A 72,089-nucleotide genomic window follows, 5' to 3' on the forward strand; every position below is an offset into this window, starting at 1 on the left:
GCGCATATTTCTTTGGTAATTTAACTTTTACTGACTCCTTTGCAATGAAGCAAATTGGATCATCAGGAATTGATTACATCCACCTCATTGTGTGACCTGAAAATTTCATTTTACATGAGACCTACAGAAAATTTATCTGTGTAAACAAAGAATTTGTTAGCTTAACTGGATCATTCTGCTTTTGTCATCATGTCTCTGTACTGTACCAAAAGTGTTTATATGTCTGACAATTAAAGGTATATATTTTCATAATTGCTTTCTCATTTTTACCATTTAGATTTGAACATGGGTATTTTCTTTCTCCAAAGTGCCTGTAATTGGCATCTGCTTGCTTTTAGAGGTAAATGTGGGTAAAATGGAAATATTCTGCTAAGCTGAAGTTTATATTAAACAAATTTTTACTCAATTAAACATTGGGTAAATCATTAAGTATTTGTAACTATCAACATATATATACATACACACATTTATATTTAATAGAGTATGCCCATGTTTGAAGGAAATCCAAGTATAAAAATCTATACTCATGCACGTGAACATGAATATTTATTATTGGTTTAGCATCAATGATAAACATTCATCATATAGCTAATCCTCTGATATTGGTATTGAAATAGTTTTCAACATCAAAAAAAAAACATACATTGCAAAACAAAAAGAACTAAATGAGAACACCCACACCTTTGGAAACTACTTTTTTTTTCATTTCCATCAATTTCACAATTTACACAAATAAGCATATGACACAATTTGTTAAAATATTTATATTTTCATTGCAAAATCTGATGTTTGAGAGGCCCCCAAGCTAAGATGTTAAGATTCTTTAACTCCATCCCAAACTTTATAATCATAATTTATGCAAAGCATAGAGGAAACCATGCTTTATCATTCATCTTTTGCATTATTTCTCTTTTTAAATGCAAGGAGCAATCTATAATACAAGTAACATAATTAATTAAAATAATCTAAAATCGTGATTATTTAATTATAATTTACATAACAAAATATTCTATTCATTTCCAAATATAGGAAACTTTCATATACTTTGGAGTATGAACTTTATTTCCAGCATGAGAAATGCCTGTAACATTAATAAAATCTCTTGTTCCTGAATAATTTCTTGTGGCAAAATTTCCTTTATAAATTTAAATCATTTACTTTAAAAATATTTATAACAAAGAAAGTTAAAGTAAATCAAGCTCAAAGATAAAAGCCCCTTTCTACTAACACCTTGTGCTAGAACAGTTGCCAAAATGTATGCTAATCATGTCAATGTTGTTAGTTGAGTTGGCACAAAAATAAATGTTCCATTCATTAAATCCCTAATATCCGTTTAACAGTTTGAGAACCAGTGAGTTCTCTTTGTCCAAATTAGTGAAGAAGAGATTGCTCTGATCTTTGCACAGCCAAATCCATCCTTATACAACAGAAAAAAAAATAGTATTAAGTTGAATCAGGAACCTCTAAATACAACATAGCAATTTCAGCTATATGGATAAAAGCAATTTATGTGACTTAACCCTTTAAATTTCCTCCACATATTAAAAAAAATCTTGGCTGCTATGCTTCTGTCATTGACAGTTAAAGAGAAAAGGGGAAAGTGTTTCTTTTAAGAGGAATTTTGTAGTATGTGAAAAATTAATTTATTTAATACAACTTTTCTGTACTTTAAAAAAAACAACGATCATGATCTTGCTATGACAAAAGATAACTGAAACAGTAATAGGGATAAAATATGAGCTTAACTGGATTGTATTAAGATTCTCACATAAAGTGTTTAATGTGTACTCCCAAAAGTATTTCTAATTGGCAACTGTATAAGGAGGAATTAAACAAGCCACTCCTTGGTAGATTCAGATTCCAATCTCCTTTCAGCAGGAAAAGGACTTTGATGTTCTGATGTTTGGCAGATAATGGAGATTGTAACGAAAGGAAAGTGATGAGCAGTACTGAGTTTATAGTGATCTATTATTTCACTGGGCAACCTCAGCTCATGAAGACCAGAGAGAGATACCTGAACATGTTGTTCCTTCTGGGTACATTTTTGCTCACTGTAGTAAGCAGTAAATTGCTGCAAAATACCATTTTGTTGACTTGTGTTATCTCCTTGTATCAAAGTGCCTTTATAAAGTGAGTTTCAAATAAATATTAATTGAAGGAAAGATAATTAAGTGTTAAAAGTAGACTAAAAGGAATAAGTAAAAAAGATAACTCCTAACAACATATAAAAATCAGTATGTTTATAGTAGTTTCTGATAGGAAAACTTTCAGATATATATATATATATATGTGTATATATATATATATGAGTAAGAGGGAAAGAGAAAGACCGTTTTCAGTAGTGCTTAGTTTTTATTCCTGGCTGTTTACTCAAGGATCAATTATGGCATTGCTGGGGTTGAAAAGGCTGAGTGAAAACCATATCTCATGTCAGGGATTTGAATTAGTATTGGCTTTATGAAAAGCAAGGACTTTATCTCTTATAATAATATCTATTTTAAGAACAGTTTATCTCTTAAAAATATACAAGATTCACCCTATCATGTATTTAAAAGTATACATGTTTCACTCTATCATGTATATTTTAAAATAAGATAATATCTGCACACATAGAAAACATGATAATTTTAAAATGATTGTCATTGCATATAATGCTTTCAAAAACAATTTTTTTTTCATAAATAGAATCCTAAACTGTGAACTCATGCCTGTAGGATGATAAATTAAAATTTGGTGACCTTTACCATGACCTTTAAGACTTAACCTACAGAGGTGAAGAGGTTAAAGTACTGCATTGATTAAAATTGGAATCACCCACTCATTCACTTCATATATATTTATTTTAGTAGTCTGATCAACAAGGAGTAGTGAGAAAAGTAGATTCCATTGATGAAATTATATTTTTTAATGTGGGAGTTCAGTACGCAAACCTTCCACCTTTAAACATTTTGTGATAAATGCTCACACTCAGCGTACTCTGTGAGAAGAACCTAGCCCCATTTCTGAAAGCCTTGAAGAAACTTTCCATGGAACAATCTCTAAGTTTAGCCCATTCAGTGTACTGTCTACATTGAATCTGAAAAACAAAAATAAAAGGGGAGAGTGGGCAGAATAACAGAGAAAAGGATTCACACAAGAGGAAATAGTATATGAGGCATGCAGTAAAGTACAACTATCATGATCAGAGAACCATCGACTGCAATTCTTGACTGAAAAGATAAAAATAATAAAGGATATTATTAACAATGAGCTTGAACATTGTTACACTGTTCTAAACAATGAATGAACTCATGTTATAATTGGATATTGTAATTTTATTCCAAGGTAATAGAGGATATTGATTAAGCAATTTGTATGTAAAAAAAACCTCGTTAGTCACATGTTGAGCTTCTGTTGAATAACTTTATGGAAGTTGACTAAAAAGTGCTGGTGATGGGGATGAGAAGATAGTACAGTGAGTAAAACAGTTTCTTTGCATGCAGCCACTCAGGTTAGATCCCTGGCATGGCATATTCACCCTTGAGCCTGCCAGTATCCTGAGCACAGTGGCAAGAGTAAACACTGGGAACAATTGGATGTGAACCAAAACAAAACCAACAAAAAGGTATACTAGTGACAATGTAAATGAAAGTGAGGATCCTAAACTTTAAATATAAAACAGATTTAGGATGGGATCAATTAGATAAATAATCAACAACTGGTCAATTGGAAATAAGTATGTATTAATCAATATATGGTAGACTAGAAAGTTTATAATTTTCATCATTTGCTCTCAAGCCTATTTTGGAAGCTATAAAAAGAAGAGAAATTCATTTACTAAACACCAAATCTGCGATTATAGCATTTAAGCCAAATCCCCCTATATAATGCTGGCTTTATGAAACAGATGGAAATATAGGCACCCTAATATACCCGGTTTATTTCACCTAATGTGACTGTCAGGTGTATTTAATTTAACAAAGATTACTGTATGCCTACATGCTTAATATTCAAACATGAGCCTCTGACCTCCTCAAGGATATTTTATTCAAGGCATTTATAATATTTTATTTAAAATTTCACTAAAAATCTCCATATAAATTTGTTTTGTGGAAAAATTTTGAAGACAATTAAATATTGAGTGTTTATAATGAAAATATACTTTCAAGTCTTGTATGAATGTCAATAAATCTGATATGTCTATTGTCAGCAATTCTAAGCAGATCCAGAAAATAAGAGCTGATGAGAAAGATAGCCTAGGTGAAGAAACACATTGGCCAGAAGCTTTAATATGATTTTTGTATGAAGTATGTTTGTTAACATATATTTTGCCTCAGATGATCTGGTGTAAATTTAAAAATTGAATAGTATCTAGTACCTTTTAGTGATATTTCAAAATACAAACTAAAGAAATATGGAGTATAAGCAAAAATTTCATCATATCTGATCCTAGCTTCAAGAAAAATATCTTGCCCTCTCATCCAAAAATGTGCTTCTCACAAACTCTATGTGGAAACTACGAACTTATTCTATTGCATGCTATGATTTTGAAAACAAACTTACCTAGAGCAAAATATTTCCTACAACTGAAGTATTTCACACATATTATTATTGTTATTATTATTATTACTACTACTACTCTTATTGCTATCAGGTTAAGTGATGTCCTATAAGGGATTTTTTGGAATTTTTTTTCACTTATTAGTACATCAATTTTATACAATCTATATCTTATAACATATCCAAATTAATAATGCTTATCTTAAAGTTCTATGTGTTTTACACACTCTATGTATTTACCCTTGTCATTATGTAGTCATCTCACTTCTTTTTTCTATTATAACTCTATGAAGCCTTCTAAGGCTAAGACGTTTAACTAAGAAGTTTCTTAAGAGTCAGAACTATAGTTTACATAATAAATTATTATGCAATGAAACTGTAGCAATGACTCTATAATGTTTTCAATTTAAAATTGAAAAATTTAGACAGAACATTTAAAAATGACAACTAAGAATATTAGAAAGTATCAATCATGAATGCAGAATATAATTAAAATTCTACTAAAAGCAAAAGCTGCTTTGCCTTTATAAGTTTCCGTTAAAATACACATTTTAATTTTATCTTTATGGAAAATTAGTGCCATACACATAATATGCCAGTTTAAAAGATAATCTGAGATAAAATATCTAAACCTGATTAATTAAAACTAATAAAATAATTAAGAATCATAAAAAATAATCACATTTTCTTTGCACAATCTGGAAGAAAAATATAAACAATTAAAAAACATTTACTTGGAGCCAGAAAGATAGATAATAAAGAGGGGTAAAGCACTTGCCTTGCATTTGGCTGACATTGTTCCAGACTGAGTACTGTGTATGCACCCCTGAACAATAACAGGTGTCACTTTTGAGTCTAGAGCCAGAAATTGTCCCTGAGAACAAGTAGTAGAAGTATCCCCAAGCCACAGTAAAAAGTGACTTATACCTCATTTTTCCAAAATTGCTTTCATAGATATACATATTTGTATATTTATGCTTATATATGTAAATATATCTCATATATAGTATATATATGAAAGAACAGGACTGATAATTTATAATATGAGAAAAGACATTTATTCATGCTAAGTAAATGTATATTAGGTATAGAAAGAACAATTTCTAACTGTAAATTCAAAGGATATATTAGATTTGATAAGCAAATGATTTCACTTTCATGTTAAACAGAGGTTAAAATCAAAGTGAATGTCAATAACTCACTTATTCACACTATCACTCAAAGTACTACTTTACAAGTCCAAGATATTCTTTATAAATTGTTGTTTGCCTTATAGGTTTTAGCACAATATTCTGAGGCATTAGCAAATATAAATGACATTGTTATTAATTTGCTAAATGTGTTTATTAGCTTGGGCCTATAATAATGAAGATCTTGTTCTAGTTACTGTGCCTGTTTTCTTTATTTTCTTTTCCTCTTCAAAAAAGTTTATGTTTTAGATTTTGAAAAATCATGTAAATATTTCCAGATATATTCCTCTTCCCAACTATGTTTCACCTATGGCTTTTTCACATGCATCTCATCAAAAAAAGACAAGGGTTCAAGATGGCAGATGAGAAAGTACAGCTAATAGATATATACCACAAAGGAAGCTAATGAGGTGGCAAACACAATTATTGGAAAAATATAACTCAAAACCTATTCAAATTACAAAGTCGGGGTCAAACATTTCTGTGGAAATGGAAGAAAACAAAGAATTTTATAACGTATTTCTTTCTTTCATTTTGAAATTCAGATGTTCCTATATCTCTGTGGGACACCATTCACTTGAAGGTTTAAATAAATACACTGGATACTGTGACCAGCTAATCTGGACATAAAGATACATACCAACATTTAAACTTAATTAAGATATTTATTGAATCTACAGTGAATGAGTAACTGTTCTATTGCATTTTAAAAATAGCTCAAATTTCCACTTTGAGAATATATGTTTATCATTTCAAGACATTAACTGAGATACCAGGAGTGATAGGATTAATATACTTTCATATGTACATTACTCTGACCAGAGCACTCAATTCCCTCCACTAATGTCCAAGGACCCCTCCTTACATGACCATCAGGTTATTATCTTAGTTCAGTAGACAAAATATTCAATTCTGATGTCTTTGGCCATTTGTTGTTTTCTGTGGTTATATAACGTTGTCTCAAGATGCTTTCCTCGTAAACTGAGGTTTTGATTTCATGGAGTATGAAATGTCCTTAGAGAAATGTTATGTAAATATATCAAATAATATTATAGAACTGTATTTTCAATGTTATAAGATCTGGTGAAATGTAATAAAGAACACTTTAATGTTAATGTATAAAATTTACTGTTCCTATGTTCTAAATTTTCATTTCCATTATGAAAAATGTACATTGTTGAGAAGGAAACACTAAAATTTCAGTGAAAGAATAATCCAAATATTTTAAAAGTAGATTGTTATGGACACCTAAAAAAACGAATGATTTTTTAAAATGTGTTTTTTTTAAGTTAACAGTAAACTTATTTCTTTTGAAAATGATTATGCACCAGATCATCCTCATTGCCCCTCCGTTGTTTTGTTAAACTAGCTTTCTTCACATTTTTAGAGTAAAATTATAAATTCCTAAAAAATTTCCAAAGCTATATGAATGTAGATAATACTAACAATAAACCAGGTGTTATAAAACACAGTTTATGGTGAGACTGTTTTCCATTATGAGGACTTCAGTTATTTTACAACAGCAAAAAATCACCATTGGAATTATGGATATTTTTGTAAGTTCTGCTTAAAATTCTCTGTACATAGAATAAGCTCTATAAAAGGTATTTAGCTTATCCCAAAAATACTAATGCTGAATCTTCTAACTATTCAACTTTAGCAAAGCCAACTACCGTGCATGTTTTATTTATAGTTCTAGTCTTACAAAAGATTTTTTTCTTATAAAAGCACCATAGAATATATCATTTCTCCCGTCATTAAATAAATATGTATTAATTTTGCACAAGAAATATATATATGCATACACATATGTATTTATTTAGCACAGGAAATAGATAATATATATGTACACATATGCATTTATTTAGCACAGAAAATGTACATACATATGCATATGCATATATATTTAAGAAACACATATACATAAATATACGCATACATAAATATATGACCCTGAAAGAGCCTCCAATATAGCAGCATTGGGAAAGACGAGTAGGGAGAGGCTCCATCAGTGCTGGGACAAATGGAGATGTTGCTGGCACTTGCTCGAGTAAATCAATGAACAATGGGATTACGGTGATACAGTGATATACATCAATATACATATATACATAATATATACATATATGTACATATTTCCTTGCTAAATAAAATACATGTGCATGTATATTTTCTGTGCTAAATAAATATATTTAATATGTTTATTAAATAAGTAAAAGATATAGATATAAAAATAATGTACATTATATACAAATTAATAATACATAAAATGAATATAAATTAATATTTATGCATTTTTGTGAAAATAATGTAGTAGTATAAATTGATGTGAAACTCTTTAAATAAGATACAATGCAATTTAAGTGAATTGAGTCAATTTCTTTTGCATATATATTCCTTTTTAAATTATAATTTTGTATTTGGTAAAGCACCACAACAGTTTCCATTTTTTTAATTTTTTTTTTTGCTTTTTGAGTCACACCCTGCAATGCTCAGGGGTTACTCCTGACTCTGCACTCAGGAACTACCCCTGACGGTGCTCAGGAGACCATATGGGATGCTGGGAATTGAACCTGGGTCGGCCGCGAACAAGGCAAACACCCTACCCGCTGTGTTATCGCACCAGCCCCCATGTTTTTAATCTATAGTTTCTATGCTACTTCACTACTTCCACCACCACTGCTTCAATTTATTTTTGACTCTGGATACACTATTTGATATGCCGTAATTGACCATAACTGACTAAAATTCCCAACAATATTATTTGGTGAGAATGTTATTCCAATTGAAGAAAATTTATAAAATATTTTAGTACTGAATGTATACATTGGATAAGAAAGTCTAATATATTTATAAAAAGTTACAAACATCTGTCTAACTTGGCCAGCAAAACTCTGAAAATGTTAATGGTTTCTTCCCTCTGAGCTAATCACAATCAGTTAAATTTACAGTTTATAATACAGTTGGTCTCTCATAGGAAAAGTCAAACATTCTGAGAATCTATTTATTAACCTGTATTTAATGTGCTTAATAGCTCTACTGAAGATGTCTATATCTTAATTCCTTGATGCTATGAATATGTTACGTTACAAAGGGGTCTTAAAATATAATTTATGTTATAAACCTTGAGATAAAAGTTCTAAATAACTGATAAGTCTGCTACAGCTATAATGGAAAGGAGAACTTCATCCTGTTACAGTATGGAACCAAATTTATCAACAACCTGAACAAACTCACTTCGAAAAACCCATAAAGCTTTGTTGACACCTTGAGTCTTATATCGCAAAGCAGTAAGTAAAGGAAGAATGGAGTTACTCTTTATCCAGACTTTGAACTAAAGAACTAGGAGTTATTAAATAAGTATTTTAGGCTATTAATTTTAGATAGTTTGTAAGAGCAATAATCAAAATTTATTACAGGGTTGGAGCCATAGTACAACATGTTGATCTCTAGGACTGTTTTTCTAGTCCTCTGGTCCTCTGAGCTTGCCAGGAATGATCCCTGAGCACACTGCAGGGTATGGAACCCCTCCCCTCAAAAAAAAAAAAAGAAAGAAATTAAAAATAATATTATACATTGACTTAAGGCCAAGTTTAGTTAATTCATAACAAAACATCTTATTGAGTGACATTTTCAGAAATATTTAAATTTATCTTTAGAAACATGTTAAATACTGAACTAATACTTTTAAGAAAAAATTCAAATAACAATAGAAAGAGAAATGGAAAGAAATGTATTGAGTCATTTTACTTATAATAAGTCACAAAATAAACAGAAAACCTGAGGTAATTTTATTTCATCAAAAACTTTCTCAGTTTACTAGAGCTGGAGTGCAAAACCCTGAATTGTATTCATGTCAGACCCACTTTGAGATGAGATGCACTGTGTGATTGATATTAATAATTGAGATACCTCGGGTGCATGTGTTGTGATTGCATGTGGAGAGATTGCTCTGATGGAAAGAAAAAAATCCATGTTAAAAATGTGCTTTTCACATTTTTATTACAGACTAAATAGCTTTTATAATGGATGAGTCTCTTCAATTGATGGATCATTTAAAGTGACTTGTAATCTCTAATTCTCTGAAAACAAGCACTTAGGGGATTTTTAAAAAATACATTCTCCACCCACTTTTCTAACAACTATTTAAAAGCAGATTTACATTACATTCACAGCTGATGATGACTTTCATTAGAATAGTTGCTTTACATTGTTGACTTTATTGAGTCTTTCTTACAAGTATATACAACATATAATAACCAGAACTATGTTATAGAATGCAGTGTGTAGTGGTAAAACGTCATCATACTGCAAGTGCAGTCAAGCTGAAAAGCTAAAGTCTTATTTTCCTCACTAAAATCAAGTCCTATTTTCCTCATTATGCATAGACAGGTTTTGTTTCCTTTTTATTTTGCATGTCAGTCATTTGTGATGGTTGCATGGGTTTTATTCTAAATTTTAATTCAAGAGAAAATTTTGGATACTAGATAAGAGTAAATTTGAAAGTCAGAACAGGTAAATCATAATGTAATGTAAAATTTCACATAGTTAAAAAGGAAGAATTGGAGAAGGAAGAAAGGGGTTCTTGTGATCATTTTGAAACTTTTAGAAAATTAATATAATGATGATGCATGGAACTACATACCTCATTCCAAATGTCATCCAATTCCAAGTTATATTTTCACAAACAACAACAAAATTTTGCCCATAACTTGTCTAACTTGTCCACTAGCTTGTGGATCCATTTGTGGTCAGGTATAGGCTTATGGAGCACACTGAAAATATAGTGAAGCAAAAATAAATAAATAAACAGTGGGGAAAGTTTATTTATTTTTTTTGCTTCACTCCTGTACCTCATGGTGTCTCACTAATAAAAATTTTAAAAAAGGGGGTTGAGGAGGAAAAATATATGATAAAGAATTTAAAACAGTAAAATAAATAAATAAAGGTGTTTCACAAGGGTACTTTTTTCCTTATCATACAGGGGCTGGAGCTATAGCACAGCGGTAGGGCGTTCACCTTACAAGCGGCCAACGTGGCTGACCCGAGTTCAATTCCTCCGCCCCTCTCGGAGAGCCCGGCAAGCTACCGAGAGTATTCAATATGCCAAACACAGTAACAACAAAGTCTCCAATGGAGACATTACTGGGCCCGCTCAAGCAAATTGACAATCAACGGGAGGGCCTTTACTTTACTTTACTGTACCAGAGCTTTAGTTCCTGGTTAAACATGAGCCCCGATGCCTGATATGGATACTCTGGAAGGCTCTGAAGGAGATGATAATCTCCATGTATAATTCCCAGAAGTCCTTATGCTTAAATTGGAATGCAAATTGTTATCTAAATGACCAGAAAAAAAAAGCTGCAGCATTGAAAAGACCCTTCATTAACACTATACCTGTTCTAAAACACAAACATATCTTTACTTTGCTGGTTTGGGTTTGAGGCTTTTACTATTTGTTCAGAAATGACCTGTGGCATGTCAGAGAGATTTTAAGAGTCCTGAAAAACAAAACAAAACAACAACAACAAAAAAAAAACAAGGTATATGTGGTCATAGACCAGCCCAACAGCAGCAGCAGGAACTACTTGCTTGTTAGATATGAAAACTCTAGGAACTGATCACTGAATATTAAACCAGAATCAGTAATTGATAAGATGAGTCGATTAATATACACATCAAGGACTGATAAAATGTAGTTGAATATTAACTCTGAGACTTGTCACATGGACATAAACTATAGATTTAAAAAAAAGATAAACTGTGGGCCTCAATCTCCTATTTAATCAGTATAGGATGGTAATTTGTTTTTCAGAAGATCCCCCTCCACACACACAGCTGATAATTCAAATGTACCACAAAGTTTAAATATCAGCAAGTTCAAATCTTATTATTCCCATAAATTTCCATTTTTGGTTGGTAGGCTAGTATCAAGATTATGTGGAATTTAGTTTATTAGTGACATCTCCCCTCAATCGCCTATAAAATAGGATACTCCCTAAGGAATGGACTCAAGAATTTACATTAATCACATATTTTATTTATTTGCATAAATATCAGACTCTTATCATAATCATCCAAAGCAGAACAAATAAGAATGAAAATTAGTTTGTCTCATTTTATCTTCTGGAAATATTAGTTTACCACAATTACTAGAAGATAAGTGTGATAAATTCAGCAATATTGCTTTTTTTCTTTAATATTTAATTCTATATACTGGAATAATACCTGGTATATAATAAGCATGTCATAAGAATATTTTGGGATAAATTAATGTGAAAATTACAAATGGTGCTAAGTTAAATTATACTGCTCATGTACTGTAGAAAAAATATTTATTTCTTCAAAAAACATGATAGAGACCAGAGAGATAATTATAGTCGGTAAGGCACTATCGTGTAAGATTCTTGGGAGCTGGAGCAATAGCATAGTGGGTAGGGTATTTGCCTTGCACAGGACTGACCCAGATTTGATCTCTGACACCCCATATGATATCCCAAGAAATGCTAGTAGTGATTCCTGAGTGCAGACACAGGACTAACCCCTGAGCATTGACAGGTATTAATCCCTCCCCTCCCCCCTCCCCCACTTATCCCTAGGCCACACATGAAGATTCATGCCTTCAATGCAGCTAGAGAGGCAAATACTCTGGTTTCAATTTCAGGCACCACATATTGTTCCCAGAGCACCAGCAGGGGACTTTATGAGTCCAGAAATAGCCCTGTATGCCTGTGTGTGACCCAAAGATACCAATATTTAGAAAATAAACCTGGTTAACATATAAATAAATTATAAATAAGACAATGTAACAGAAGATTGGGATTGGGCTGAGAGTACTGCTTTGAGGAAGTATACCATGACTACAGTTACAATCTGCATATCATCTATAACACTTAGGGGTTTAGTAGCAGTGTAGCAATGTAGCACTGTCCTCCCATTGCTCATCGATTTGCTTGAGTGGGCACCAGTAACATCTCCATCGTGAGACTTGTTACTGTTTTTCACATATCTAATATGCCACGGGGAGCTTGACAGGCTTTGCCATGGAGGTGGGATACTCTTGGTAGCTTGCCTGGATCTCCAAGAGGAACAGAGGAATCAAACCTGGGTGGGCTGCGTGCAAGGCTTCAGACAACAGAAATTATCAGCAAGACAGAAGTGAGGGAGAAAGGAGTAAAAGTCAAAAACATGTCCACAGGGGAAAAAAAAGATGTTGCCATCCAGGGAATAATATTTAGCTATCACTGTGAGAAGAAGAAAAAACATGAAATAGAAGAGAAAACATGGAAAAGCGTAATCTGTACATGAAATATTAAGTAAAGAAAGCTGTAAGTACTAGTAATATTAATTGTTAGGAATTAAAGATGCACAAAAAGACTTACTACTAATTCTTCTAGTTTATGCTACTTAAAGAAAAAGAAAAGTACTGCCTGGTTGATAAAATGAACAAGGATTTGTAGTATCCAATAAGATAATGCATACACAGGTTCACATCAGTGAAAACCTGGGGAAAATTTTCTAAATATCTAAATGTCACATTTTCTATAGTTGTGGATAACTCAGGGGTTATTCTAGGGAATGGTGCAGGTAAACTAGCAAGCTGTCTTATTGATGATAAGCAATAGTTCAAATATAGTTTCCTATCAGTTTCCTTCTGTCTGATCCGACTGAATGTGTTTAAAGCATGATGAAGTAAAAACATACACATTCCCAGGCCAATTTGTGTATTACCAGGATAAAAGCAGTGATAAAATTGGTATGAAATATACATCAATATATTTCAATTGATGGGTTTCACTTATTTAGTGTAGGAGAAAAACATATTAAGTTGTGAAAATCAATTCATAAAAGAACTTACTTAAAATTTTCATTAAGCATATATGTGACATATATAGACTTTCTTGTATATGTACAGTTGGAACTATTTCTCTGCATATGAGTTAAATATAGTAAAAAATAAAATAGCAATTTAATGGAATAAAATTCTTAATAGGAATAAATAAAGCCTTTTAGAAAGGGAATCAATTTAAACCTTTGGCTTAGAGGTTAGCAGCTGATTTTCATATAAAAATAATAATCTCAAGGCTGAGTATATTTTAGTGAGTGTCCATATATATTATTATAACAGAACAGGCAAAATATGCAAACTAAAAGATAAGGGGTAGTTTGGGCTATAGAAGCATCATCTGTTCCTTATTTTGCAGACTTTTCTTTCTTTTCCCTGCCTCCTGCTCTCTAATTGCATCCAAATGGTTCTCTCGTTTGTTTTTCTGGCTCTTACATCTGAGACATTATGCCAGTAATATATGCCATCTTCATTTGGCTCCTTTCTTTCTAATCAGCACTGCTAACCAATTGTTTCTGTAAAAATGTAGGTTCTGTCAATTCTCACACCTGTCATACAGCTTGAGGTGAACTCACAGATATAATTTGTAATTAGAAACTAAGTCACAAGATAACAAATAGGCCAGACAGCCACCTCTGCCCATTTTTCATTAACTAAGTTAAATCGGCATAGGAAACAATGACTATTGATAGATCATGTTTTATGAAAAAATACACAAGGGATTCTCATCCCAAAGAATTGTATTATCATATTGTCAATTACATAAATCCGTAATTTCAGGGACGTATGCTACTAGAAATGAAAACAAGTAGATTGCTGATGCAAGAAAAAACAAGCATTTTATTCCAGAGGACTTTGAAAATAGGTATACAATTTAAAATATGCATTCTTTTTCCCTTTGCACTTCTTCCACAAACAGAAATGAAGAAAACAGCTTGAAACTTGTGTAGAGAAGCTTAATTATTGTGACATTTAATAGTAATAGGGGAATGCACTTGCTTTGCATGTGTGAAACCTTGGGGTCAATCCATAACTCTGCAAACAATAAAAAGCAAATGTGATAAAGCTTCCTTCAGGCCAAAGGGCTGGAGCTGAGCATAGATGTTCTAGTTGCAGGAGCTCTGGGTTCTATCTCTGGGACTGCATTTCCTCCTAAGAACTGCTGAGAGCAATGCTTTGAGCAATGACCCAGAAGACTATCCTCCGAGTACCACTGGGTAAGGCTAAGACATAGTAATGGAAACCAAGCTTTCATTTGCATTAAGATGTAGAAGGCTAAAAAGATTAACACCTAAATATAGTATAGTACACACGAGTTTCCTTAATCCTCATAATTTCCTTGGATTTGTTCAGCTCCCTGTCTCATACATTTAAAAGTAAAGTAAAGTACTTGATTACAGTTATATTGGTTTCTCACATAATTGTGTTATTATTGAAAAGGTCTCACTATTCATCTTAATCTAGCGTGTGTATAACTGAAATAAGGGTAGACTACATAAAAATGAAGTGATACAGCGAAATAGTTATAAAGGACATATTATCAAAACGTATGTATTCATGCAAAAATGTCATAGAATGAATATATTTAGACAGTTTGTGGTCTTGGGATATGGAGATCATTTTCAAAGAGTGTTACTAGTGATACTTTTAGGATAAAGTCTGAAAATTAGGCTACTGATATATAAGAAAAAAAGTAAAATTATAAAGGAAGGGAGGAAAGACAATGGAAAAGAATAACAAAAAAATAGAAAGGCAGAAAAGGAAGAGGGAAGGTGGGAAGCACAGAAAAGGAAAAGGAAGAATAAGGGTAAAATGGAAAAAGGGATGAAATAACTGAAAAAAATGAGAGAAAGAGAAAGAATAAAAAGTGTTATACATCAGTACATCTGTGCTCAAAACTAACCACTGTAATTTTCCATTTTTGAATAAAGAATCCACTTTGTAGTTTTGTTTTTGCTTTTTCATTTAGTTTTGGGTCCATTCTTGGTTATGTGTAGAACATAGGCTTTGAGCTCAGGAACCCCTCCAGTGAGTACTGGAGATGCTATGGGAGACCTGAGATCAACCCAGGATGGCCACGCATAAGGCAAGTGACTTAAGTCCTGTGCTCTCCCTGCTACCTCACTGTGTAGTTTCCATTCTTCCAAACTATTTTGAGTTGCTATCCTTATACATTTATATTTTTAAAAGTCATTATTAATACTTATATTAAAGAAGCAATATAGTTTAACTGGAAGAAATTTTGAGGAATGTAAAGAGAGACAAACCCATGCTAAAGTGAGAACAGGAATACCATGGAGCATAAAAAAAATAATAATTCATTGGAAAATGAGTTGCAATTCTCTAGACATACTATGTCATTATATTTGCACATACTGGTCTCTACACTTAGACACTTTAGATCTATACTCTATTAAATCTTAGTTCAACTGTCATTCTATTGGAGAGTTGAACCCAAAGAGTGTATTTTTAATGTACCTATACTAAAAATCATTTCTGATTATAACTATTTATATTCTTATATTCTTGTATTATTATATTTTCATCTTCAACAAAATATGACTTTCTCAACAAAATAGGACAGAATAAAAAAGAGATTAAAAAATTCAAAAACATGTTCTAATCATATCAGAGATAGACCAACTCTTTAATATTGTTTGCACAATAAAGCTAATTCTTAACAATGAATGAAATTTTACCATTTTGAATTTAGCATTTATACTTTGAGTGAATTCACATTACTTTAAAGGGATAGTCTGTCTCTACCATGTTTTGTGTCCTTATTTTTATTCAGAAATTCATAAGGAAAACCTTTCTCTTTGCTTCTTTCTTCTTGAGAAATTTCTGGGTCATCTTAAATTATTAATAGCCTCATATTCTGTGGCCTCTTCTACCAACATAGGTGATGTAAGTCTATAATCCTTAATAAGAGATAAATTATAAATACCTATGGGATAATAAATATGATAATGTTAATGATTTGTGTTACTTTAACATAACAAGGTACAGGTCCCCATGCCAGAGCCCTAGATACAATATCATTTTTTTTGCCACTGATTGCTAGAAGATTATAATATTCACCAAATTAGCTTTTGGAATATCAATTTTCTAGTAATACTGCAAGTATAAAATACTAAAAGAATAAAATATTAATGCAAGTATAAATACTAAAATACTTCATTAGTATTTTAGAGTGCCAGATAATATAGTCACAAGGAGATAATGACATATGGTCCCCTAACTACATCTCAGAGGGATCCTGAACATAAAGATAGGAGTAAACTCTGAGCATACTGGGTGTGTACTTCCCCCCACCCCGAGAAAAGAAAAAGAAAAAAATTAAAAATTTAGGGTATTCAATTCTCTTATAGAATTTTTGCTTTGAGAATATAGATTTCAGGGAAGTTGAAGAAAGATGCATGGTTAGAAGAGATTTTAGTTCTACATCCTCTAGAAAGTATTGAAAGCAGTGGAATCAATGGAAAAGAAAATTTGAAAGGAGAAAGCACAGATGACTCAATCTCTCAAATTAGAGAATATTCAGATAGCTAGGAGGGTATGATATTAGTAAAAATGATGAGATAAAAGTAGTGGTCACATCAGGATGAAAGGTGCTTTATAGTAATGAGAAGAACACCAAATATGGGTGCGACTGTGAAGGGGTGAGAAGGTAGAATTGGCTGAATAATTGAGGACTCTAAGGGAAATAATTACCCATTTTTCTCTCTATAGGATAGAACAGTAGAAAGAAAAATCATTAATTGAGAATTAAAGGATTGGGCTTAGGAATTTCTGCAATAGAAGATGTTTTAAAGAATTTCTTTCAATTAAAGGAAGAGAGTTCAATTATAAAAGAAAAAATAAATAAATGGGTACTTTGAACATATATTTGCATAGTTTTTGGTCTCCTAAAAAATTGCTTATATGGAGAAATGTAGACAGTGAAAGAGGACAGATGACTCCTATCCAAGACAGAGAGTTTTGCTTGACATAAGAAATGACAAGAAAACAAGGTGGAGAAGGTAATTATTGTAGAGAGCGATTGAAGTAGATAAAGTATAGAGAATGAAGGTAGGGTATACGTTATGGAAAGAGAGAGTTATTAGGGAGAAATTTGATTATTTTACACATTAAAAACATAAAGGTTCTAGAAGTTTATTTAAATTAAGAGTCAGAAAAAATATATAGTTGGAGCAATTTGTTACTGTTACTGTGTCTGGCATATCGAATACTCTCGGTAGCTTGCCGGGCTCTCTGGGAGGGGCAGAGGAATCGAACTCAGGTCGGCCATGTTGGCCGTGTGTAAGGCAAACGCCCTACCCACTGTGCTATCGCTCCAGTGAGTGGTTCTGGCCAACTGCATGGTTTAGTACGGGAGATACCAGTTTGGGCAGGTTAGATAACAGGTTCTGAGGGAATAAGTTAATTAAAAACTAGTGCATTGGGCAGGTGAACTTCATGGATATAAAATAATTTGTAAAGTTGTTAGGACTTGAACAGGTAGGGAAGCTATGAGAACTGTGTCATATTTGCAGTATTTTCAAATCACTGGGAAGGATGAGGAATCCCAAGAATTTTCAGTGACAAAGAAGAGTAGTGCTAAATATAAACATTTTATTCTAAAATACTACACATAATATAAAAACTCAAACTTTTATATTCTCCCCCCATACACAATTTGTTATTTATTTACTATTACCATTTTCCCTAATGAAAAAATACATAGGCCTCATGGTATTTCCAGTGAATCTTAATTAAAAAAGTAAAACTTTTATAAATTCTAAACATCAAAGTGTAATTTTATACCCACATCCCTTCTCCCCCCCATTATTCTCAGTGTCAATCTTTAAATTGAATGGGCATTCAAAATTAGGGAACTGGTCTTATCTAGACTACTTGAAAATTTGCACCTTTGTTATTAAAGTCTTAAAAGTAATAATTGACATGAAAATAGATAAAGAACCAGACATGATGAACTCCCAGTTGTATTGCAAACCATAATGCTGTAAGTAGAGAGAGCATTGAGGAAATTATCCACCTAAAGGCAGGAGAAGGAGTGGAGGAGGGTGAGATACTGGGTCCATAGGAGGTGGAAAATGTGTACTACTGGAGGGATGGGTGTTTGATCATTGTATAACTGAAACTCAAGGATAAAAGTTGTAACTGTATCTCATGGTGATTCACTTGATCACTTGACATCCTGTTACTCATCAATTTGCTCGAGCAGGCACAAGTAATGCCTCCATTCATCCCTGATGCGTGCTAGTTAGCCCAAAGACCTCTGTTCATTCTAGGAATACAAAAGGCCTCAAACCGATTGTTTGGGGTCTTGACAAAGAAGTCTGACCATCTCATAGTTGGGTGGCCACCTGATCTTTTGATGTCCTGTGGAATCCAGTCAGTAATGGCTCTAGTCCAGCGGTCATCTCCAAATCACATTACGTGTCCAACCCATCTGATTTTCAACGCCTCAGCAAATGAGACTATCTTCTCCCTGATTCTTGATTGTCGACAGAGGTTGGAACTCCAGATTCTTTCTCTCATTTGAGTGAAGCGTGATACTCCAAGTATAGCTCTTTCAATACCTCTCTGGGAGACCTAAATAGCATTCTCATCCTGTTTTCATAGGGCCCAGGTCTATGAGGCATATGTTAATGCGGGAAGAACAGTGGAATCAAAGAGATGTGCCCGGAGCTGGAGGTTCTTCATCCTCTTAGCTATTTCTTTGGAAGTCTTGAAGGCATTTCAAGACACTCTCTTCCTCCTGCGAACTCATGTGCCAGGTCATTCGTCATGTTGACTTCTCGACCTAGGTACACATAACTGGTACATTCGGAGAAGTTCATCCCATTGAGAGTGAAAGGAATGCAGGAACGAGACCGTTTCTCATAATCATTGTCTTCGTGAGATTTAGCTGCAGTCCAACCTTTCCACACTCAAGCTCGAAGTGGGCCAGCATTTGTACCGGTTGGCTGATATCTGGTGCTATAAGTATGATGTCATCAGTAAAACGGAGGTGGTGTAGTTGCCGACCATCTATCTTCACACCCATTCCTTTCCATTCCAGTCATTACATGACGTTTTTGAGGGTGACATTGAAGAGTTTCGGTGAAATGGTATCACCCTGCTGAACCCCTCTCTTGACGTCAATGATCACCTCACTGTAGAATGCTGAGATTCTGGTAGTGAATTCGCAATACATCTCACGGAGAATCCTGATGTACTGAGTTTGAACACCCTATTTGGCTAGGGCTTCAATGACTGCTTCAGTCTCAAAAGAATCAAAGACCTTCTTTCAATCAATGAACATTAGACAGAGCGGCATCTTAGAACTCCTGAGAAACCTCAATGAGCTTGGTTTTTGTGTGGATATGGTCGATCATGCTGAATCCTTTTTGGAAACTGGTTTGCTCACAATGGTTGTCCTTCATCTAGTGTTCTGCCAATCCTATTCAAGATGACTGAAGTGAACAGCTTGTAGACTACAGACAACAGGCAGATTGGGTGATAGTTGCCAGTGTCATGGATGTCTCCCTTCTTGTACAGTAGTACAGTCCTGCTGGTTTTCCACTGGGACGGAACTTTGCATTCAGACAGGTAGTATGTGAAGAGCTGAGCCAGTGTATTGATGAGTACTGATGGCAGGTTCTTCAGTTGTTCGGGTCTGACCGTGTCTGGGCCAGGTGCTGTTCGCTTCTTTACCAATGACATGGCATGTCAAATTTTGGAAGGGAGAACATTGGGAACGACATATCCATCCTGCGGAATTTGGTATGTGGGCAGGTGGACATGGCTATCAAAGAGATCCGAGTCGAAGTCATGGATAATCTTCTCCATTGTCCTTCTGGAAGATGTGATAGATCCATCAGGATGTTGGAGGTCAGTTATCTTGGTCTTGTAGTTGGTAAAGGACAGGCAGGTATTGTGAATGCTTTTCCCAGTTTCTGCTGCATCTGCCAGCACTGCTGCTCTTCTCTCTTTGAGGTCTTCCTTTATCGCTTCTCTGTACTGCTTTGCAAGCTCAGACATTCGCTTACTGTTGCCTGAGGCTTACGCCAAGCCACCTTGGTGAATGAACTCGAGAGTTTTCGTAGACAGGTGTCTTTTTGTGGCTATCTCACTCTCCGCGTTCTTTGCACAAGCATGGAAGTGATGAACCAGTCGTTCATATTCCTCGTCAATGTTGTCAAAGACGGTATATTCCCATGTTGCTGCAATAGTGCCAAAGAGCTCCCAGTTGGATGGTGATTCAATTAAAAAAAAGTAGTAATTGATTTTCTAATGAAAATTTTATTACATCAGTGTCTGTTTTAAAAACGTGCTGTGTGGAAAGCATGGATCCTTAAATCATAGATGTGTTTTTGCCAGATTGATGGAATGACACTTGTTTCCAGCATTATGGGGTAAAGAAAAAACTTGCATCTGTTGTCCCTGAATCACATAAGGTAGTGATATTTAAAACAGCAGTTCTTTGTGGAAAATACATGTTTATTCTCAGTCCTGCAGAGAAAATGAGTGAAACAAAGAATGTGAAGTTCTTTACTGAGTGTGGCAGAATAACATCTGACACATTAATTGCAAAATTTCATTTCCTACTATCCCACGATTACTGAAATATATAATTTAGAATGAAGGACCTCTATTCCAATATGTAGGCAGGTGTGGGAAATATTGCTTTTCTACCAAGAGCCGTTTCTATACTTATAAAACCATGCTTGGACCATATTATGCAAGCAGATACAGTGGAGGAGTGGGTAGCGACTAGAAGCATACATACTTATTTCATCATGTGGCAGGGCCAGACCATATGAGTTAAATGTACTTTTATGCCCCCAGGCATATGGTCCCCAACCCTGAATAAAATTCAGCAAGTAAAGTCATTCTATTTCTTTGAAAAATGGGTGCAATAGTCTTTGTTTCAGAAATGAGGTTCATATGTTAGTTAACATATCTAGTCAAAGTAATTGTTTCTTTAAAATCTCTTAATCAAGGGGATGGTAACAATTGTATAGCAGGTACAGCATTTGCCTTTCACGAGGTTGACCTGGCCTTCATCCTCAGCATCTCATGGGGTCCCCAGATCACCTCTAGGAGTAATTCCTGAGTACGTGGCCAGGAGTAACCTCTGAGCATGTCAATCATGATCCAGAAACAAAACACAACAAAAAAGTCTCTGAATAAATATTTGTAAAGAGAAAAATGCTTTAGAAAGAAAATCTAGTTTGGGGCCTGGACCGACCATAGAATGGGTAGGGCATATGCCTTGTATACAGCCAACCCGGGTTCAATCCCTAGCATCCCAGATGATCCCCTGAGCACCATCAGGTGTGTTTCCTGAGTGCAGATCCAGGAATAACAACCCATCATCGATGGGTGTTTCCTAAAGGAAAAATAAGAAAGAAAATCTAGTTTGTTAAAAAATCTATGTGTTTGGTATTTGGTAGAGTCCAGTGGTGTGGAGGGAATAAGAATAGTTGTATAATTCAGTCCTTTGACCTCCTACCTGCACAACACCTTTATGATTGGAGTCCAAAAATTAGGTAAGATGCATCAGTATCTGAATTCAGTTAATAAAGATTCAAATGGAGATATATGGCATTTGAGGGCAAGAATGCTCAAGGTCACCTAGGCTGCCTAATTGGCCTGGTGGAGTGGTATCTACAAGTTTATCTTGTTTCCAAGTGGAAATTAATTTATGGAAAGCTATTGGGCGGGCGATAAGATGATCACTGAGTGCAGTGCAAACCATGCCTACTGGAAATCTTGTGAAGATACAGCTAATGCATCAATACCACAAGCAAACCAGGAACAGAATAATAAACTTTAGTACAATACAGCTTGAAATTTTGTAACTATGCAGGTAACTTTATGTCTAAAATTATGGAAAGTTTATAGAGAATCTATTTCCATAGTAAACCCCTAAAACAGGTCTGTCAGAGCCGATATCACTGGGAGGTCCCAGATGAGGTAGATGCCGTCTTCCTGCCTTCTCTAGATGGAATCCTGGCGACCATGAGCTTCTACAAGAATGGCTCTGTATGAGGGTACCAGGACTATATTTTGAACCGTGTGGAGATGCTGGGCTGGGCAGTTCCGCCTTGGCTCCCAGCAACCTCTTAGCCCAGAAGCCATGCCCACAACCCTCCCTTAGAGCCATTTTACAGCACACAGCAGTGAAGAGAACCGGCTTGCGGGCTCCACAACTCCTGGAGAATTCTCTGGGCCCCAGACAGAGCCGATATCACTGGGAGGTCCCAGATGGGGTAGGTGCCATCTCCCTGCCTTCTCCAGATGGAATTCTGGCGACCATGAGCTTCTACAAGCATGGCTCCGTATGAGGGTACCAGGACTGTTTTCTAAACTATTTTCTAACATTTCCTAATATGCAAAGTGACCAATGAAAAGTAAATGATCTGACGTTTGTCCCTGAAAGACAGGCTTGAATGTTGGTGGGAAAATCTGAGCAAAATATAATGCCCAACCTAAATGCATCTGGACTGTGAATTTAACTACGGTGCTATGCCACCCTGGGAGGGGAAAGGTGTCCGTCCCTCCGCCTGTCCCCCCTTGCGGCGGCGGCATGGTGACCTGCTTCTCTTAGAGCCTAATGAACAGCCAGGTAAGAGACTGCATTGATGAAGCATGTGGGGGCCTCTTGGGATGGGGGGTGGAATCGGCCATGCTCCCCACCATGATACTGCCCCGGGTTGCCACCCTCAAATACCTCCTTTGGCTTCTGAATGACCATGACACCAGAGGTACACAAACCAATCTCAGAACCCAGAGGCTTTTGGCAGTAATCACTCTAGGCTTATTAATAAAATACCAGAAATCCAAATTTGCATGGCCACTATTGCGACCACATGACATCATATGCTCTTCATAATCAGCGATAGAAAACAAATTATCTAATGATATCTGTTTGGCAGGTCTGAATGTTGGGGAAAATTCCAAATAATAATGTTGGGTCTTTTGTCATAGTATTGAATGTGATCAATGTAGAGAGAGAGAGTGAAGTGTAATTCTGCCACACCGGCGGCAGGTGGGTGGGAGGAGGGTTATACTGGGGTTCTTGGTGGTGGAAAATGTGCACTGGTGAAGGGATGGGTATTTGATCATTGTATAACTTACTGAGACTTAAACTGAAAGGCTTTGTGACTGTTCTCATGGTGATTCAATAAATAAAAAAATAAAATAAAATAAATAAAATAAAAACAGGTCTGTGCATGACAGAACTTAGCATTGAATTAATTTCATTATAAAGGACCAAAAAAGTAAAGCCTCAGAAGAACATTTAAATCTTAGGGTGATAAAAGTTTAATTTCACTGTTTGCAGAAGTATCTTTTTTTCTGAATTTACTTTGAGTTAACAAGATAATTTTCCCATTATACATAGTAAAAAGTTTAAAATTTAAAATTAAATTGATTTATAATAAAGTTATGTTTTATGCTCATTATATCTGCACGAGTACATACATAGACACCTACTATAAACAGAACATAATTGGGATCACACAAGTTAATATAACGAGGATGAATAGGAAGATGATTCACTATTGAAAGTACAATATATAAGTTGAATAGGTGACCAAAAAGACATACTACACTTGGGCTTATAAGATAAGCAGTTATGAATTTAAGATTAAATATAACAAGTGCTGGTGGTTGCATGAAGATTGGATATGGAAACATTAGAAGTTCAGAACACTAAACATAATATGAGGTTCCTCAGATACATTGAGGACTAAAGTATGTGAATGTTTTTACTCCAGTTACTCTACCAGACACTAATTATGGTTGTTTTCTTAACTCAAGATCTGAGGGAAGAAAAGGTATCAGACAAATTTATACATACTTAATATTATAATTTCTTAGAGCATCCAGGGGCTAATCAAAGATGTACAAAGTCATCAATTCTAAAATGGAAAATACTGTACATATATCATTTATAATGTAAAAATAGATTTTATATTTCAAATTAACATTGTTTGGCCTGTATTAGTGTTATAAGTTATAATTAATGACCTTAAGTTTCGATAAAATGAAATATGCATTGTATACATTTTTACTGAAAAACTATGTTTCATAACTCACTTCCTTTCTTCTAAATTAAATAAAAAAGATTTGGTTCTAGAACTCAAAATATCTATCATTGAGTTAGTCAAAATAATTGAACAGCATGTGTTTGCAAAAATCATCATTCCATTTATTAGAAATTTTAAAATAGTCAAGTTTATGTATGACTCAGTCAATTTTGGCTTTTAGGCTATTCCAAGCCATTGATAGAATTTTGCAAACATTCTGCATCTGCATCCTTTGAATTCTCTTGAATTCAAAATACCAGTACCCTAGTAACGTTTCTGTGTGGGCTGTATCTTGGGATTATCTACTCTTTTCAGATGATTTCAAGCACTTTCACTGACAGAGACATTATTCTTCCAAAATTTAGCACTTCTGGAGCAGAGTGCTTTTCTTTCAAGCCGCTGACCAGATTGGATTCCTGGAATCCTATGTAATCCCATGAGCACATCAAAGAGTGTTACCTGAGCACACAACCAATAAGCCCTGAGCACAGCCAGGTGTGCACCTCCCCCCAAAAAAACTTAAAAGAAGATAACAAACAAAACCCCCAAATTCAACACTTCTTCAAAAGCAATTTTCTTCATTTTAGATAAAATTTCACTTGGTTGAAGGGTAATATCAATTCTCCATCATATTAAGTATTAACTTTTCATTTTTGTATTTTTATTATTTTAATTTTCATAAATCCATGAATATGCTAAATTCATGAAAATATTTTTATGTCTTTTTTTATTTTTCCCTTTTTATGCCACATCTATTGTTGCTCAGGACTTATTCTTAGTTCTGTGTTCAGGGATCATTCTTGGAAGAACTTGGGGGGATCATGTTTGGTGCCAGGGATTGAACCCAGGTTGGGCATATGCAATGCTGTCCTGTCTCTCAGCCCATGCTTATCTTATCTTATTCTTATCTTTGGAACACATGTAGGATTGAACTTAAAGAACTATGAATAGAAAAATCCTGTCCTGTCATTCAAGGAGCAGTCTAGGGAACATTTACACAAAGTCAGACATCTAGGTTACATCAGGATCTTATATACCTTATATATCTTATATTCCTACAAGCTAAAGCAATGTCCCATGGAAAACTGTGGGATAGTCTTGGCATAAATATGGTGATGGATTTCAGTGTACAGCACCCTAGGAATGCTTATACAATTGCATTCTCTGTGGCAGAAGAATATCCACTGCAAGTGTCAAACCGTGATAGTAATCAATTTTAAAAATCACTTTTTATACATTTTGTCTGTAAAAATAGGGCAAATCTTCTAACATCTTTCTAGAATTTTATACTAGATTGAACATCACTTGAATTTATTTTAAAGTCTGGCACAAAATAAGTGTTATTAAAGTGTCTGTTAAAATGAAATAAGGCAACTCATTCCCAGTGTCATTCTCTAGATAATCTCTTTACAAATACAAGTGTCTTCTTTATATGAAGAGAACACACAGTGTTTTTTTTTTGTTTTGTTTTTTAGTTTAAATCTGTTTCAGGGAATGTCATATCTCTTGATCTCCAGGATCTGGTTGCCATGTATATTTCAATAGCAGCATGTTTTCTAGGGAAATACTTCTTGATTCTATATTTTGAAGGGAATTTTTGCTTATTCAGGATTAGTTATGTGGAAGATGAACTATGCTCTGTGAAGGACAGATGTGATTCTCTGACACATTTTTAGCAGTACATCTTTTCTCTAAATTGAAAAAGAAATTTATATATAAATATACAACCACACATTGCTCACTCAGAGGACTATGTATGGCCAATGACACCTGAACTTTTATATTTCTATGAGCATTAAATTTTTTTTTATAAAAGATTACTAGAAAAGTGTCTGTAATAAATTTATAATTTCCAAGAAATTAAATAAATGACATAAATTCTAGATTAAAATATTGCTCCTTCTTGCCTTTTTATTCATAAAATAAATCATTAAAATTTTTACATGAAAGAGAAGTGTGCTTTTATTGAGCTATTATTATAATAATGTTTAATATTTGATAGCATCACTTTAGAAACCTGGCTTTTAATTATTTTAATGTCAGTCATTCTCATTCCTCAAGGTAACTCATCGTATACTTTACTCTTTTATGAAAGAATCTTGCATGGACTTTGTAGTGGAAGTAGATGCTCAAGTTTTAAATAATAAATGCAGTTTTAATCAAGTATTTACCAGGAATTTTCATATAAAATTTAAGTATATATTCATAAGGCATAAAATGAATATTTTCAGAAAGGTTATGACTTCTATTCAAAGTGAGAAATTAGTGACTCATGCTGAAAAAGACTTTTTAGTGTGTTCTGATCCTACAGAAAAATTTGGACTATTATTTAAAAAGAATTTTTAAGTGATTTAGAACACTTATTTTCTGAAATATTTTCTCTGGTTTTACATTTTTTTTAGAGAGGAAAGGGCAACACCCAGCAGTGCCCAAGGTTCATTATTGGCTCTGCACTCAGTGATCACTCCTGGTAGGCTCTGGTACCCATATGCGATCCCAAGATTGTACTCCAGTTGGCTGCGTGCAGTGCAAGCAATCTACCTGCTATGCTATCACACTAGCTTGCTTCTTGCTTCCTTGTATTAGGATTAATCTGTGTTAAATGTTGAACAACCATATTTAAATATCACCTCCACTGCTAAGTGCAAGTCAGAAGGAAAATATAATTACTATATTGTTTAACTCATATATGGAATACACAGAATCAGAGCAAAAGATAAACTTCAACTACAAACAGCATTTAGCCTCTGACTACAGAGTTAGCTTATTAAAGTATAGTTGGTATGGGGGGATGCGTGGGGAGTTGGCTGACAAAGATGAGAGGGTCAACTGAATTATGGGGGAGAGATAATGGTATCTTAGTGGTGAACATGGTATTTCGATTTTGTATTCCTAAAAGAATAAGCATTGAATTCTTTGTCTTGGGTCACACATGGCTATGCTCAGGGCTTATTCCTGGTTCTGTGCTCATGAATCATTTCTGGCAGGGCTTAAATGACCATATGGGGTACTGAGTATTGAACTTCACAGATCACAGATCATCCTGTTATTCGTCAATTGCCTCGAGCAGGCCCCAGTAACGTCTCCTTCATCCTGGCCCCGAGGTTATATTCAAGGCTCTTTAGGAGAATGAGACCCATCATTGTTACTGGTATTTGGCATATTGGGTGCGCCATGGGGAGTTTGCCAGACTCTGCCGTGTGGGCAGGCTACATTCGGTAGCCTGCCAGTTTGTCAAAGTAGGAATGAGATGTCATAATAAGATGTCGTGCGGCCGCAAATGCGACCGCGCGGTTCCAGTAGCTGCTTTTAATAGTCTCAGAGTCTTGGTCATTGATGGGATTACACGGCGCCAGGGGGCCAGTTGGTGGGTGTGACCCCCGCCTACTGGAATTTGGAGGATCTGGGTGGAGAATGCTCCACTCCAATCCGAGTAGGCTTGGAGATCTCGGCCCTGGAACCCACATGGCTTTGTCCCTCTGCCGGTACCTTCAGGTGTGCGGAGAGTGGTCTCATCATGGTGGTGGCTGGTCCTGGAGGTCTTCGGCTGCAGGGGCCCTGGCCAGGGCGGGGAGGAAAGCTCAACCCGCTCCCCTCTAAGGGGCTCCAGCGAGGAATAGCCAGGCTCGGGGACAGGAGACTGCGCTCTTCTCCTCCGGGAGCTGGTTTGAACTTGAGTATTGAACTTAGCTTAGTTTATATTCTTATAAAATAATGTTTCACTATTAAAAACAATCTCCTGAAAGGAATTGGGGTAAAAGTATAAATAACAAAGATTCATCACTTTATATAACAGGCTGTCCATAGGATAAGCTTTTTAAAAGTGATCAGACAGTACAGATAAAATTGGATACTGGTGACAGCATTCCTTATTCTCTATTTTTAGGAGATGTATGGGCAAACTGCCTTCCAAGGAACAACTGTGTCAGCTGCCCACTTTGGGAAATAGCACTTCATTGTAATATTCCATATCACGCATGTCTGTTTTTACCACAACTGTTTTTACACCTCCACCATGACAGAGCTGTTTGGTTGGAAAGACCATCTGGTCTACAGAGTTGAAAATACTGACAATATTGTCAAGTTCTTTGGTGAAAAAGTCTCCAAACTCTTCTGTGGCTGTACAAATTATACTTAATTGCTGACAGATCCATTCTATTTTTAAGATTTTGATTTAGTACCTAAATCCAAGTAAACCCTTAATAATAATGTAAACAACAAAACACAATATTACTTCTTAGTACTAATGTATTAGAGTATAATAGAAAAAAGTTATATTATAGACCTTCATTCATCTCTAATTCCATCAATAATCAGGGATCACTTTTAAAAATCTATCTTTTATCTCTTTAAATAAGTTTTGGATAAATTTATTCCTTTTTATATTTTACTACTTGTGTGGCTTCCACTTCATATCATGACTTAATGACCTTCAAACTCATTTTATTATCTTCAGAATTGTCTGAAAAAAATTGAGCAGATAATAAGATGATCTAAGTTTCTCAATTAGAAGTCATAGAAACTGGAAAGTTTCTAAAGCCTGAGGGCTCTGTGGCAACCGGATGTCAGATTTTCTGAAGCAATAATAAAGCTAATAAAAGGGTAATAAAATGGCATGGGATAAAGTAAAACATATTTCATGGCAAACTTTGAAAGATACATGAGTTCTGATAAGACTTTAGTTTGATTACAAATATTGTGGTAAATAATAGAAGGATTAATAATATGCTAAGTTAATTGAAAAGAGAAAATCTTTGTTATTTTGGAGGACCTTAGGAAATACTTTTGGTATTATGAATTTGTTGAAACAAGTTTACATGTCGCACAACAAAGCAGAACTTTAAAAGATATAATTGGGTCTGGTTCTTAAGTAAAGGTGCAGTTTTAAATCATTCTGCAAGCTATCTATTTATATAATTTTTAAATCAACAATAAATAAATGAAACAACCTAAAGAAAATAAAGATACAAAAGAGAGGAATTAGAGATCAAACCCATCAATTTCCTAATATATCAACAGTTAGGGACAAAATAGGAGCTATTAAAATAAACAGATGTAAATGTGGTATCAAATAAAGAAGAAAAAATAAAAGGATAAATATGTGCAATATAATAAGTGGTGTTCTTAAAAGAAAATATTACAGGTATTTCAAAAGCAAATGCAATTAGCTCTATAGCACTGTCCTCCCGTTGTTCATCAATTTGCTTGAGCGGGCACCAGTAACATCTCTATTGTGAGACTTGTTACTTTTTTTGTGTGAGACTTGTTGTTACTATTTTTGGCATATCAAATATGCCACTTGGATCTTGCCAGGCTCTGCATTGAGGCCTAGATAATCTCGGGAGCTTGCCAGGCTCTCCCAGAGGGGCAGAGGAATTGAACCCCTGTCGACTGCGTGCAAGGCAAATGCCCTACCCTCTGTGCTGTCACTCCAGCAGCAAATGCAATTAACTTTGTTAAATGGTGCTAGATTCTGACCACTGAGTTGAAAAATATTTCAGGGCATAGAAGGGCAATTTAAGTAAAGTGGAAGGGGGTGTTCACTTCTTTGGAATGAGTTATAAAGATAAACTCCAGAAATAGTCCGGGGTTTTGATCTTGATACCACATGGTCTCCTGAACGTTACCAGGCATAGGGCTGGTGGTCCCTGAGGTTCCTGGCACCAAAGAGCTGAGCAGCAAAGCATTCTTGAGCTCTCACAATGAACTGGCTGCACAGTTGACTAAGTATCATCAGGAGTGGCTGCCTGATTCTCTAGAGTACATTCAGAAAGAAAATTTGAAAAAAAAAACTGTAGGATAAACAAGAGATGTGAAATTGCAGTTAGAGAGAATATCTTCAAAAAGTTGAACTTATGTGCAGATCTGGGAAAACAAAAGCAAGCTGACAATGGAACAAACTCAACTATATCATGTACCAAAATTGCTACCTTACTGAAATTGAATGTTCTGTGACATGCTTATGACTTTCGTCTTTATCTGAATTTTATCTAATTTCAATATTTTTGTTTTTTCAGAGTTTAAGTTTTGCTAAATTAAATACTAAGTGATGCTAAGTTAAATACTTCATTTACTTTGATGCTATCTTACATAAAATTGTTCTTAATTTTTTCATATTTTTCATTATTAGTGATGGGAATGTTTATTTTTACATATTGATTTAAAAATTTGAATCACAATTAAATTGATTTATTAGTTTTACAATATTAGAGAATTTTTGAAACTAGCTTGCCAGGGAAAAGTATTAGAATTTCTAGACTCTACTGAGGGCTCAAACAAGATTTTTGAAATAATGTCTTTAGAGATAGAACAGCTAGTGTGGTAAAATAATTTACATGATTTAAGATCAGTGAACTATTCTAAAATGTTATAAAAACTCTTCTAAATTTTTGACATTTGGAAAAATGAACAATTAAAATTAATAAAGAAAATGTCTTATGACTATTCAAAAACCTGGTCATATCAAAATTATGAGAAATATTTAAAGTTTATTTTCCTAATAATTACTTGTGCAATGTACTAAAATTTATATGAACCTAAATAGAATAATCTTTTTAAAATTTATTTGTATGTATCTAAAGTTCTTAAGACTAAAACCCAAACATTTATTACTAATCATCAATATCTTACAAAGATCTCATCTGTCAGCAGGCATTCTATAAAAGTATATTTAATGAATAATGAATGAATGAATTGTGAGCTTGTCAGGAAAAATTAAGTAAAATTGTACTTGAATGCACTTACTGCTTGAATGATATAATTAGGTATTGTTTATTTAAATAGTTAAGCAGTGATTCTCAATGCTCTCTAGATAATGGAATCACCTGCAGAAGTTTCTAAAAATACTGTATCTCAGACCATTCCCTAGAGTTCTAAATTCAGTAAAATATTTCAGAGAATGAAGACTTTGTTCTGGAATGCTTAAAAATTTTGCAGAGTGATTCTATTAGAACAAAGTTTGAAAAACATAGATTATTGACTTCTGCCAGGTAATTCTGATGGAAATATAAACTCAAAACAAAATATAATATCAAAACAATAATCTCAAAAATGATGTTTATGCCAAACAATCATCTCTTTGACTGCATAGAAATATACAACTATTTTTTTTGTGCCACACCTGCTGATGCTCAGCTATACTCCAGGCTCTATGTACAGGTATCACTATTGGAAGTACTAAGGGAACCAAATGGGATGATGGGGACTGAACCCATGTTAGTCATTAGCAAGGCAAGTGTCCTACCTGCTATACTACTGCTCTGATGCCCAAAATATAAGACTTATTTTACAAAATGAAAAATATATGGCATGTCTTACATCTAGTAATGAATGTGTTTTGTTTATTTAGAATCTTTTCATCTTATTTATAACTATTCAATGCCTTTAAATGTGTTAATAATCATTAAAATTATTTATATGCTAAATATATAATGATAAGAGATATCTCTCATGTTTTAATGTACTATGCAGTCATATGAAGATGACTCTAATAAAGTAGTTTTGGCTTTTGAGGAACAGAGTTTCTTTGAGAAACTGAAGAGGTCATTAACTTCAAGAGAGTGTACTTAAAGTTCCAAAGGCACATTTATTTATATGTTCCTCTCAGAATCTGAGGACTGAGTATAAATTGTAAGTAGGGAGAAACTATAAGGCATTAAGGTCATCTTCTAAATATGTTTCATAACCAGGGGCAAAACATTAAAAGTAATATTGAATATTACTATAAAATGTTTCTATAATTTCATTACTAATGACAAAATTCATACATGATAAGAGTAAGATCTAGATATTATTATACTCATTAAATAATGGAGGTTATTAAAAACCAAGCTTGTGGAGGCATGCAGCCGCAAATGCAGCCACACAACCTCTTATTGTCTAGTTCTCACTCTCAGAGAACTTGGCAGGCTACTGAGAGTATCCTGCCCACACAGCAGAGTCTGGCAAGCTCCCCGTGGCATATTCGATATTCCAAAACCCAGTAACAATGATAGGTCTCATTCCCCTGACCCTAGAAGAGCCTTCAATATTGCACTTGCTAAAATCTGAGGGCTAGGACAAATGGAGACATTACGGTGCCACTTGAGGAAATTGATGAACAGTGGCATGATAGTGATACAGCAATACAAATAATAGAGGTGAAAATTATTCGAAGTCATGTTAAGAGAAATCCATACATTCTTAATAGTTACCTCCCTCCATAAAATAATTCTAGAATACTTTCTTTGGAATATAAATAGAAACACATGAGCTTCTTGCCCTTCCAAGACCATGAGTTGCCCCCCCAGGAGCTCTCTGGCACGGCCATGGCCCCAGAGGCACACGGACCTAATTCGGAACCCAGTAGCTTCTGGCAGAAATGTGAATGGACTATATAATAAGCTACGGCGCCATGCCCACCCCCCCAGGAGGAAAAGTGTGTCTGTCTCTTCCTCCATCCCCCCTCCCCTAACAGCATGCTGGCCACCGCCTCAGAGCTTTATGGACAGCCAGGTATGAGCTGGAGGTGATGAGGCAACTGCGGCCTCATGGAATGGGATGGAACCAGCATGTCCTTCTTTCCCTGCCGAGACCACGAGTTGCTCCCCAAGAACATCTCCCAGCATGGGCATGGACCCAGAGGCACACAAACCAATCTTGAAACTATTGGGCTTTGGGAATAAATCCCTCCAGACTTAATTTGTAAAATATCAGAAATCCAAAATCATGCAACCATGTGGCATCGTATGGTCTTCATAACCAGCAATAGAAAACAAAGTATTTCATGATGCCTTTTCAGCAGGTTTGATTGTTGGGGGGAAATTCCAAATAATAATGATGCATTTTTTGTCTAAATAATGAATGTAATCAAAGCAGAGAGAGAGTTAAGTGGAAACTATCTGCCTCACAGGCACGGGGAGGGGTGGCATGGGAGGTATATGGGGGTTCTTAGTGGTGGAAAATATGCACTGGTGAAGGGATGGGTGTTTTATCATTGTCTGACCAAGACTTAAACCTGAAAGCTTTGTAACTGTTCTCATGGTGATTCAATAAATAAATAAATAAATAAATAAATAGAAGCCACATGAAAGCCACTATGTAGAAGATTATTTTTAGGGTAAAACACTTAGAAACTTATCTCACTTAGATAGTGTCCTTTTATGAAATATTGGGTAGTAACCAACAAGAATTAATAAATTCTTATATTACTCAATTTTTGAAGAATTATGCTTGATTACCCCAGTAAATATTTCCTGGTTTTATTTGAATCTTTTCTATTTTTGTTTGATTGCATTTATGATAAAATTTCATGGGCTATCTTCAGCCTAAAAACTAAACAGATCATATGCATTTTTATATTCACATAAACTGGGATAGTAAATATTACAACTCTGTGACATTACTTCCAAAAACAAACCAAAGGGATGGGGAAATAGTAAAGTGGGAAAAGCACATTTCATGCACAAAACATACCTAGTTTCTATCCCCAGCACTCAGTATGGTACCCAGAGGCACACCAGGAATGACTCCTGAGAGCAGAGTAAGGAGGAAGCCCTTAGTACAGATGGGTGTGTCCTGGAAACAACAAAGCCATATAAAACAAAAAAAGTGTACAAACTATTTGTTTCACACATAGGACACAGGTAGCAAACTATATTGTGATCCTGTTGACTAACTGCATTTTCCACAAAAAGCACTTTGAAAATCTTGTCAGATACATTTTAAAGAAAGGTTGTGTCTGTAGGAGAGTAAGAGAAACAAATTTTGAAATTCTTGTTTCTGCTGCAGTCTTTTCTACACTAGTTTTAATAAAATTTTTTGTCAGAGTTATTATTATAAGTGAAACATAGTGAACAAATATTGTCTAGAAGTATTGCAGTTTGAATAGGAAAATGCAGAATGATGCATCCAGATATGTCCAAACTTATTTATCTCACTGCAGTATCCCATCAAGATAAACAATATCACCTGATGTCCCACAGAGGAAAACAGGGTAGGATGACTAGCTAGAGGAGTTTTCAGGGAATGTGATGCATGACACTTTTGTGGTAGAAGTGCCATGTCCTACACGCATACACATGCAGAGGTATACAATTATGTCCTTGAAATTCTATGTCATTATAATTCAATGAGAAATTAGTAAATATTTTTCAAAGGAAATACAAAATTTTAAAATGCTATAAAAGAAAGTCTATTGAGAGGTAATCACCATGGTCATTGACAACATTTAATGTTTCTTCTACTACTACAGCTATGTTATAGTTATTAAACAGTTATTAAAAACAAAACAAAAATATAGCCACATAAATATATAGTCATGTCTCACCAATATTTCAGTCAATGATGGGCTGTATTAATGGTATTTAAGGTGACAGAGCTAATAGGACATAATATATAATCTTGATGTATAGTAGGTTAGACAACCCAAATTTACTGTAGTAATGCTATACAACACTCGCAAAATGAGAAATTACAAAGTTCTTACTAAGGCAGCCAGAGCTAGATATTACAATTCTTTTTAAAGTGTAGAACCAGTAGAACATGTTTAGAGAAAGCCGGATGTCTAATTAATTTTATTTTTAAATGAATAATAAAATGTTTTAATTTTGCTGTGTTAAATATTTTATTTATAATTAAAACAAACTTAGGTTGCCCTTAGTTTGTCTTTCCTTCTGCAATGTCTCTAAAATAATGTATTTAGTATCTGAAACATAGCAAAATAATTTTCACATTATTCAGAACCAGTTATAATTTTTCTGATAATTCAGAACTAGTTTTATAATACTTGAAAGTATATAATTTTGTTAGGTTATTTTGTGCATTATTGATTGATCACTAAGCTGGTAATAGGCAAAGTATGCCTTTCATATCATAGGTAATCAATATACTTGTTTCTTTATGTCCTCATCCTTCTGCTGGCTATAGTGTGCATTACCAAGTAATGCAGTTGAAATTAAAGTGCATTGTTTTGGGATATCTCTCTTTTCAACTCTTTACTTTCACAACTCCCTCAGGTATCAAAATGATTAGACTAACATAAAAATGTCATTGAACTTTGGAAATATGTATATTCTCTTGAAAATAAGAAGCCATGAAATTCTTTCGTAGATAATTTTTTCAGGGAAGTGACTGTAATAAAACTCACAATGGTGTTTACTTTCAAGAATAGTGATTAGACGATGTTGTGTGTAAATTCTGTGGTATTGTGGGGAAATATATATATATAATAAAATTAAGAAAAATAAAATTAAGATTCTCATTTTTAAGGGCATTAAATTTGGGATAATTTCTAGTACTTTGTTCTTACTGGAAAAGAGCATAAAAGTGTGTTACCTGGGAGACCAAAAAGACAAATTGCATGTTCTGTGCTATGAGTCATCAGGCCCCAGGAAGTCCCCAAATAGGCCACATATCTCTGACTTGTTTATACTCATAGACTTTCTCTTAAGCACGAATCTATAATTAACTTCTCCCTAGCATCCTACTGTTGTGGACTATAACCAGGCCTGTGGAGACAAAATTTCAAATGAATTCTTCATAAGAATTATATAACTTGAATGCATAACTGCACGGGCAAAAATTTGGAATTTAAACTTTAGATTCAATCCATCTGGGCTGCCATACTGCCAGAATTACCACTGAAATTTTCTAATGTTACTTTGAAAAACCACTCAACCTATTCCTCAATCTGTGTCCACAGTTATTACCAAATCTGAAATATCAGTAAGAGGAAGTAGGAAAAAAACAGGTTGTGGCTTACATCAAGTACCCTGGTATTTCATTGTTTAGAATAGAAACATTTGAAGAACCTGCAGGGCTACTGGAAATTTGTGAAAGTTTTTGACTTGTTTGAATCTAAGTCATCTTGCCAATCCTTTAAGCGATACCATCCTGTGATTTCTCCTAACTTAATCTTTCCGACTCATCAAAGAGCCAAATTAGAATAGCTGAAATGAGCAAATAAGAAAATAAATAAAATCAAAAGATAAACACAATAATAAAAGTAAAAAAACGCAGATCAAGAGAACATAATAATGACAAAAAATATTATAAAATTTGTGACTGCACCTTTGAAAACCTGTATTATAGATTATATTAATTATAGCAAAAGAAAGAAAATAAAGCTAAAAAAAACTACAAACTGGAGAATAAAGTTGTTTTGGTACAGTTTTTTTTAACTAAGATTCAAAAAGACCTAAACACTAAAAAGAAAAATCACAATTATGATGGACAAAAGCAGTAAGCAAAAAGAGTGCATTCTGGGACCAGCATAATAGTACAGCAGGTAGAATATTTGTCTTGCACACAGAACACCCTGGTTCAATCTCCGGTATCCCTGAACACCACTAGATGTTGTCCAAAAAAACAACAAAAACACCCCAAAATTATTGCTTTTGCTTAATTTTTAATTAACATTACTGTGTTTAGCCTTTTAACTCTTTGAAGAGATTTGCTGTAGAATTGACACAGAACTTTTTGCTATTAAGCTAATCTGGAAAAAATACTATTTCTTTTGAAACTTGCAACGCTATTTATAATGAAGTATCATGTGGTGTTGATCTGAGGTAGTAAGCATGTTTTTTCAGACTAAAATAATTATGGTTAAAATCAAAACAGAACACAGTTCAAATTATACTTTAACATATATAGACTGTTAGTTTGGAGGGGAAATAATAAACAATACTTTTGAGCTTCATTTTATTCTTCAAATGGAAATAGTACATTTCAAATAAATAAAAAATGCAACATTGTTTTAAACATCACTCAGAAATCATGTATAAAATCCATAGTTATCTTAGAGATGCTGAAAGTTTATTATAATATCAATAAAATATTATAATACAAATGAGACATAATAAAATGAGGCAATATATATTAAAATGGCTTATAAATTAAATCGATAGAGTATTAGTTCTATGTCCACAATATACTATTTCAAGATATGCCATTGTATCCCAATTTTTATATTTTTTTATATATGAAGATTATGTCACCCCAAAGAATTATAAACCATTTAAGAGAGTATAACTTTCCATACTGTCATAATGCTTAGCATAAATTTAGAACAAGCAGTATTATTTCTCATTTTTTATGTTTTGAAGAAAATGTAAGGCTTGTAGTATCTTCCTACACCTTAATACTTGATATTTTATATAAAACAAAAGTGCTACCCATTTTGAGGTCTTTGAATCAATACTAAATATACTACTCTGCTATCATCTATATCTATCTTATGTTTCAGGAAGTATAAACTGTACATTTTAGTCCTAAGGAACAATTCTCTGTGCATTTCTTTCATTTCTTCTAATCTTGCAAAAAGATACAAACCTATTATTTGATGTATGTTATCTTTTTAAGGAAGTGGGAAACATTTACTACAAAGGGCATGAAAGTGTAGGCTTCTTAAAGTCGATAGACAAAAATTTGTCTATGGTGATCATAGGTGAACTATACTAAAGATAATGATTTCAGTGTACTAATGATAACGTCTTTCCCCAGTGAAAGAATAGGTATGCCATGAAACCTTAAGGTTTAATGTCCCTCACCTATATTGAGGGTATTATACATGTCATCTTGTTCTCTTATTTTACATGGGGACTGCAACTTCATAAAATACTAGAAAATTATACTACTATTTTTCTCTGACTAATATTCTGACCAATAAGTTATACTCTCTGAATCAGGGGTGCTGGGAGAACTGTGTAGTACTGAAAATGAAACTCAATCTTGGTTACCTGCATCTCCAGACTCCTGTTTTACATTGATTTTTGGGTGGATACAATATCTAATATATATACATATATATATATATATATATATATATATATGGATGTTTGAGATGTGCAGCAGATAGAGCACTTGTTTTTCATGCAACTTGCTGTGGTTTGATCCCAGGCACCCCACATGTTCTCCTGAGTTCCCTCAAGAGTGATCCCCTGCAATGATCCAGGAGTAAGTCTTGATCACAGCTGTGTGTGGCTCACAAAAAGAAGAAAGAAAGACAGAAAGACAGAAAGACAGACAGACAGACAGACAGAAAGAAAGAAAGAAAGAAAGAAAGAAAGATAGATTATTTTGAGATGCTCTATTAATTATCGTACAGTTTTTCAATTTCTTAATTATTTTTTAAATTTAGGAACCATGACTTTCAATACTGTTTGAAAATCTGTGCAAAACACATTCTAGTACAACACTCTCCAGCAGTGTGCACTGCTTTTCACCATTATCCGAGGTGCCCCCCCACTACCTTCTAGTTCTCTCCCGCAAGCCCCAAATGTATTTAACACACTAACATTTAACATCTAAGTTTTTTTTTTCTTTTTGAGTCACACCCAGCAATGCACAGGGGTTACTCCTGGCAGTGCTCGGGGGACCATAGGAGATGCTGGGAATCGAACCCAGGTTGTCCTCATGCAAGGCAAATGCCCTACCTGCTAAACTATCACTCCAGCCCCAACATCTAAGTTTTAAGTTTGAACTAATTTTTTGTAGGGTGTGAGATAATGGTCAAATATTGTTCTTTTATTCAATTCTGTATCTATTCTGTTTTTTTAATGCAACGTCTAAATTTTTATTAAAATGTGGGATAATAAACTTTGAATATTACCTCTGCTATTTATAATAAAAAGCATATTTTGGTCTGTAAATTCCAAAATTTTCTCAAAATATGTATTATGAATATCAAGCATCTAACACATCTATATGATAAAAAGCAGCATTCCATTTTAGATTCATTATTTATTTATACATTTCTATTATGCTTTTAAACACAATTATATTTATAAAGTTCAATTTTAAAAACGAGTTGATTCAATGAACATAGTCACCTATTCTTTCATATCAATATATATTATTGCTATTGTCATACCATTCCTTTAATCATAGTGAGAAAAAACAGCTCTTTCTTTAAGGGGTAGGGGAGGAGAAGAGCACAACTGTCATTTTGGGGTGTTACTCCTGGCTCTATGCCTCAGGTGATGCTCATGGAATTACATGGTGCTGGGGTTTTAACACGAGCCTGCTTGCACAGCATGCGTTCAGCTCATTGAGCTGTCTTCTTGGCCCAGAAACTCTGTTTTGAAGTACATGTTATAGGTCAGTAATCTTTTCACAAAATCTTGTTTTAGAAAATAGCCATTCTCTAAATATGTACTCTGTGTTTTACATATTTTACTACTATGTCTCACAACATTTTGTATATAAAGACACAGCAAACCGGAGAGATTTAAGTGATTCTCACAAAGGTAATGGGATCTTATTTGCCATTAATACTATAGTTGTGCTAATAAAGCTATACTAAATCTCTGGTCTTTTCAATATAACACTGTACTTTGCTTTATAGGTTCACAACAAATCAATGAACAAAATAAGTAGATTTTATTTATTTACATTACAGAAAAGGACATTAAAACAAATGGAGACATTGAGGTCACATGGTACATTAATGGAGAACGTTGAATAATTCACTAGTTTTACCAAATTTCAGTCTTTACTGCCTTGTATATATTTGAATTTTGACTTCCATACTGCTCCATGTTTCAAATCGTGTCTCCTGTATGATTTTCCATTCAAATATATGTATATATAAACATACACTTATACATGTATATAATAAATATACAGACTTTAGGTATATATAACCTCAAAGATCAAGTACAATATATAACCTCACAAATCAGGGAGCATATTCTTTAAACAAATGAAACAAGTGCACAATTGATAAAATTATAAATATAGTTTGCTTCAGCAAGTCAATTAGTTGTCTTTATTTAAGAACTTAATAAAAGAACATTAATGAAATTTAGATAAAGTGAACCTAAATATAAATGGTTACTGAGCATCTTCATATAATTCTTTGCAAACTAACTTGAATTGTGTATTTTATAAGAACATTTGAAATGTATATGTAAAGCTCACAAGTGAATCATGATTTTTTAAAAGCTGTGATTCAAAGTTTTCTTTTTGAGGACCTAAAATAGGCCCAATTTGTGTATGCCTGTTTTAGAGAGAGCTGCAATACCTCTAATATGTTCTTTGTGTTGCTGTGTTTTCTTTGCTGCACATTCTTATGTCAATAGCATATATAAATTCTTGCAAATATAAATGATTAATATTTGTATACCACATTGCAGTGCACATACAAACTTCTAAATTAATAATACATTAATTGATATATGAGTTGCTTTCTTTTTTTAGAGATCATTCCCTAGCAGATGGATTAATATTACCTTATCTCAAAACAAAGCATTCTGAAAACTAGTATAGATAAAATTACATTTAATTATTAATTGTGTAGTCAGCATGAGGTTAATAATGATTCTGAGCTACTCACATTTCTGAAAGCACTTTATTCTTCTAACCATGGCATTGCCAAGAACAATTACTAAGTCAAGATGAGAAGGTAAAGTTACACAGAACAGAAATCATAATTAGTCTCTGACCTGCTTTTGATACCAATTAAGTTCTACTATTCTATTTTCTTCTAAATAATACAAGAACGCATTTATCTTTCCATAAATATACTTTTATATTTACTATCAAGTGATGCCCTGTACCAAAGGGTTCTAAGTCAGAGGAATTATCTTAACAGTTTATCATTAGTCAGTTTCAGTGTCAACAGTGTGAAGAGGTTAAACTGAATACAAATAAATTGTCCATTTGCCTCTTCATTCCAGAAAATGCCCTGAGGAAGTTCATTTTACCCTGGGGTTGTGATAACAGGAGAACTATAAATTGTTTCTTATTGATAGCGGATATTCTAGTCAAAACTGTGAAATGCACAGGATTATTTTAATTTTAGTAAATAACAGATTAGAAAATAGCTGGAATCTCAAAGACAAAATATAAAAATTGAATTTATCTGAATATTTTCTTATCACAAGGCAAGAGTCCATGATTTTTGGCCAACGAAATCATATATATGTATATATATACACATATGTATTTGTTAAAATATTAACAAATTAAAATTATATATGTATTTTTTTTGATTCTTGTGAAAAACACTTTGTGGATCAAATTTTAGAATTCATTATTCTGAGGTTGCTCCTAAGGTAGTTCTACAGTCTCAAACTCTTAAAAATAAATGAAGAAGTGAATCACCATGATAGTAACATAGATTGGTCCTAGTATTGTCTCTTTTACAGGAAAAACCAGAAATTATCTTGGGGCTGGAGAGAGAGAATTAAGCAGGTAAGGCATTTGCCTTGCATGCAGATGACTATAACTTGAAATTCTCAGCACCCCAGATGGTCCCCTGAATACCTTCAGTACTGATTTCTGAGTGTGGAGTCAGAAGTAATTTCTGAGCACACCACTGGGTGTGACCACGAAAAGATAGAAATGATCTAAAGAAAAGACAGCATTGTAAAAACCCCAGACCCTGAGAAAGTCTAAAGCAGTTTACTAATGAGAAATGGAGCTGGATCTTTAATAACTCCCAAAGATGGCACAGTATCATATTAAGAGGGCAAACAGGATTTAGGATTTTTTTTCAGTAAGTAAAAGAGAATTCAAAGTCATCATCCCATGCTCAACACTGCATAGCATTTTCCAAGAGGCCTATTTGAGTTTTTTTTTTTTAATGGAATCATTGGGATAAAATGAAATGCTGGGACATTATTTTTTCAGATGTTGGGGACATTATTTTTTCAGATGTTGGGGAAACACACCTTAGTTTATAGCAGGTCTCAGGTAGAAATCTCTGAATTACTATGTTTATATATAAAGATTTGAGATGGTCATAGATCTAGATAGGAAAGTTGCTTGAAATTTCTTTCTAATTTGGGTTCAAAATAATGAGCAGAACCAGTTTAATTCAATGGATTTATCCAGGCAGGGGAAAAAATTCACAGCCCTTCTATAATTGAGAGCTCTCTTTTTTCCTTGGAAACTCGGACCACAAATGCCCAGGATCTAGAGAGCAGCATCCCTCAACAAGTAGGACATATCTATGAAAACATATAGCCAAGGAATTGTTCAGTAGTTAGAATCATCCATAAAGTTGATTTCCCAGCCAGTTGTGGATCCCAGTTTATAACATCACCCAATACAGCCCACACTATAGGCCTGTGTGATTGCCAAACACAAACTGCAATATTGTTCACTGCCAGAGAGTCAAGATATGACCCTCACTAATGAAAAGTTTAGCTTGAATATGCATCCAAAGAGAAAGATCAAACATGAGTCTGACCTTGAATTGATACCCATCCATTCCTTATCCATACCCACAAGTGTGAGACACCTTTAGGTAATCTATTTGATTGTCTGTCATCTACAAGCTGTTCACTTGAGTCATCCTGAATAGGATTGGCAGAACACTAGATGAAGGACAACCATGCGAGCAAGCCGGTTTTCTAAAAGGATTCAGCATGATTGACCATATCCACATGATAACCAAGCTCATTGAGGTTTCTCGGTAGTTCAAGATGCCCCCTGTCTAATGTTCATTGATTTAAAGAAGGCCTTTGATTCTGTTGAGACAGAAATAGTCATTGAAGCTCTAACCAATCAGGGCATTCAAACTCAATACATCAGGATCCTCCGTGAGCTGTATTATGGATTGACTACCAAGATCTCACTATTCTACAAAGTGATCATCCATGTAAAGAGAGGGGTTCAGCAGGGTGATACCATTTCACCAAAACTCTACAGTGCTACCCTTGAGAATGTCATGAGACGACTGGAATGGGAAGGAATGGGAGTGAAGATAGATGATCGGCAACTACACCACCTCCGCTTTGCTGATGACATCGTTCTTAAAACACCAGACATTAGCCAAGAGGCACAAATGCTGGCTGACTTTGACCGTGAGTGTGGAAAGGTCAGACTACAACTGAATCTCACAAAGACAATGTTTATGAGAAATGGTCTCATTTCTGATGTTCCGTTCACTCTCAATGGGACAAATATCTCCGAATGCAACAGTTATGTGTACCTAGGTGAAGAAGTCAACATGATGAATGACCTGTCACCTGAGTTGCACAGGAGGAGGAGAGGGGCTTGGAACGTCTTCAAGTGCATCGAAGAAATAGCTAAGAAGACGAAGAACCTCTGGCTCCAAACACATCTCTTTGACTCCTCGGTTCTTTTTGCATTAACATAAGAGACCTGGGCTCTACGAAAACAGGATGAGAACGTTATTCGGGTCTCCCAAAGAGGAATCAAAAGAGCTTTGCTTGGAGTATCATGTTTCACTCAAATAAGAGAAAGAATCTGGAGTTCCGACCTCCATGGACAGTCAAAAATCAGGGACACTGTCTCATTTGCCAAGGCATTGAAAGTCAGATGGGCTGCACACATAATGAGATTTGGAGACGACAGCTATACTAGAGCCGTTACCAACTGGATTCCACAGGACATCAAAAGATTGCGTAGGTGCCCACCTACCATATGGTTGACTTCTTTGTCAAGACCCTGAACAATCGGTTTGAGGTTCTTCGTGTTGCTCAAATGAAGAGATGCCATTGGGCTACACTAGCATGCGACAGGGACAAATGGAGACATTACTGGCGCCCATTGGAGCAAATCGATGATTAACGGGATGTCAAGTGATCAAGTGATTTGATTGGAGAACTGACCAACAGTGAAAAATAGCTAATATGAATAAGAACTTCAGTTGTATACCATGTACAATTTCAGGACACAGCCTGTACTAAATTTTAGAGTATAGCCTAAATTTAATTTATAAACCAAGTAAAGTAAGTAAAGGCCCTCCCGTTGATCATCGATTTGCTCGAGCGGGCCCAGTAACGTCTCCACTGGAGACTTTGTTGTTACTGTGTTTGGCATATCGAATACGTCACGGGGAGCTTGCCAGGCTCTGCTGTGCGGGCGAGATACTCTCGGTAGCTTGCCGGGCTCTCTGAGAGGGGCGGAGGAATCAAACTCGGGTCGGCCATGTTGGCTGCGTGCAAGGCAGACGTCCTACCGCTGTGCTATCGCTCCAGCCCTTATAAACCAAAACTGTTAAAAAATAGATATTTAAAAAATGTATTAAAATAAATTAAAATACAGATTAAAGTAAATATTTCCAGAGTGGCTTGCCCAAGTATACATATTTTAGTTTATTTGAGCAAATTTTTCAATTTATAGACATTATATTTTGTAGAAACATTGAAATTATTTACAAATTGTTCATAGTAAATAAAATACAGTATTGAGAGGAAATTTTAAGGAGACACAAAGTTGTACAAGATATGTCAATGTTTCAAAGCATATGCAGGAGAGATATAAGAACATGAAATAACAGCAGATGTAATTATGCATAATATATAATTATAATATAGCAAGCTATTATATTCTTACAAATTCTTAAATATTAATCTAGCCAAAGACTCTATGTTCATACAATTATGCAAAATACGTACATGAATCCATTTGTTTTTACATTTGATGTTACGAGCAATGGGCTGGAACACAGCTGGTTGGGCGTTTTCCTTGCAAGTGGCCAACATGGACGAACCGAGTTCAATTCCTCTGCCCCTCTTGGAGAGCCCAGCAAGCTACTGAGAGTATTTCGCCTGCATGGCAAAGCCTGGAAAGCTACCCATGAAGTATTTGATCTGCCAAACACAGAAACAATTGTCACAATGGAGATGCTACTGGGCCCGCTCGAGCAAATCAATGAACAACGGGAGGACAGTGACAGTGACAGTTACAAGCAATGATAAATGAAATGTCAGAAGAAACAACTTACTATTTCAGCTCAGCTGGGATGAGGTACCTGGCCTTACAATGAAGAGTAGCTAAATAACTGACCTTTCAGCTAATAAGATACGAAAAGTACTGATTATTTACTATTTGGTTTTGTATGACCTTAATCTCAAATATATGATTTTACAGTAAACTATTTGCTAAAAATTTCATTGTTCTGGAGTACTATGTAGCTGTTAGAAAAGATAAAGTCATGAAATTTATATACAAGTGGTACAACAAGGAAAGTATCATGCTAAGTGAAATGAGTCAGAAAGAGAGGGATAGACATAGAAATATTGCATTCATCTGGGGAATATAAAGAAACAAAATATGAGATTAATACCCAAGAATAGCTGAGATCAACACCAGGAGGATTACTCCATAGCTTAGAGGCCAGCCGGACATTCTAGGGGAAAGGGCAGCTCAGATAGAGAAGGGAGCACCAAATAAAGGGTGTTTGGAGGATCCTCCCAGGAGGGGAGATGCATGTTGAAAGTAGACTATGGACTGAACATGTTGGCCACTCAAAGCCTTTTTTGCAGACCACAACACCCAAAAGGAGAGAGAGAACACAAGGAATTGCCCTGCCACAGAGGCAGGGTGAGATGGGAGGGATGGGGGTGGGAGGGATATTATCCAAGGTGGTAGAAAATGGGCACTGGTGGAGGGATGGATGGGTATTTGATCATTGTATAATTGAAACCCAAGCACAAAAAATTGTAAATCTAAATCTACAACTGTACCTCATGGTGTTTCACTAAAAATAAAAATAAATAAAATAAAAAAAAATTCATTGTTCAATATCTCAAAAGTAACTTCCCTATCTGCTATTTTTTCTGTTGCTGGTGTGGGTTTTGACCATACCTGATGTGCTCAGGAATTACTCCTGGGTTTGTGGTCAGGGGTCACTCATGACAGTTAATGGGGGAACAGTATATGGTACTAGGGAAAGTACTTTGATTGAATGTTTCCAAGAAAAGCTTCTACGCTGCCATTCTATATATCTAGCACTCCCTTATCAACTTTTAGAAGTTATCTTGACATAAGATAACAATTTAAAATATTGCACAAAAAATTTCAGGACTAAGTTAACTTCTGTGGGAATTTCTGACCATTTGGCACCACTGAGACATATTAAATTCTGGTAATATTTTATGCAAAGGTAACAGCATAAATCAACTAATATACTGAATACTTAGACATATCATTAATTTATAGTGTCCACTTAGTGGTGAATTTAGTTAATGCACATTTTCTCTTAAATAGCAGTGGCTCTGAAATATTCTCACTTCCTAACGTGTCCCTACCATCATATTCACACTCACCCTTAAATCTGCATAAGTGGACTTCTGCCACATCTGTAGTCTAACTGTTGAGTCAAGACTACTTTTATATCACCTTCAATATTGGAAGGATGTCTTCATACATTAATAATTTGTGCAGAACAGAATAATATCATAAATTTAATAACTTCTGAAATTCACACAATTGTCTAAAATATTTTTCTTAGTAACAAAAGTAAAGACAACTAAAATGATATTTTAGTCAATATTTCTTTATTCACTTTAATTTTAGGTTTTGGAAAACCCTTCATATCATTATAAAGTTTTAGCATAACTTTGATAAAGACTAATATTGGAATCTAACAATCCTGTAAAATGACATTACATTTTCTTTTTTAGCTTCCATGCCCAGCAGTCATTCTAATATTCTAATATGCAGCACACTAAATTTAATTTTGGTATACAACATAGTTTTAGAAATACATTTTCATTTTAAAGATATTTAAATTAAGCTTGTACATATATTGTCATTTTGCTTCATTCAAAATTTCATCAGATTCCTTCAAAAGCCATATGTAGTAAGACAAACATTACCCATCAAATCCCAGAATGAAATCAGTCTTCTTTTAGAAAAAGGCTCAAAGAAATTCAGCTCTGCTGAATCAGGCAAGTGCAAATGATTGATTGCAGTCAGCTATCAAAACAGCTGTTATGTTACACCATGAAGGGTGGCAGCCCATGCTGATCACTTTAGAGATAAAGGTCCGATTATGTATTTCCAGACCCAATTGTGAATCTAATAATAATGCTATTTCAGTATCACTCTTGAAAAAAAGGGAAAAAAACAAAAATAAAATAGCATTCATTTGCTAATGCATTAGAACTGGAATCATTTTGTGAAAATAAAAGTTAAAAAGAATCTGTTATGCAAGTAAAACAAATGGATACATTATAAATAAAAGTCCCAAAATGAAAAATATTAAAAACTATTTTAAATTATATTTGCATGCTGTAAATATAGAACTACATACTGGTAAATATTTTATAAGACAAAAATACTACATTTTGTCTGTCAATTAGTAGTGATTGACATGCAAGTCAGTTTTGGCCTTGTATTGTCATTGACCTTGGATTTAAAACAAATGTATAGTGTTTTTTCTAGTAGGCTCTGTTGAGAGGTAAAAACTGTGTTACTCAGAGCAATTTGAAGCATTTCTTACTGACAAAAAATATGTGAATGTGATATTAATTTGATTTTTTCATGTAAAATAACTTGTTTTCTATTTTCAGATAAATTAATTAATATAAATTCATAAATTTTTCTATATCAAATTTTACTTTTTTGTAATATACTATGATCATAATATCATGAAGTATAGATTTTATAACATAGAATGGTTTATGGTTCGTGAGTGAAAATTTATTAGTGATATATCAGATATCTGTAGGTACTGTCACTAAGGTAGACTGCACTAAGGTACTGTCACTAAGGTAGACTGGATGCTTGTAAATCGAATCGCCATAGAAGATAAAACTGGACAATGCTTCTCTCTAAAGCAAAGGAAGAAGTACTGATATCTAATAAGAGATGGAGAGTCCTCAATACATATTTTTCAGCCATCATCATGCATTGAGAAAATTTATATCACTGACTCTTTTCATCTGTCTAACAGAAACTGAAATTTGAGAAACAAACCAATGATGCTAGTACTCTCCCTGTTGCTCTTGCTGTTGCTGTGAGTAAAATGCCCTGTTGCTATGAGTAATTAACTATCCTTTATCTCTGATCTAGAATCTCATGTCTTCTCTCAATATCTATGAAAATGTGTCAGACTAATTTTTCTAGTTTGCCAGTAAGTAAACTCTTAGATGATTTCTACATCTTTGCTGAGAGAATCTCCACATTGACTGATAGTTCGTTGTCTCAAGCATAATGGCAATCTGTGAAATTAATAACTTATTGATTAGCTTTTTCCTTTTCTTTCTTTATTTCTTTTTTCTTTCTTTTTATATTTATTTTTGAGCCACATCCATATGTGCTCAGAACTTACTCCTGCTCTGCTCTCAGAGTTCACTCCTGACTGACTTGGGAAATCATATAGGATGCTAGTGATTGAATTTGGGTTGGCTACATGCCTTGCCCACTGTATTATCTCCCCTGTCACTTGACTGACTTTTTTTTTAATCAAAATTTTTTTTAATAGTGAGACATCATGTGCTATCGCGTTCGCCTTACAAGCGGCCAACATGGCCGACCCGAGTTCGATTCTTCTGCCCCTCTCGGAGAGCCCGGCAAGCTACCGAGTGTATTCGATATGCCAGACACAGTAACAACAAAGTCTCCAATAGAGACGTTACTGGGCCCGCTCAAGCAAATCGATGATCAACGGGAGGGCCTTTACCTTTACCTCGAGCGAGACATCATGAGGTACAATTTCAGAGTTACACATTTTTGTGCTTGGGTTTCAATTATACAATGATCAAATACCCATCCCTCCACCGTTGCCCATTTCCCACCACCACGGGTCCCAGTATCCCTCCCACCCCCCATTCCTCCATCCCACCCTGACTCTGTGGCAGGGCATTCCCTTTTGTTCTCTCTCTCTTATTGGGTGTTGTGGTTTGCAAAAGAGGCAATGAGTGACAATCATGTTTAGTCTATAGTCTACTTTCCGCTTGCTTCTCCCATCCTGGGAGGATCCTCCCAATACCTTTATTTATCTGAGCTCCCTTTTCCCCTAGTAAGTGTGGTTGGCGTCCAAGCCATGGAGTAAAATTCCTGGTACTAATCTCAGCCATTCTTGGGTGTTAGTCTCCTATTTTGTTATTTTATGTTCCCCAGATGAATGCAATCTTTCTATGTCTGTCCCTTTCTTTCTGAGTCATTTCACTTAACATGATACTTTCCATGTAGTACCACTTGTATGTAAATTTCGTGACTTCGTCTTTTCTAACAACTACATAGTACTCCATTGTGTAAGTGTACCAAAGTTTCTTTAACCAGTCATCTGTTCTCGGGCACTCGGGTTTTTTCCAGATTCTGGTTATTGTAAAGAGTGCTGCAATAAACAGACAATTGCAGATGTCACTTCGACTATACTTTTGTGCCTCTCTGGGATATATTCCCAGGAGTGGTGTTGCTGGATCAAATGGGAGCTCAATTTATAATTTTTTGAGAATCGTTCAGACTGTTTTCCAAAAGGGCTGAACCAGTTGGTGTTCCCACCAACAGTGAAGGAGTGTCCCCTTCTCACCACATCCACGCCAGCACCAGTTGCTTTTGTTCTTGTGGATATGTGGATATGGGCTAGTCTCTGTGGTGTGAAATGATGTCTCATTGTGGTTTTGATCTGCATCTCCCTGATTATTAATGATGTGGAACATTTTCTCATGTGCCTTTTAGTCATTCGGATTTCTTCTTTGTGAACGTTTCTATTCATTTCATTTCCCCATTTTTTGATGGGGTTGAATATTTTCTTTTTGTGGAGTTCAACCAGTACTTTGTATATCCTTGACATTAACCCCTTAACAGACGTGTATTTGGCGAATATCCTTTCCCATTCTGTAGACTGTCTTTGTATTTTGGTCACTGTTTCTTTTGAGGTGCAGAAGCTTCTTAGTTTAAGATAGTCCCATTTGTCTACCTCTGTTTTCACTTGCTTGGCCAGCGGTGTGACGTCTTTGAAGACACCATTAGCTTCTATGTCATGGAGGGTTTTGCCAACTTTTTCCTCAATGTACCTTATAGATTCCGGTCTGATGTTGAGGTCTTTAATCCACTTAGATCTTACTTTTGTACATGGAGTTAGGCAGAGATCTGAGCCCATTTTTTTGCATGCAGCCATCCAGTTTTGCCAGTACAATTTATTAAAGAGGCTTTCCTTGCTCCACTTCACTTTTCTTGCCCCCTTATCGAAGATTAGATGCTGGTATGCTTGGGGGGAGATGTCAATAAATTCAACTCTGTTCCATTGGTCTATAGCTCTGCCTTTGTTCCAGTACCATGCTGTTTTAATTATTACTGCCTTGTAGTAGAGTTTGAAGTTACGGAGGTTGATTCCTCCCATTTTCTTTTTCCCAAGAATTGCTTTAGCTATTTGTGGGAGCTTATTGTTCCATATAAATTTCAGAAGTTTTTGCTCCACTTCTTTGAAGAATGTCATGGGTATCCAAATTGGGATTGCGTTGAATTTATACAGTGCTTTGGGAAGTATTGCCATTTTGACAATGTTAATTCTCCCGATCCATGAACAGGGGACATTTTCCATTTCTTCGTATCCTCTTTTATTTCCTGAAGAAGCGTTTTGTGGTTTTCTTTGTACAGGTCCTTTACTTCCTTTGTTAAGGTGATTCCTAGGTACTTGATTTTCTGGGGCACAATTGTAAACGGGATTGTTTTCTTCATGTCACTTTCTTCTCTTTCACTATTTGCATATAGGAAAACCATGGACTTTTGGGTATTGATTTTATAGCCTGCAACTTTACTATACAAGCCTATTGTTTCTAGAAGTTTCTTGGTAGAGGTTTTAGGATTCTCTAAGTATAGTATCATATCATCTGCGAATAGTGAGAGCTTGATTTCTTCCTTTCTACCTGGATGCCCCTAATATCTTTTTCTTGTCTAATCGCTATTGCAAGTACTTCCAGTACATTTTAATTCATAGAAAGTTATATCTCAAATTCTTTGGGTTAACCCTAGCTTATAGTTCCATCATGTACACCATCACTTTATAGAATACTTAAAGAAATACAACAGTTTACTCTATTTGAAGACCATGAACTACACCTCTCATGCAGATTTGTATAACATTTTTTCTAAATTCAAGAAGACTTAGATATTAGATTTCAAAAAAAAATAATTTAAGAAAAAACAATAAAGTGAAATTACGTTTTTTTTTTTCTTTTTCGATCACACCTGGCGATGACAGGGGTTAGTCCTGGCTATGCACTCAGGAATTACTCCTGGCGGTGCTCAGTGGGGACTATATGGAATGCTGGGAATAGAACCCGGGTCAGCCTTGTGCAAGGCAAATGCCCTACCCGCTGTAGTATTGATCCAGCCCCAAAATAAAGTTTTAAAAAATTCATCCAAACTTTGATGTGTTGAACTTAATAATTTATATCATAAATCAGTTTTCAACTTTTTAATTGTGTAATGAAGCCCACATGCTTGAATATTGCTTTGCCTTTTTATCTTATTCTCTTTCTGCTTTTATTCCTCCTTTTGGACTTAATTACTTGTATTATACTGCCAAGAATTCCACCATTACTGTATCATATAAACATGTACCACACAGAAGTCTAAAGTATACAACATCCAAACCATTCAGCTACTTCATTTATTAACTCAAATTTCAAAAATATCAAGTTCAATAAAATTATACTCTATTGGGCATTATACAGAAGATTCCTAAAATAAGTTAGCTAAATAATCTAGAATACTCTGAGAAAAATATTCTGCCATACTACCTTTATTCTTCTATAGGTTCATTGGTATTTTATAATCCTAAATTACATTAATTTACCACTATTGGTATATCATTTTTTATTTAACAACAATAAAATACCCCTTAGTTGTTATTACTGTTTATAAATAACATTTATCTCATTTGCAGCTCATAGAATGCTTCTGTATCTCATCTTTTGTTTTTATCATAATAAGTGAAAGTTTGAGTTTTTGTCCTTGGGAAACTTCATAAACGTTCAAATTAAAAAACCAGAGAGATAGTATTTTGGATGGGTTGCCTCCCACACATCTGAGCTTAGGTTTAGCAAAACAAATACTTTCTGAACACTGCTAGGCATGCTCTTTGAGCACAGAAATATGAGAAATCCCTAAGCCCAGCCTGATCAGCCCACTACAAAAAAATGAAAAGCATTTCAAACCATATTTTATAGTAATAGAATATGCTTCACTGTAATTAGAAATCTCCAGTCAAGTTATCAGTTGCTTACGCTTATACTTATGTTAATTGTAATTAAAAATTATTTTCATAGCAATGACAAAAATGGTTTTGCATCTGTTAATTTTCTTGCAAGCACCTTTAAGTTAATTAAGAAGTCTGATTGCCTTCTTGATTGAAAAGTCTTGGACTGTAATAACTACCCAGACTCTCGCCATTTAAAACAATTTATAATCTAGATCAAAAGTTCTTTTGAAGTAGTACTTTCTTCAAATTATTTCTATTTTCCTTTGTTACTGCTACCTGAGTAGTACAATGTCTCATAGAAAATTTCTAGATTGCCTTGCAAAATGTGTCATAGGGGTAAAAAAACACTTCAAAATGTCAAAGAAACAATTCAATCACTAATCATACAACCTATAAGTTTTCCTATAGTCAAGACTTACAGAATTGAGTGGGCATGTAGAAATACAGAAAGAAACATGGAGCACCTTGAGTGTCAAGGTTTTTAACAAAAGTGCATGTATTGGTAAGTGAAGTACAGAGGAGAAAGTGATTAGCTGCACAGTGAAAGTAAGGAAAATACAGACAGTCTAAGAAAGATTGGGTCTGGAGTGATAGCACAGTGGGTAGGATGTTTGCCTTGCACACAACTGATCCAGGTTCGATTCTCAGCATCCCATATGGTCCCCCGAGCACCGCCAGGAGTAATTCCTGAGTGCAGAGCCAGGAGTAACCCCTGTGCATTGCTGGGTGTGACCAAAAAAGAAAGAAAGAAAGAAAGAAAGAAAGAAAGAAAGAAAGAAAGAAAGAAAGAGTAAGAAAAGCATAGAGAAAATAGAAGAGAATGACTATTTTGAAAAATCACATCAAGTTCAGTAGTCTACAAAGCAAGTATGTATTAAAAGCAAATTTAAGAAAGAATAGAAGGGAAATGATACAATCTATGAAAATAAATTCAGAATAAAATTTAAAAGGTAACCTAAAGTGTCACATCGTTACCTTTTAATCCCCATTCACTAGCAATACAATAACAGGTTTACCAAGCCTTTTTCATATGAAATCCTTCTTTAGTTTGTCCCTTATTTATGATGATTGGTATTATGTTAGCCAATTTAATGTATACACTTAACATTCTTTTTTATTGCTGGAAAACTAAGTAATACACCAATGTTAACAAAACTCTGGTTATTATACAGCTGATTCCCATTGATTAAAATTTGAGGTTTCACTTATAGCATACTGAAAATTTACATATTGAGCATAGACTTTTATGTTTTAAAGAAATAAACTTAAAGACTGTAAGAAATAGCAAACAATATCTTAATACTCAGATTCCCTGCTATTTCTTCAATAATATATAATATAAATTGACACAAACATACAAATTATGAAAATTGATTGGTTTTGCTGTATTTACTATATTGTTATACCAAAATCAAGTGAATGCATTTTTAAATTAATCAATAATCTTTTTAAAGAATCCAATTAAACTACAAAGAATTAAAAGATGACATATAAGTAACTCCTGAAATAATATCACAGCAAGATATTTATCAAATGTTATATGAAAGAAAATTTTAGGAGAAAATTAAAATAATCAATGAACTTATAAGCAGTTTAATTTGATTAATCATTGAGAAAATTAAATCACAGTGAGAGACTTTAACTTAGCATAACACTTGTTGTTGATCACAAGTATATGAGACAAATTTAAGTTACTACTTGTAGAGTCATAACTGGTAAAATATTTCAGAGACATACTAGGTAACATATAGTAAAGTTGTTATGGAATAATGCCCCCCAAACAACACAGTCAGATAAATCTCACAAACTGAATACTTTAGGTTGTATGCAAAGATGACATAAGCTGTATATGAAATTAAAGTTACTAATCATTTTACCTAATAAAATTTTACCTAATAAAACATCATTTTACATAATAAAAAATCAGTTTGAAATATATGGTCAGACTCAATGTAATAATATGAATTCCTAAATATTATTGGTTATATTCCTAAATTCATTTGAATGAGCCTCACGCATAAAAGAACTGGCAGAGGAACCCAGGTGTGTGGGACCCAGGGCTGAGATCTCCAAACCTGCACGGTTTGGGACTGGACCTGCCAGTAGCTAGACAGTTACACCCACCAACTGCCATGTAACCCCAACAACGGCCAGGATCCAGAGATTATCACACCACGCTCCTGGGAGTACGTAGCTGCATTTGCGGCCACACGACTTTTTATTTACATTCATGTAATTTTTCAGGGTACTTTAAATATCCCACCCACGTGGTAGAGCCTGGCAAGCTATCCGTGTTCTATTTGATATTTGATATGCCAAATCCAGTAAAAAAATGGATCTCATTCCCCTGACCCTGAATACGGCAGAGTCGAGAAGGATGTGGAAGGAGAGGCTGATAAAATCCCAAGGCAGAAATAGGCTGCCAAAATGAAGAAAGACAAAAATGATTGTCTGTACTTTTAATGCATGTATGCTGGCATCTGATGCATCCATTGAGGACCTGATGGTACAAGTGCGAAAGATCAAGTATGACATCATTGGTCTGACCGAAAGAAGAAGACATCAATCACATCACGCCATTTTCGATGCTGGAGAAGAACTGTTCCTTGGAACATATGACAAAAGAGGCGTCGGTGGTGTCGGTATCCTTGTCAACACAAACTTAGCCACAAGCATTGATTCATTCAAATGCCTAACAACCCGAATCGGAAGATTACACTTGAATAGATGTGGCTCACTGCAGGCAGTTTCTATCTTTGTTGTCTATGCACCATCATCCAATTATAGTGAAAGAGAAATTGAGAAATTCTACATGGAGCTGAAGAAGTTCTATAAAGAAGATCACACCTTCTACAAGATCATTGTCGGTGATTTTAATGCCAAAATAGGACCAAGAAGATCAGCCGATGAACTCCACATCAGGACCCATGGCCTAGAATGGAACGAACAGGGTGACAGACTGTCTGAGTTCATTGTGTCAACCAAGACCTTCCATGGTAACTAACAGTTCCAGAAGGCTGAATCTAAACGTTGGACATGGGAGTCTCCCTGTGGACAGTTCCACAATGAAATAGACCACATCATATTCAATCGGCGGTTTTGCCTAACCGATGTTGCTGTTGTCCCAAAATTCCAAATGGGATCGGACCACCATCTCCTTCATGCAAAATTCTACCTCATAGAACGAGGAGAAAAGAATGCAAAGTTTAAGAAGAGAACTCCCAGAACGACCACCAACTGGGAGCTCTTTGGCTCTGTTGTGGCAACATGGGAAGATGCCGTCATTGACAACATTGATGAGGAATACGATAGAATGATTCAGCACCTCCATGATTGTGCGAGGAATGCCAAGAGAGAGAGAACCACAAAAAACCGCCTTTCTTCGAACACTCTTGAACTTATTCACCAACGGGGCTTGGCACATGCCCCAGGCAACTGCAAGGGAACGTCCGAGCTGGCAAAACAATGCAGAGAAGCCATCAAGGATGACCTCAAAGACAGGAGAGCAGCGGTACTGGTAGATGCTGCAGAAGCCGGGAAAAGCATTAGTAATGCCCGCCTGTCCTTCACCAAATACAAGACCAAGATGATTGCCCTCCGACATCCTGATGGATCTATCACATCTTCCAGAAGGGCAATGGAGAAGATTATTCAGGACTTCTACTCAGATCTCTTTAATAGCCATGTCCACTTGCCCACATACCATATTCCGCATGATGGATATTTCATTCCCAATGTTCTCCATTCCGGAATCCAACATGCCATCTCGTAGGTAAAGAAACAAAGAGCACCTGGCCCAGACAAGATCAGACCTGAACACTTTAAGAACTTACCATCAGTACTCATCAATACACTGGCTCGGCTCTTTACACGCTACCTGTCTGAATGCAAGGTTCCATCCCAATGGAAAACCAGCAGGACTGTACTACTATACAAGAAGGGAGACATCCACGACATTGGCAACTATCGCCAAATATGCCTATTGCCTGTCATCTACAAACTGTTCACTCGAGTCATCCTGAATAGGATTAGCAGAACACTAGATGAAGGACAACCATGTGAACAAGCCGGATTCCAAAAACGATTCAGTACCATCGCCCATATCCAGACGATTACTAAGCTCATTGAGGTTTCTCAGGAGTTCATGATGCTGCTCTGTCTAACGTTCATTGATTTAAAGAAGGCCTTTGATTCTGTTGAGACAGAAGTGGTCAAAGAAGCCCTAGCCAATCAGGGCGTACAAACTCAATACATCAGGATCCTTCGTGAGCTCTATTACGGATTCACTACCAGGATCTCACCATTCTACAAAGAAGTAATCATCCATGTCAAGAGAGGGGTTCAGCAGGGTGATACTATTTCACCAAAACTCTTCAGTGCCACCCTCCAGAATATCATGCGACGACTGGAATGGGAAAGAATGGGAGTGAAGATAGATGGTCGGCAACTACACCACCTCCGCTTTGCTGATGACATCATTCTAATAACACCAAACATCAGCCAAGCAGCACAAATGCTGACCGACTTCGACCGTGAGTGTGGAAAGGTCGGACTACAGCTGAATGAGAAACAGCCTCGTTCGTGATGCTCCATTTGCTCTCAATGGAACTACCACCTCCTAATGCAACAGTTATATATACCTAGGTCGAGAAATCAACATGATGAATGACCTGGCACCTGAATTTCACAGGAGGAAGAGAGCGACTTAGAATGCCTTCAAGAGTGTTGAAGAAATAACTAAGAGGACAAAGAACCTCTAGCTACGAGCACATCTCTTCGATTCTACTGTTCTTCCTGTATTAACATATGCCTCTGAGACCTGGACCCTATGAAAACAGGATGAGAACGCTATTCGGGTCTCTCAAAGAGGAATCGAAAGAGCTGTGCTTGGAATATCACAATTCACTCAAATGAGAGATAGAATCCGGAGTTCTGATCTCCGTCAATCCTCAAGAATCAGGGACGCTGTCTCATTTGCCAAGGCATCAAAAATCAGATGGACTGGACACACAATGAGGTTTACAGACAACCGCTGGACTAGAGCCATTACTGACTGGATTCGACGGGTCGTCAACAGATCTCGTGGACGACCACCTACAAGATGGTCAGACTTCTTCGTCAAGACCCTGAATGATCGATTTGAGGCTCTGCATGTTCCTAGAATGAACAGATACCATTGGGCTACACTAGCACGCAACAGGGATGAATGGAGACGTTACTGGCACCCGCTCGAGTAAATCAATGAATAATAGGGACTCGAGTGATCAAGTGATTCCTAAATTGATTATATTCCTAAATAATATTGATTATATTTCCCAGCAGAAAGTGAAGGGAGATTCTATTAAGAAGACCTCAGATTTATGATATATTAAAGGACTTTACTTACCGTCCCTGGTTTTGAGGTTAGCGAAAGCAGCCATGAGGCAAAGAATAAGTAACATCTAAAAACAGGGGAAAACAGCAAATTATTCCTAGATTTTTTAGAAAAGAATTCAACTCTGCAATATACTGATTTTTAGTTCAGCAATAAACTTCCGATATAATTATGAGACAATAAATATGTCTGATTATGATAAAAAGTGAATGCAAATTTATTACAATATAAATCTGTGGGACCAGGGAGCAATAGTATCGTGGGTAGGTTTGCCTTGCATGCCAAAGACCCAGGATAGATCTCCAGCACCCCATATGGTCCTCAAAACCAGCCAGGAGTAATCCCTGAGCTATAGTCAGAAGTAAGCCTTGAACGCTGTGTTGTTCCCTTCCCCTCCTAACAAACAAAATAACTAATATATCATGTATTAGTAATTGTACTTCAAAATGTAAGCCTAAGAATTGCTTAACTTGTTGCTAAGTATGAATAAGGTACTTCATTACTGCATTTTCTTGATAACAGAAAACATTAGAAATAACATGGGCTAACAGAAATGTGAATTAATATTTGAATACAGGTTATAATCTAGAAATTTAAAATTATACAGTTATATTTTTAAAATTAAAAAATAAATTTCAAAAATACATTATTAAAATCAAAAGCAATTTACAGGTCATAACAAATGATATGATGTAGTATGAACGTTCGTTCAATCGGAGGCACTGAGATAAGGAACTCAAAATAAATTTTATAATAAATTATGTCATGGAGGGCCCAGGTTCTCTCAGTCCTGTGACAAAGCCAGAGAGCCCTGAAATCTCCTTTTATTGCCATCCTACAGTTCAATGCATTGAGGTCATCAACAAAGGAGTTACAGGAAGAACATGCCAAGTGGAAAGCTTTTCTGCATACTGAAAACAAACAAGGTACCTAGGATCTGCATACTGACAACAAACAGGTTAAGTGACCTAGGATCTGCATACTGACAACAAACAGGCTAAGTAAACTTCAGGGATCTGTGAGAAGAGGATAACTGACAATTTCAGTATATTTATGAATAGCTGAAATTATGAATTTATGAAATTATTTACTAAGGCAGCCAAAAGAAAAAGATGTTCAGCCTCATCCAAACCAGACAGGACAAACGAGAAATCTCACCCACTTTCATGGGTCCCTATGTTCCTGCCCTTGTGTGGGGGACAGTTTACATGGGCTCATCCTGGAATCTCAGTCCAGCCCCAACAATATGATTTATACAAAATTGCACTGTAGCACTGTCCTCCCATTGTTCATAGAGTTCCTTGAGCGGGCACCAGTAACGTCTCCATTGTGAGACTTGTTGTTACTATCGAATACTCCACAGGGAGCTTGCCAGGCTCCGCCGTGTGGGGGAATACTCTCAGTAGCTTGCGGGGCACTCTGAGAGGGACAGAGGAATCAAACCTGGGTCAGCCATGTGCAAGGCATATGCCCCACCCACTGTGCTATTGCTCCAGCCCTTCCCCTGAACCCTCCCCTTTACCTTCCCCCAAAACCTTTACCCTATAGCCCTTCCCCACAACCCTCCAGGCATAACCTTACCCTTTACCCTCTCTTATAACCCTCCCTGTAACTCTCCCCTGTAACCTTCCCCTTTACCCTTCCCTGTAACCCTCCCTGTAGCCCTTCCCTGTAACCCAAAATACTACTGTAGTATTTATGAATATATAAAAATATGCCATAAGAAGGAAGATAGCTACACCTCCTCACCTAGTTTTTCTCCTCTCTCATCCTCTTCTCAAGTGATGTAAGCTCTGTGAAAAATATAGACGGTTTGTAAAATATGTTGCTTTATAAATAATAGTAATGTGAAAGAGTCACACAAGATACTGAGTGGAGGCTTGTTCTAGGAAGTAAAATAAGGAATTTGATGGAGTGTTTGTGCAAAAATTGAAACTATTTGAGTCTTGATGCCAATTTCTGATGTGGGGTCACCCATAGCAACACAAGTAATTCTTTGGATGGCAGCTATTTATTCTACAATTCAACTCAATTCTAACACTTTCTACCTGAAGATATGAGAAGATTTCACAAAAACTCTTTCCTCCACAGCTGTCCTCAACTTAGACATTAGATACCTTGGGCATAATACCAATCAATGTTTTATATAACTAACGGTCCTTGGGTTTAAATAATCTGGTAGAAAGTTTCGTAAAAATTAGGAAGCCCTTTTACTCACTGTATACCAAATTTATTGTAAAAAGGTTTAATTCAGGAAAATAAGTAAATGGTGAAGTGATGGCATAAAGGAATGTATAGGTAAAATCATGGAGCTTCCATGCCCTTGCTAATGGTGCCATGCTTCCCAGAGCTCCTTTCAAACTCGTGTGTTTTTATGATGGCTTTATTTACATATTCAACTTTAATTTGCTGACCATTGGTGATTGATTCAACCTCTGCCCTCACTGGAGGTTTGGAGGATGAGACAAAACATTTCAACTTTCTGACTTAAGTGGTTGACTCCATTGGCAATAAGCCCCACACTTAAGTGCTTTCACAAAATCTTCACATCCACATACTATACTACTCTTTTTACTTAAAGGTTCCAAGTGCCCTCGGAGCTCTATACCAGAAGACTAGATATAATGTGTTTTATAAGATATATACATACATATTATTATAAATCAGAGTGGCAAGTGGGGTATAGGGTCTGTTAAACAGTCATAACAAAAAATATAAAATGTATTAAATATTCAAAACAGGGGACAGGAAGATAATGCAGAGTTCAGGAGTACTTGCTTTGCATGTCCAGCAGAAATACTATTCAATTCCTGGTACCCAGCAAACACCACCTGCCATAGCTCCAGAGACCCCAAAGCACCCATTTGGTGGCCACTGGCAATGTAATTTATGACCAACTTTGTACTTTCAGGCCCTTGCACAGAACATTAAGACCTGGTTGACTAAATATCTGGCATACACCCCTAGACCACTGACAGATTAAAAGAAGAAAGAAAGAAGAAAAGAAAGAAGGAAAGGAAGGAAGGAAGAAAGGAAGGAAGAAAGAAAGAAAGAAAGAAAGAAAGAATGAAAGAAAGAAAGAAAGAAAGAAAGAAAGAAGAGAGAGAAAAAGGAGAAAGAGAGAGAAAAGAGAGAAAGAGGTAAGGAAGGGAAGAAGGAAGGAGTAAGGGAAGGAAGGAAGGAAGGAAGGAAGGAAGGAAGGAAGGAAGGAAGGAAGGAAGGAGGAAGGAAGGGAAAAAGGAAGGAAGGGGAAAATAGAGAAATAGAAAGAGAGATAAAGAGTGAAGGAAGGAAAGAAGGATGGAGGGAGGGCAGGTAGGCGGGAGGGAGGAAGGAAAGAAAGGAAGGAAGGAAGGAAGGAAGGAAGGAAGGAAGGAAGAAAGAAAGAAAGGAAGGAAGGAAGGAGGGAGGGAGGGCAGGTAGGCGGGAGGGAGGGAGGAAGGAAAGAAAGAAAGGAAGGAAGGAAGGAAGGAAGGAAGGAAAGAAGAAAGAAAGAGAAAAGGATAAAAAAGAGAGAGAAAAGAGAGAAAGAGGTAAGGAAGGGAAGAAGGAAGTAGTAAGGGAAGGAAGGACGGAAGGAAGGAAGGAAGGAAGGAAGGAAGGAAGGAAGGAAGGAAGGAAGGAAGGAGAGAAAGAAAGAAAGAAAGAAAGAAAGAACAAAAATACTCAAAACCTCAGATTAAATTTAATATCCACTGAATAATGACATTAATTTTCACATTACGTCATAGTTTAATATTTCACGGTTTGGAGAAATAATACAGAAAGTAAACTACTTGCTTTGGAGGGTCCCTATGCCTGTTCAATTCCTGGCACTGTATATGATGGCTGGAGTGCCATCAGGAGAGACAAAGCAGACATAATTCCGAAGAAGCACCAGGAGTAAGCCTGAGTACTGGTGGAATTGCCCCCCCAACATTCAGTTTATTAAAAAATGTTTTGTATTATAAAATCCAAAAGTAGGGCTTGTATGTACTCCTTACCTTCCAGTTTTATTTATCTTTTCCCACTGAAATAACTGAAGGTCAAGGAAGATTCTGCCCGAAGCAGCTGAACTGATGTGTAAGTGGGAGCATCATGGACATGGGGTAGCCATTTTTCATCCTCTTAAAATTCCCTGTGTATTATCTCTGTAGTACAGAACGTGTCCGTGCCTAAACCTTACCTGTATTCAGGATTCTCTCAAAAGTGTCTTGTTTCTGAATAGCTTCTCTTGTGCAGAGGAGTAAACTGAAAACTGTGTTACCATTTTGGTAATGTCACTGTTTAGTTTTGTTTTTTTTTTCGAGCCACATCTGGCATTTCTTAGGGCTTATTCATGTATCTCATCAGGGATCACTCCTGGTGGGGTGCAAGGAACATATGGGATGCCAGGAATCATATCCAGGTCAGCTGTGTGCAAGACATACACCCTACACTCTGGACTATCACTTAGCCCCTTGTAACCGTTTTTTTTTTTATTGACATGGAGGAATTTATTTTCATAATTTGATAGAGTTTTTGGTGCTTGTGTAGTCTGTCTTACTTTTGAAGGAGCTGTTCAGTGCTACTTGTAGGTGGTTTAATGGCTATGAACTATGATATTGTTTTGTTTTTAATTTTTTTAAAAATTTTTATTAGTTTTTTTTAATCTGTAATGAAAAGTATACATTTGATTACAATCCTTTAAAAGAGGAACAGTGTGGTCTCTTTATTAATCAGTAAAAAACTCTATGCACTATCATTGTTTCCCAATAGTGAAATACAAAATGCATTCAGTAGGAAAAATTTTAATTATCCAATGAAATACTGAAACCCACCGCAGAGATTTTTTAGTAAGCATTACTTTTCTGTAGCTTTTGTGCACCCCCAATTTGGAGTATAATTGCTCTCCCACAAGGGAAAACAGTAGCAAGATGCTTCCAAATTGAAAATGTATAATGAAGAAGCATTTGGTGGTTGATAGGTCCTGCATTAATACATTCAAACTGAATTTTCATTAATAAATTTATAATTCAGTGAAGTTTTTATGAAAATAAGGGCCGAGAATTTAAGTTAATGAGCTATATACCAGGAACATATTTCACTGCAGTTGTGATCACTATCACTGTCGCTGTCCTTCTGTTGTTCATCAATTTGCTCAAGCGGGCCCAGTAATGTCTCTATTTTGAGACTTATTTTTACTGTGTTTGGCATATCGAATACGTCACAGATAGCTTGCCAGGCTTTGCTGTGCAGGCGAGATACTCCCGGTAGCTTGCCAGGCTCTCTGAAAGGGGCGAAGGAATTGAACACGGGTAGGTCGGGTAGGCCGCGTGCAAGGCAAATGCCCTACCGCTGTGCTATTGCTACAACCTGTGATCACTGTAACAGGTTAGAAACTTAATTTGCAAATAAAATTGCATTCACAGTTTTGTATATTGATATTAATAACTTCACATTAAATAAGGGGAAATTTATACAGTAAAATACAGAATGCTGGACCTATGCTCTCTCTCAAAAAATTAACAACAGGAACAATTTGTGCTTTCCAGTTAACGTAAAATATTCATCTATAACACAAATCACTTTACGTGTTTGATGCAATAAATTTTTCTTTATGTTTATTTCCAATAATTTCTATTAAATCTATATTAATTTATATTAAAATTATATTCTATAAACAAAAGTTTCCAAAAAAAATAAAATAATACAAGAAGGATTCAAGTCATAATCCAAGCTACTCTTTCAAATAATTTGGGGTGGGGTTATTGTTGGGCCACACTTGGTTATGATCAAGGCTTATTCCTGAACTGTACTCAGGGTCGTTTCTGCCTTGACTTTGGGGACAATATGCAGTGGTGGGAATTAAAACTGGATCTACTGCATCGAAAACAAGTATGTGCCTTACTAGATGTACTGTCTTCCAGCCCGCACAATAATCATCTTTTAAAATGTCTATATGATTTGTGCATACCTTGATATAATAATTATTCTGACAAATATTTTTTTTCAAAAGCTATCAGTCTAAAATCTCATTTTTGTTTGTGAATAACATAAATTCTCAGAATGTCTTCAAATCTACAGTTCAGAGAAATGTCTAATTTTATTTTTTTATAAAGTCTTATTGGATTTCATTCTGAAAAAGCAGTCTCTACTTTATTTGATTAAATTAAAATGTAACTCACTCTTCCAGAGAGTTTTAATCTTCTGAGAAGAAATATCGTATAAAGATTACACCACAGTATGCATAACTAAGGAACAAAGAGACTCCTGCCCATGATGTAAAGTAATATCTAAGGTGATGATTCAAGCCAATTCAAAGTAGAATTCAAAATAAGTAAAAAATTCAGAGAATCTTTAGAACTTTCTTGTTTATTGTTTTAATATAAAGAATTGAGAGAAATAGTATAAATACTGGCATTTTAATAAAAATATGCATATATGTATACTGTGTGTGGGGAATAAGAAAGGGTAAAATAGAGTTCTAATGTTGAAATGCAGAAAATAAAGCTATTACGTTGGTATTTAACCCGATATATATTTTATAACAGTAGCATAGACTTCAGAAGAATATTGCTTTTAAGAACTAAATACTTGGTAATACAGGGATCCTTCTAATCTCTAAAGCATTTAGCTCAGCTTTGTGTTTTATATCACAAAAAGTTTTATTCCTTTAGGCAGGGTTTGTTACTTAAAATAAAAAATAAAATAAAATAAAATCAGGAACTTGAGAAGGGTCAGGTGCATGCCCTGGAAGATCAAATAGCATGATCCAAGATTAATCCCTGCACCTCGTGATCTCCTGAACATTGCTGCTGTGTGAAGTCCTGGAAATGCCCTAAACACCACTGGCACCAGCATACCCCAGGGTACCAGGGTAACCTACTAATCCCGAGCACCACAAGGCCCAAGCAACGTCACACCCCCAACCCCTTTCACTGAACTTCTTTGCCTGGTTAAGCAAGTATCAAAGGGAGAAGCTGCCCCAGATCTTATGAGCATAGCTAGGGAAGCTCACGCAAATGAAAATTAAATAAATAACAAATAAATATAATTTAAGCATAGTCACTGATAACCTCTATACTTTTACGACAGATAGAGTAAATGCAAATGACATTCTGATTCAAATATTCATGCTGAATCTTGCTAAGTTATTTTCCTTTATAAAATGCTCTGGCTGAATTCCAAGGGTTAATTAAGAGTTGCATAAAAGCACTTCCTTCAACTCATTTTAATTTATTTATTTTCACTAGTCCTTTCCCAGGAACTTGATTCACTTGCAAGGAAGTTACTTTCATTTACCTTGCTCCCACTCTCCCTCCATCTCCTTCCCTCTCCTTCCACACATATATATGTATATGCAAATATATATATATACACACATACACACAAATATGTATATATATACAAAACATAATATATATATAGTCATCAACAACTAATTTCATGGCTCAGTTACTTAATCGTTGGTAAAAAGGACATTTCTTCAAAATAAGATAATAAAAATGAATTGGGGGAGCTGTACTAAAAATTCACAGCTTTAAAAATGATATTTATGTAAGCTATATTTATGAATTCCATCAATTTAGTGAGACATACACCAATAAATTTTCACTACTATGCAAGTGGAGATAACTTATAGATTCATATTTCTAATAAAATAATACTACACATTATTTAAATTTTGCATTCAAAGCTTAGAAATGGAGGACTATGATATATAGGATAATAGATGATCATCAAATGACTGTAATACCATAATTCAGAAGATGGTCACAGCACTTGAGTAGTTTATGAACTGTGACAGGAATCTCCAAATGCACTCTTACCTTCAATGGAAGTCATTACAGTTACAGAATAAAAACATTTATTTAATTCTTAACAAGTTCCTAAACCATACATGACACCTCAACTCTAGAATATGTCACATAGAAAAACAAAAGACCTTCCTACTTAAGTACTAATTGAGAGTGTAGTCTTTTAAGCTTCATATAAGATTTTGTGTAATGGAGAGATAGTGCAATGGGGTAAGGATTTACCCTCCATATAGCTGACCACTTCTCAATGCCTAGCACCGCTTATGGTTATCTCTAGGACCGCTTTGATCCTTGAATCAGGAATTGCCCCTGAGTACTGTTGGGGATAGCCCAAAACCTTCTCAATCTCCTTCTTAAAATCAGTGTTTACTGAAAGCAACCAAGAATGATTCTTTTTTAAAATTAATTAATTTTAAAAATGTTTTATTAGTGAAACACCATGAGGTACAGATGTAGACTTACAGATTTATGTGCTTGGGTTTCAGTTATACAGTGATTGAGTACACATCCCTCCACCAATGCCCATTCTCCACCAGTGGGATGAGAAGACATACAAGAAAGGAAATAGCTAATTTCTTTGTTTAAGCATGAATAATTTATAAAAATGTAAAAGATGTTTGATATCTTCCTGACATAGAGCACTAAAGGAAATCTTCAGATTATCAGAATATGATAAATAACATTTAAGTGTAAAAACATGCATGGAATCTTTTAAAATTACTATAATTCTACCATGAATCTTTTTTCTCGGACCCTATTCTATTTGGAGCACATATTTTCCTCTCATTTCATATAATGTGTAAGATATTGTTGGCTTAAATTTTCTTTTAAAGTTATATATTTCAAGTATTTAAGCATCCCATTTTTATATAAAATGGGAAATCATATTTCTGGGACATGGTATATTCTGTCACTGTCACTGTCCTACCATTGCTCATCGATTTGCTCGAGTGGGCCCAGTAATGTCTCCATTGTGAGACTTGTTACTGTGTTTGGCATATTGAATATGTCACAGGGAGCTTTCCAGGCCTTGCCGTGCGGGTAAGATACTCTCGGTAGTTTGCCGGGTTCTCTGAGAGGGGCGGAAGAATCGAACCTGGGCCGACCAGGTCGGCTGTGTGCAACGCAAACGCCCTACCTGCTGTGCTTCGCTCCAGCCCATGGTATATTAATAAAATAATTTAGTGTTCAGTATCACATGCTTTACATATGCTGTATTATATTTGTAAACTATATTATACTAATCTACTTTCAAATTTAGAATTAGGTTTGAGGTAGGTCATTTGTCTACAACAAAAATTACAGATGATACCCATGACTATACAGTTTCAAGGATTTTGCACAAAATGATAAAAGTGCTTTTGAAACTTCTGGGGAATCATTTCAAGCAGACACAAAAAGAAAATGTGAGGTTTATGTAACAGTTAAAAGAACATGTCAGGGGCTGGAGCCATAGCAGAGTGGGTAGGGCATTTGCCTTGCACGTGGCTGACCCAGGTTCGATTCCCAGCATTCCATATTCCCATATGGTCCCCTGAGAACCTCCAGGAATGATCCCTGAGTTCAAAGCCTGGAATAACCCCTGTGCAAAGCGAGGTGTGACCCCAAAACAAAAGGAAACAAATAAACAGAAAAGAACATATCAACGTTGTCTCATGACAAATATGATATACATATATGTGTGTATGTTTAGCTTATAAAAATATTTTCAATAATATGAGTGAAATAGGAGGGCACTATGACACTGATGATACTATGCTAACTGAAGAGAATCATAAAAGAAACAACAACAAAACCTTTTACACAATAAGAAAAAAATGGCAGTCAACAAAGGGAAAAGGAGGAAGTGCAGGATAATTTGACAAAGGAGTCTATTACAGAGTGATAAACAGAAACTAAACTTCGGTGATGAACATAAAGTAGCACAGACATAAATCATAACGCTGTATTTTGGGAAAGTATATGATGATTAAACCAATGTGTTTTATGTATATATATATATATATCATATATATTTAGTGGGCTGGAGTGATAGCACAGTGGTAGGGCGTTTGCCTTGCATGCAGCCAACATGGCCGACTCGAGTTTGATTCCTCCACCCCTCTTGGAGAGCCCGGCAAGCTACCGAGAGTATCTCGCCCGCACAGCAGAGCCTGGCAAGCTCCCCGTGACATACTCGATATGCCAAACACAGTAACAACAAATCTCATGATGGAGACATTACTGGGCCCGCTCGAGCAAATCGATGAACAACAGGAGGATTGTGGACTTAAATATATATTTAGTACACACACACACACGCACACACACACACACAATGTTTCTAAAACATTCAGTCTTACTATTTTTCTATGTGACTTATTTTACCCCAGTCTACAAAACTTTTTACCCTCTTACACTTGTTTGAATCTAAAGCTTAGAGAACAGATGACACTCTTCGTGTAGAAATTCTTAAATATTCCTTTCCTCAGTATAATTGGATGCAAATATAAGTCCCAACATAACAATGCTTCTCTGCTTATTTACTTACTTGGTTAGGGAGTAGGTTCTGTGAACAATACACAATGCTTGGAGGCTACTTCCCACTCTGTGCTCACGGGTCGTTCCCGGTGTGCTTTGGGAATCATTTAATGCCTGAGTTGCTGCATGCAAGCTTGTTTGCCAGCGTATAAGATAGGAACCTTCGCCCCTATAGTCTCTGTCCTTTACCGTCCTTCGACTCTTTTAATGGTCTCTCTTTTAGTTTCTCCACAGTGACTTTAATACAAGTCCCCTGAGTTTCCATGACATAAAAGAGAGGAGAGAAGGCTTTTCAAATATTAATGCAGCAATCTTAATAAAATTATTAAAAAGTGCCATATTGAAAACCACTCTGCTCCCCAAAAATGATGGTACTAGGATGTGAGAACTCTGCATGATGCTTGACAACAAGGTGAGTGTCCTTACACAAGAGTTTCAAAGAGTTTTTCTTGTCCTCCAGCCATTGGACACAGTTAGTCAGCAATATGCGACTTGGCATAGGTACTTCACCAACCAGACCACCCTGTTCCTGAACTTCCAACCTCCGGAAATAAATTTCTGCTGATATAAACCACTTGCCTCTGGTATTTTATTATAGCAGCTCAAAGAGACTAAGATATTGCCCTATTAATCTCAGTTTGTACAGATCAAAAACGTTTGTAGTTGTACTGGAAACAAAGTATTACACCTTGAATTACATTTGTTTTACCTAAAATATTTTCTACATTTTATAGTTTTCTGCTGAAATCTTCATATAACCCTTGTTTTGAGAGCCTCTGACGGATGTGTTTTATGTTATTGTGTAATTCTTGGTAATAAAACCTCTCACTCCTAGGCCTTTAGGTAATTTTTAGAATATTGGATTTTTTACATGTTTCGTATTCAGTTGAAACCAATCATAGCTCTTATCTGGGTGGACTAAAACCTCTTAACTTTGGGCACTCTTACATGACTGTGCTTTATGTAGTAGTGTAGTTAGATATTGACATCAGTTAATACACTGAAAACTATAATATACTGTAATAATTTTTTATTATTCTGGTCCTTCACTCTTTAAATATCTTATTTTATATTTTCCAGACCACATTGAAAGCAGGTCATTAAAATCGTGGAAAGATAAACTATATCAAGAGAATTCTACATAAATTATAAATGTTTTCCAAAACGTGAACAAATTTGTTTTGATTTGCATATAAGTATCAATCTTTTAGTAGATTATTGATTCTTATAATAGAAATTTAAAGCTTGTCAATCAATACTTTAATGAGATTAACTTTAATAATACTTGGGAGTAAAACTCCTAATAGGCATATTAGTTTTCCGTGATAAAAATATTTAATTTGGTGATATAATTGGCTTTTTTATAAAACAACCATTACATATCTATGTGACAAATCAGAATAACTTAAAATGCAAAATCCTTTAAAAGAGTTATAATCATATACTTTTCTGCCTAAAGCTATCCTATCCCAGAGTTATGTTAACAGATTTCGATCATGCATATCGCATTTTTCATTCACTCAAGCCCGGCAATGATTCAAACACACTGATAGATGCTGGAAAGCCAGTAAGTTTCTACTTTTAAAATCATTCTTAGGACCCTGAAAATACTATAAAGCATATGGCTTGACATTACATGTTTACATCACTAGTTCTCACAGCTACAGCCTTGAAGACCTCTAGTATCACTGTGTGTGGCTCTGGATATGACTGAACACATCAAGGATGGCCACAGCACTGCAGAACCCAAGTAGAACTGCACTGTAGGCCTTAACATTGAAACTCTGTACCGTTTGGTTCAGTATCACTGGGAGTAGTCCTAGGGTACCTGAGAACCAGGTCTAGTATACTAATGTACAGATATATGATAATACTGCATGATAGACAAATGTTATCAGAATTAAAAGGAATTAAAAGGGCTGGAGCGATAGCACAGCGGTAGGGCGTTTGCCTTGCACGCAGCCAACATGGCCAACCCGAGTTCGATTCCTCCGTCCCTCTCGGAGAGCCCGGCAAGCTACCGAGAGAATCTCGCCCGCACGGCAGAGCCTGGCAAGCTCCCCGTGACGTATTCGATATGCCAAATACAGTAACAAACAAAGTCTCCAATGGAGACGTTACTGGGCCCGCTCGAGCAAAAGGATGTATACAAGATTACAATGTTCAACTTACTATTTCTAAGAGTTTGCAAAAGTTTTAGAAGGGGGATTCACAATACTAACCCCAGATTACCATCATTACAGGAAACAAGTGAAATAGACAATACATACAACCTCAGGCAAGGAAAACAACATCTCTCCAAACAGGTCCTCATGTTTATAAATTTTTTAATTTGGCAGCCAATGTGATAGTACAGTCAGTATGGTACTTGCTTTGAATGTGACTCAATCTAATTTCAACCCTGGACACCATATGGTCCACTAAGACATACAGGAATGACCTCAGATATAGGCCCTGAGCATTACTGCATTGTCCCCCAAACAAAAATACTCTCAGAACTAAAAATAATAATAGTAATGTAAAAAAATGACCTAGGTTATTATAATATATAGCTCCTGCTAAAATCCTCTTCTCTAAATGAAATGGCAAAAGGAGTAACAAATCAATGTATTCAGACAAACCTCTAAGTTTAACTAATATCAAATGCAAGTATTTTGTTAAGTTCCTCTTATTTTTTAATGACTCTGTGAGTTAAGTTACACTGGAGAATGTTAATATTCCTTGACTTGAGCAATTATTTACAGAATAGGTGATAAAGTGCAACTAAACATTTTTTCCTACTAAAGGAAAGAAAATTTGTATTTTATATAATTTTATTATTCTAGCTATTATAAAATTTATACATATCTAATTTATAAAATTATCTAAAGCTAAGCCTACTGGCCTCCAAAAATTGAATAAAATTATTAAATGACAGATTTTCTCATATGTCAGCGGAAAATTGTGTTACAAATTTTTTCAGGGGAATGTATTGCTAATGTAAAACTTCAAGAACCACCTATCTATCTTCCTAAAATTTAGTCAATATACTTTAATTTGAACAATACAGCAGAGTTTGTAAATAGATTCTTTGTTGAAAGTTAAGTTTAAAGTTAATGATTAGCAATTAATGATATAGTTGGTATTGAAACAAACTTATCACATCTCACTTTGAGTTTTTTGAGAGGCCCAAGTCTTTTTTTTTTTTTTCATCTTTTTTTTTTGTTTTGTTTTCTTTTTTTTTTTCCCTTTATTTTATTTTATTTTTTTTAAAGTTGTAGATTTACAATTTTTTGTGCTTTGGTTTCAATTATACAATGATCAGATACCCATCCCTCCACCAGTGCCCATTTTCCACCACCATGGATAATATCCCTCCCACCCCCATCCCCCCATCCCCCCTGTCTCTGTGGCAGGGCAATCCCCTGTGTTCTCTCTCTCCTTTTGGGTGCTGTGGTCTGCAAAAGAGGCATTGAGTGGCAAACATGTGAGAGGCCCAAGTCTTTTAAGCAAAGTATCCACCACTGAGTCACATGACAATTTTGCCCAAATAAAAGTTATATGACATATTTCTAAATTATTTTTTTAAAAAATTCTATCCTAGTACAAATTAAATTTATTTGGGGAATTAACTCATTTTTGGACTAAAAAATGAAGTAAGGAGTAACCTTTCTATGGTCTCACAAATAAATGACTAGAAAAATTATAATATTTACAAATTTTGATGTTCCTGGATAAGAAATCTGTGAATTTTGTCATTTCATTACAAGAGAGTATATTTTTGTATTTCATTTTCTCTTCCACTAATTTTATTAATTCAATTAGATTAATGAAATATTTTCACCACTCTAATATATAAAAATGTATAAAAAGGTGCAGCCTTTTTCAAT

Source organism: Sorex fumeus, unplaced genomic scaffold, assembly GCF_029834395.1.
Source record: "Sorex fumeus unplaced genomic scaffold, SorFum_2.1 ptg000008l, whole genome shotgun sequence".
NCBI lineage: Eukaryota > Metazoa > Chordata > Mammalia > Eulipotyphla > Soricidae > Sorex > Sorex fumeus.